This window comes from Quercus robur, chromosome 4 (assembly GCF_932294415.1).
Source record: "Quercus robur chromosome 4, dhQueRobu3.1, whole genome shotgun sequence".
Taxonomy (NCBI): Eukaryota; Viridiplantae; Streptophyta; class Magnoliopsida; order Fagales; family Fagaceae; genus Quercus; species Quercus robur.
The window spans coordinates 12,558,918-12,631,006 of NC_065537.1; the positions used below are offsets into that span (position 1 = coordinate 12,558,918).

The window sequence follows — 72,089 nt, forward strand, 5'->3', positions numbered from 1 at the left end:
TTGGCTTCATCCAATTTTGCAATTAAATCATCTTTTTCAAGCTTGACCTTTTTAAATTTTGCTTTTAATTTTGTAGAATATTCAAGAGATTTCATACAAAAATTATAAAGCTTGCAATAGGCATCTTGAATATCATCATCATCATTCAACATAAGATCATGCAAATCAAAACAATCAAGAGTTTCCATGACAACAGGGGTCAATGGATCACACAGCAAAGATTAACCCTAATCAGAGTGTGCCTGCTCTGATACCACTTGTTAGGAAATTTAGACCCCGGTTGATAGAATTAACAAGTTTTTAAACCCAGGTTGTTAATTAGATTTATTATGAATAAAACTTGTTAAAACAAACAAACATCAATATCATATCAAAATCATGCAGCGGAAAAATAAAGAAGACAAGATATGATAACCCAGGAAAACCAATAAAATAAACTAGTTTCATAGTAAAAAAACCTAGAGGGAAAACTTCCCGAAAAGCAATCCACTATAAAAAAAAAAAAAGTTTCAGATCTAGTACAAAACCTTTGTCCCTAGACTCTACAATCCCCGTAGATGAACTCACAGCAGAAACCTTCTACCGTTTCAGAACCTCTGAACTCTTCAATATATGAACGTCACCCTTTGATGCACGAATCCCAATACGTGACTAACTCCTTTGCACAAATCCCAGTACGTGACTCACTCACCAACTTGAGGAAGAAGAATGTTGGCTGCAAAGTTCTCCACTTCATCAATAATGAAGATTAAGAAGCACTTTGTTACAAAACCCTAAGGCACAAAGACACAGTAGCTTCTTTCAGAGAGAATAAGACATCGATCACCTTTTGCATATGTTCTCCTTGTATTTTCTTATGTGACGGCCTCTAAAACAAGCCTTATATAGGTCTAGGGTTGTGAGAAAAGAAACCCTATACAAATACAAAAGCCTGGCCCAAAAATCAAATCTGAAAATTCTAATTTTCGTAACCTCGATTGATCGGGAGGTGTCGAGGAGGTGTCGAGCTTTAAACTTCGACAAATATAGCTATTGAGGAGGTTTTGAGCAGGTGTCGAGGAGATAGAAGCTTTCTCGATCGATCCACCAGCTATCAAGAGGTGTCAAGCTATCTGTCCGCAGCTGTTGAAAGGTGTCGAGCTATCTGTTTGCAGGTGTCGAGCTATCTGTCCAGCTTTAATGAACAGCTTTTCTTCACTTGTTTCTTGGTCCAATCTTCATGGCTTTAATACTAGACTTAAACAACATGTTTCTTGAAGTATTAAACACATCTTAGATCTACCAAAAAACAAGTAAAGTGCGTTTTGTCAAAGGATTAGCCAATTACATAAAAGAATGACATATGTTCTTAACAAGTGAAACACATATGTCCTAACAGGTGGTATGTTTTAATTTCAATTGGGTTTTTTTTTGCTATTGGCGCATTCAGTTTAAATGCTTGTTATGCAACTAAAGGAGTTTAATTAATGTTGCCCCAAGGGTAGTAGAATTCATTGGGTGCCATGCCTCATGAAGATGAACAAACTGATAATGAGCCTAATGAGCAGAAAGATGAAGACATCCCCAATCAACAAGCTCCTCTTTCTAATACTGCTCCTATTGATATTAATAGACTTAGTCTTATTAATAGATTGATCCCTCCAAAATGGTTTTCAAAAGTTGAAACTATTGTTTGCCATGAATAAGAATTAAATGTTATTGCTATGATTGACTCTGATGCTGATATGAATTGCATTCAAGAAGGAATAATTCCTTCTAAATATTATGAAAAATCCACTTAGAAACTGTTTTCTGCTAGTGGTACTCAAATGAAAATCAAATATGAATTAAATTATTCTCATGTTTGCCATGACAATGTTTGTTTTAAAATTCCCTCTGTTCTTGTTAAAAATATGACTGATAAAGTGATTCTTGGCATCCCTTTCATAAATTCTTTATATCCTTTTCTTATTGAACATGATGGTATCACCACTAACCCTTTTGGGCAGATAGTGAAATTTAAATTTGCTTCAAAATTTGAAATTGATACTGATGATTCTTTAACCCAATTCATGCTAAAACCAAACATCTAAATTTTCTTAAGCAAGAAGTTAGATATAAGAATACTGCTAAACAACTTTCCAATAAATTATTACAATCCAAAATTGATAATTTTCATAAGGTATTAATTAATGATGTTTGTTCTGATATTCCCAAGGCTTTTTGGCATAGGAAAAAGCATATTGTTAATTTACCTTATGTTAAATATTTTAATGAGAAGAACATTCCTACTAAAGCTCGTCTCATTCAAATAAATGCTGAAAACTGTTAAATTTTATAAATAGGAAATTCATGATTTTTGTGCCAAAAAAACTAATTAGGAATAGCAAATCCCCCTAGTCTTGTGCTGCCTTCCATGTTTAAAAAAATGCTGAAATTGAAAAAGGGGCTCCTTGTATCTAGGTTTTGGCAAGTCCAAATATGTGAAATTGATAAGTACAAGATTGCTTTCACTACTCCCTTTGGAAATTATGAGTGGAATGTTATGCCTTTTGTCTTCAGAATGCCCCTAGTGAATTCCAGAACATTATGAATAATATTTTCAATTCTTTCAGTCATTTCACCATTGTTTATATTGATGATGTCCTTGTCTATTTCAAATCCATTGATGAACATTGGAAACATTTATATACATGTCTTGATATCATCAAACATAGTGGTATTGTTGTCTCTGCAAAGAAAATTAAACTATTTCAAACAAAGGTTCGTTTCCTTGGCTGACATTTCTGAAGGACAGATCGTCCCATTGGCAAAGCCATTCAATTTGCTGATAAATTTCCTGATGTCATTATTGATAAAACACAGTTACAAAGATTCCTTGGGTCTTTAAACTACATTTCTGAGTTTTAAAAGGACTTGAGGAAACAATGTAAACCTTTCTTTGATCGATTACAAAATAATACTCCTCCCTAGTCTGATACTCATACTTCTCTTGTTAAATAAATCAAATCTCATGTTAAAACATTGCCTTGTCTTGGTATCCCTACTGTTAATGCTTTCAAAATTGTTGAAATAGATGCCTCTGACATTGGTTAAGGTGGTACTCTGAAACAACTTGTTTCACTATACTCACTCGAAAAAATTTTTCGTTTCCATTCAGGAGTCTAGAATACTGCACAAATAAATTATAGTACTATAAAAAAAGAAATTTTATCTATAGTGCTATGTATCTCCAACTTTCAAAGTGATTTGCTAAATCAAAAGTTTTTGTTACGCATTGATCACAAAAGTGCTAAATATGTTGTAGAAAAAGATGTTGAAAATATTGCTTCAAAACATATTTTTGCCCGATGGCAAGCTATTTTAAGTGTTTTTGATTTTGATATTGAATATATTAAAAGTTCTCAAAATGCTATCCTTGATTTCTTTACTCCTGAATTCTTGCAGTACCGCAACGGCAAGTAGAAGGTCCAGAGACAAACACCCTGCTATAGATACTAAACAACTTGTTAAACAAGAACCTGCTTCCCCTGTTGACATTGCTAACCGCTTTACTACCCTAGGAATTATCCCCAAACCAAACTACTCCACTGTGTTAGCATCCTCTTATGATCCATATGTTATGGTCCTTGCCGACCAACCTGTTAAAGCCACTTTTGCCAAAAACCCCAATCCTTTTCAATATGTTAAAAAATAATACTTCCAAAACCTGTTTTCTAAAGAACCTAACAGAGCTATGATCAAAGACCCTCTTAAACTTGCAACAGATTATTTTCCCCTAAACTTCCACTAGATACCCGAACACAATGGTAAAAATTTAAATTGTTACTTTGCTATTCTGCTTCATGAAAAATCGACCTTTACCAAATCCATACCAGATAAGATTGATAAATAAAAAATTATTTACCATTGTATTTTCATCCTCAATATTGTTACTAAAGAGAAATGGGGACTTTGTCTTGCTTCTACAAAACCTCTTCCTAGTTCAGCTATTCCATATTCATACCATAATTATATTCATGCATGGTTGCTACTATGACCCACTCCTGGTTTGTTAAGTTTGATAAAGATTTCAATTCTCAACTTCCTTTGTGATTCATCAGTTGGTGGACACAATTTGATCTTATTACTGATATTTTTTCAGGACCTTTGACTAGCTCCTTCAAGTGTTTTATAAGTGTTTATAAGACAAACGCATATCGTGCTAAGTTTCTTGCAACCTTACATTTTGTTAAAAAATACAAGGTACCTTGGATCATGAAATGGCAATATGTCTGTTAATGCTCACTTTAGCAAGGAGGCCCAATAGCAAGAAGAAGCCCAACAATATAGGAGGAGGAGAGTTAGTAAATTGAGAGGAAAACTATTAAACTCAAATGGTAGGAATAATGGATCATAGGCCTAGAAAATAATAAATGGGCCTCAAAGGAAGCAAGCGAGCCTAAAGGAGCCCAAAGAAAGAAGTAGTAAACCCATGGCATTATATGAAATAGAAAGCAAGTAAGAATGGGCCAAAAAGGCCTGAAGTAATGAATTAAGTGAGTAAGGGGTTGATGATCAGTAACCATTTATTAAAATGATTAGTCATGATACTTTGAATATATAATCAATTTTCATTAAATTTATCTCAACTTATCTCTTATTGAGAATAGAAATTCCATCCTAAAAATTAGTGTTCCCACAACTATACATGTGATTACCCAACAAATCAAGGTTTTAACATACATTTCACATTTGAGTCCACCATCCACAAGATTAAGAATCTATGCTCTTAGTGGTTTAATTACTCAAATGACAATAGTTTGCAGAACTATAAATCAAATTATTTCAATGTATTCCTATACATTAACATATTAATTAAAAGTCTCCACTTCCATAGTCAATGTAGACCATCATGACTACTATGGTGTACTCTTGTCAAATGAAGTGCTCAATTTCATCATTTATGAAGAAAATAAAATTTATGTCACGAAAGGAATTGCGATTTAAAATTTAAAATATTCTATATTCATCAATTGAGAATGTTATGATGGTTAAGTGGAAATATATATATAAAAAAAAGGTTCAAAATTAGGAGATTCAAATAAAGATAGAGGTGGTCATCATTGATTGATAAAAAGATAAGAGAGTTGAATAAAATGGTTAGGTCATATTCAAAGAAAAGTGACTAATGCACTTGCAATAAAGAAAGAGTGAGCTAATTTAAGTTGAGGGAATAAAAAATTGTAGATGAAGACCAAAAAGAACATTAATAGAAATAGGGGAAAAAAAAGACATGTCAATTATTAAGGAATCAGTGATTGATGATTTCGAATAGAATAAAACAAAGGAAAATATTCCATGTATCCGATCCAAACTAATTTATTGAGGAATCATAGCTGATCTCAAGGCTTTATTGTTGCTGTTGTTATAATATTTAATCATATTAACACAACTAAATCTCATATATATATATATATATATATATTAACCCATGGACTATTTTTCAAATGAATTCATAATATCATATGATCATATAATCTTTGAAAACAAAGCACTTTTATTAATGAAAAGTGTCATAAAATATGTATCTTAGGGCATTATTAATTCTAAAAGTTCGTTCTCATAGTTTTTGACTTTTAAATATTAAACTTCTAACCCATACTTTTAAATATTACACTTGTAGCCCATATATGGCATCGAATTATTATTTTTATACTAAATGTATGTATTTTCAATCTAAAAAATATATATATAGTTTATGCAAAAGCCCTCAAATAAATTGTCTGTAGATTGAGGTAATAAACAAATGAGAAATAATCAGTCCTGAAATAATTTTAAGATATCGACTTAGATTAAATAAATTGTGTAAAATCCCTTTTTATTTTTAATTGTAAGAAAAGGGTATATATATTAACTAGCAGCAAATAAGCTTGTTGCAAATGAAAACACAATTAGAATAAGCTCAAGACTACTCAATCATTTTAGTTCTGCAACTGTTGTTTCAATTGATAACTCGATAGCAGCCAATCTATCGAGGCCACTTAAACCTTAATAGTAAGCTAAGCTGCTAAGGCCATTGTATTATTATCTTTTACTCGGTCTCTTATAGTTGGCGGCACTATTTTATTAGTTCACTTATTTATTTATTTTTTCACACGGGCAAGGCGCGGTTGTTCTCTTATTTTTTCATACGTACCTTCATGTTGGAAATCCATGAAGTCAGATATTCCTAAATAAGTATTTGTCCTTGCTATATTTGCTGAGTCCAATATAGTACCGCAAAGCGACCCCCTTTTTGCAGCAACTCGCAAAGGTGAGTAATTGAGCATGTCTGCTGGTTTGTGATTATCCCTTTCTGCGATATGAAACTCGTGGAATGCGCACACACCCAAAATATATATTTCATACCAATATGCAAATAACTGAATTTTTTAGCAATAAAATCAACAATGTTTCTTTTAGAAAACAAGCAACATTTTTCATGAGTTTTTGAATATATATATATATATATATTTATACCAATATGCAAATAACTGAATTTTTTAGTAATAAAATCAACAATGTTTCTTTTAGAAAACAAGCAACATTTTTCATGAGTTTTTGAAATAGAAAATGTTTGTTCAACAGTTCTCACTTTATAAGCAAAATAAAATCTATTTTCAGTCCAACTAGTTTTGTAAACAGTTCTAGTATCAATTTTGGGAATATTCCATTTCTGGAAACTAGAGTAATATTACTATGGAAGCACAGTAATATTATGTTGAAAGTAATATAAACATTGAAAGTAATATAAACAAAGTAGAACCAGCCAAGAAGGCGGTATTGCAAATATAATCAATGTAATTTAAAACTATAGTAAGGCGGTAGAACCAACCAAGCAATATAGATCAAAATAATTTAAAGTATAAAACCATCCAAGAAGGCGGTAGCAACAAGTATATAAAAACAGAATACTGAAAGTAGTTATTATTGAAAATAGATAACAATACTTACAGTAGATCTCAACAGGTTACAAGGTTGAAACAGTTTAACAGTTACAAGGCTTGGAACTAGTTTTAGTTACAAGATTTGTAAGGAAGTAGTAGGGAATCCTAAAGTAGAAACAAGGAACTCTTTCACAAAGAAAGACTCTAAAGAAAATGTTCTGAGTTCTCTAGAATGAGTTCTTTGGAATTAGTTTTGAGTTTAACATAAGGGATAACCCCCCTTAAATAGGCAAAAATTCGGAGTGAATAGTGTCATGAATAGTAAAAGTGAATAGTGAATAGTAAACAGTACAGTGAATAGTAAATTTCACTTTTTGTCTTCAAATTTTCAACAAAAGAGCCTTGTCCAAAGCTTGCCGAAAGTGAGGTTGGAATGACCAAAAGCATGGGGAATCATGGGGAATCTTCTTTTCAAAACATCATCATTAGTGGTGTAATGTAATAGTGGGAACTTCACCAGTGGGTAAACAATGTAGCATTTTTGGCCGTTGTACAAGCTAGACAAATAGGGGAATCAATCATCAATCATTTGCTAAATCAGGGGTATCTTCTTCATCATGACCAAACCACTCCTGATTGTAGAGGTAGTAAGGGTTGTTTGTAACAGATGCTCTGGAAGACCGTTCATCTCCAGAATCATTATCAGCTTCTTTCTCTTTTGAAATCATCGTTAGTAGGGCATACAAAGAATCCGGGTCCTTCTGAAATTCATCCAAAGGGGAACCCTTCTTTTTAGTCTTGGAAGAGGGCTTAACAGTTTTTGTAGAAGCAGGTGAATTAACCAGTTCAGCTGTTTGCATAGGGGTGTGGATCTTGATAGTAGGTAGAGCATTGGAGGGTGAGAACTCTCTTGTAACATTATTAATAACTGATTGAGTGTGAGGAAACTTATCCCACCACTTAACATACTAGCAGCGGGTGAGAACATCACCTTCTTTAGCATATTGCCATTTCAAAATCCAAGGAACCTTATATTTCTTAATGAAATGGAGCAGAGGAAGGAATTTAGCACCATAGGAATCCACCTTAAACACATTTTTGAAATAATGGAAGGAATCCTTTAATGGTTTTGGGAAGATCTCAATAGCAGTACCGAATTGGGTCCATCAGTGGATGAACCAGAGGGGTAAATCAGAATTGAAATCTTTATCAAAATTAACAAACCATGAATGAGACATGTTGTCATTCTAGTGGAGCATAAATTTGAACTAGGTAGTGAGATAATCATGATAAGAATAGGGAACAGATGATTTTGGTAGCCTTCTTGTGGCGGCAAGGTTGGGCCCCCACATTTCTTCAGAAATAATATGATTTAGGAAAACACTATGATAAATTATCTTGGTAGTGTTGATCTTATCAGTCATGGCTCTAATACCACAAAGGGGGAAAGTAACTAGTAGCAAGTGAAAAGGGATCAGTAATGGAAGCCCTATTTGGCTCAATAGAAAATAGGTTCTGGATATATTGTTTTTTAACATACTGTGAAGTATTGGAAACCTTGGGATTAACAGTTTTAACAGGCTGGTTAACAGTGGTTAAAGCATAAGGATCATAAGATAAGGCTAAAACAGAAGAATAATTAGGCTTGGGAATAGTACCTAGGGGGGTGAAACGGTTAACAATCTCCAAAGGAGAAACAAGTTCTTTTTTAACAATTTGACTAGTAGTGGTAGGTGTCTTGTCTTTCAACCTTCTACTTGCCATTATGACACTTCAATAATTCACCGGTAAGGAAATCAAGGATGGTATTTTGAGATCCTTTAATATACTCAATATCAAAATATATATATCAGAGTAATATTGCACAGTTTTTTCACCATGTTCAGGGATCCAGTGAAATCTTGGGGGAAAGTAACTAGTAGCAAGTGAAAAGGGATTAATAATGGAAGCCTTATTTGGCTCAATAGAAAACAGGTTCTGGACATATTGTTTTTTAACATGCAGTGAAGTATTGGAAACCTTGGGATAAACAGTTTTAACAGGCTGGTTAACAGTAGTTAAAGCATAAGGATCATAGGATGAGGCTAAAATAGAAGAATAATTAGGCATGGGAATAGTACCTAGGGGGGTGAAACGGTTAACAATCTCCAAAGGGGAAACAAGTTCTTTTTTAACAATTTGACTAGTAGTGGCAGGGGTGTCTTGTCTTTCGACCTTCTACTTGCCATTATGACACTGTAGAAATTCACGAGTAAGGAAATCAGGGATGGTATTTTGAGATCCTTTAATACATTCAATATCAAAATAAAAAACACTTAGAATAGCTTGCCATCTAGCAAAAATATGTTTTGAAGCAATATTCTCAACATCTTTTTCAATAACATATTTAGCATTTTTGCAATCAATACGTAACAAAAACTTTTGGTTTAATAAATCACTTTGAAATTTTGAAATACATAGTACTATAGATAAAATCTCTTTTTTAATAGTACTATAGTTTAGCTGTTTAGTATTCCAGATTCCAGAATAGAAATGAACAATTTGTTCAGATGAATCTAGGGAAACTCTTTGTTTCAGAATACCACCATAACCAATGTCAGAAGCATCCATCTCAACAATTATGAAGATATTAACAGTGGGAATATGAAGACATGACAGTGTCTTAACATGAGATTTGATTTACAAAACCAACTTTGTTAAACATAATGATTTTTATGCTAAAGATGGTGATGTTCTCACTCGCTGCTGGTATGCTAAGTGGTGGGATAAGTTTCCTCACACTCAATCAGTTATTAACAATGTTACCAGAGAGTTCTCACCCTGCAATGCTCTACCTACTGTCAAGATCCACACCCCTGTGCAAACAGCTGAACTGGCCAATGCACCTGCTTCTACATCTGCTAAAACTGCTAAGCCCTCTTCCAAGACTAAAAAGAAGGGTTCCCCTTTGGATGAATTTCGAAAGGACCTGGATGCTTTGTATGCCCTACTAAAGATGATTTCAAAAGAGAAAGAAGCTAATAATGATTCTGGAGATGAACGGTCTTCCGGAGCATCTGTTACAAATAACCCTTACCACCCCTACAATTAGGAGTGGTTTGGTCATGATGAAGAAGATACCCCTGATTTAGTAGATAATTGATTCCCCTATTTGTCTAGCCTGCACAACGGCCAAAAATGCTACATTGTTTACCTACTGGTGAAGTTCCCACTATTGTTTCACACTACTACCTAATGATGATGTTTTGAAAAGAAGATTCCCCATGATTCCCCATGCTTTTGGTCATTCCAAGTTCACTTTCGGCAAGCTTTGGATAAGACTCTTTGGCTGAAAATTTGAATTTTACTCTATCCAAAAGGATCAGTAGTAATTCCATCATGGTCAACAAGAAAAGGATACAAAGCATTCATAAATGGCAAACCAAGAATCACTTTATCAGTCATGTTTTTAACAAGAACAGAAGGAATCTTGAAACAGACATTACCATGACAAACATGAGCATTATTCAATTCATATTTAATCTTCATTTGACTACCATTAGCAGAAACCAATCTTTTAGTTGATTTTTCAAATTATTTTGAAGGAATTAATCCTTCTTGGATACAATTCATATTCACACCAGAATCAATCATAGCAATCACAGTGAAATGATAATCATGAGAAACAACAATTTTAACTTTTGTAAACCATTTTGGATGAAGCATTTTATTAACAAGATTAAGTTGAGAATCATTGAAAACATCAGTAGTACCTTTATCAGAAAGAAGAGCCTGTTGACTGGATTCATCTCCATCTTTGTGCTCATCTTGTTCATTATCAGATTGATTTTTATCAATTTTCAACAATAACAATTCTTGTTTAAGATTAATGTTATCACTTTTAATGCCTTTAAATTCATTTTTTAACTCAATTATTTCTTGCTTAACAACAGTGATTTCATGTTGAAGATCATTAACAGTTAATTCTTTGGATTTCTTTTTATTAAATCTTTCCAAAGTTTCTTCAAAACTTATAGTTGATTTCAGTTTTTTACCAGTTTCATCTTTTACCAAATTTTTCTTGAGCTTATCCAAATACTCTTTTTGTAATTCAGGGTTTTAAATTTTAACAGATTTAATAATATTACAACAGGAATCTCTATAACCAATTTTAATATTAGGAGAATGAGAAGAATCATCAGCAGATTGATAACAAGAATCAGATGAGGAAGAAAAATCATCTTCCAAGGAATCAGACGAATTGTTTGATTCAAGGATTCAGAATAATTCTTCTTGCTCTTTTTCATCAATATTTAACATGTTAAACTTGTTTTTTAACTAACCAGGCTTTTGCTTACAATCTTTACTGTAGTGTCTAGGTTTACCATAGTTAAAACATTTACCTATACCTGATCTCTGTTTATCATATTTTTTAGAAACATTTTTCTTTTTAGCATAAAAATCATTAGGTTTAACAAAGTTGATTTCGTATTTTTTATGGCTATAATTTTTGTGAATTTTATCATGCTTTTTTACCCTTTTGCCTGGAAGGAGCAATAGGAGGCCAACCATATTATTCGCAATAATTACCCATTTTATATTTAGCTTTTCTTTTATTTTTTAACTGGTGTTTTAACAATTTTTCATCATTGCACATGTTAATACCAAGTTTTTTAATAGTGCTTAAGATATCACCATAAGTTAAATTATCATAATCAATGGAATCATTTTTACCCATTAGCTCTTGTTTTACCTTATGAGCAAAGATAGGAGGTAGACCGTCAATAAACTTTTCTTTCCAATAAGGCTTGTAGCAATCTTTACGGAGCATTACTCTGGAAATGAAAACATCTTGGTACCATCTATAATCAGACATAGTAGGACATCTTAAATTATTCAGATAATAAGAAATTCGAGATGAAATATTAGATGGAGTACCAACAAAATGTTTGAGAATAGTATAGACCAAGGTATTGACACCATTAGGTATACCTTTGCCAATACTTTCATCAAAAATAGGGAAACCTTCATCGTTCTTTTTAACAGCATGTTTAATAGATTCTCTAGAATCTTCTGTGAGATATGAATCCCACCATCCATGAAGAGTACCAGAAAAACCAGTAACAAGTAGGTCAACAATTTCAGGGTGATCAGGATTATGGTTATTAATATTCTTGGTTTCAATAATTTATGGTTACTTAACCAAGGAAGTATGGACATCAATCCAAGGTGGAGGATTGTTTTGTAACCTGTCAAAAAGAGGTTTACATTGTTTCCTCATATCTTTGTAGAAATCAGCAACATAATTCAATGATCCAAGAAACCTTTGAAGCTGGGTTTTATCAGTGATGACATCAGGGAATTTATCAGCAAACTGAACAGCTCTATCCATAGGACGAATTTGTCCTTCAGAGATGTCATAGCCAAGGAAATGAACTTTTGTTTGAAACAATTTGATTTTCTTAGCAAAGACAAAAAGACCATTTCTTTTGATAGTATCTAGAAATGAATACAAATGTTTCCAGTGTTCATCAATGGAGCTGGAGTAAACAAGAACATCATCAATATAAACAATGGTAAAATGACTGAAGGAATTGAAAATATCATTCATAATGTTTTGGAACTCACTGGGCGCTTTCTTAAGACCAAAAGGCATAACATTCCACTCATAATGCCCAAAAGGAGTGGTAAAAGCAGTTTTATACCTATCATTCTCACTAATCTAGATTTGCCAAAACCCAGATTTCATGTTAAACTTGAAAAACACCACAGCCTCACTCAACCTATGGACCAGGTCATTCTTATTAGGAATAGGATACCTGATCCACTCTAAAACCTTGTTCAAGGATTTATAATTAATAACCATACTGTGAAGTATTGGAAACCTTGGGATAAACAGTTTTAACAGGCTGGTTAACAGTGGTTAAAGCATAAGGATCATAGGATGAGGCTAAAACAGAAGAATAATTAGGCTTGAGAATAGTACCTAGGGGGCTGAAATGGTTAACAATCTCCAAAGGAGAAACATGTTCTTTTTTAACAATTTGACTAGTAGTGGCAAGTGTCTTGTCTTTCAACCTTCTACTTGCCATTATGACACTGCAGAAATTCACAGGTAAGGAAATCATGGATGGTATTTTGAGATCCTTTAATATACTCAATATCAAAATAAAAAAAACTTACAATAGCTTGCCATCTGGCAGAAATATGTTTTGAAGCAATATTCTCAACATCTTTTTCAATAACATATTTAGCACGTTTACAATCACAGTGAAAATGATTCCATTAATTATGATAATTTAACTTATGGTGATATTTTAAGCACTATTAAAAAACTTGGTATTAACATGTGCAATGATGAAAAATTGTTAAAACACTAGTTAAAAAGAAAAAGAAAAGCTAAATATGAAATGGGTAATTTCTTTGAACAATATGGTTTGCTCCCTATCGCTCCTTCCAGGCAAAAGGGTAAAAAACATGATAAAATTCACAAAAATTATAGCCATAAAAAATATGAAAAATACAAAACCAACTTTGTTAAACCTAATGATTTTTATGCTAAAAGGAAAAATGTTTCTAAAAAATATGATAAACAGAGATCAGGTAAAGGTAAATGTTTTAACTGTGGAAACCTGGACACTATAGTAAAGATTGTAAGCAAAAACCTGTTAAGTTAAAAAATAAGTTTAACATGTTAAATATTGATGATAAAGAGCAAGAAGAATTATTTAGAATCCTTGAATCAAACAATTCATCTGATTCCTTGGAAGAGGATTTTTCTTCCTCGTCTGATTCTTGTTATCAATCTGCTGATGATTCTTTTGATTCTCCTAATATTAAAATTGGTTGTAGAGATTCCTATTGTGATGTTATTAAATCTGTTAATGTTCACACTAAAAGTGAAGAAAATGAAAGTTTGTTGATTAAATTGATAAGTCAAATTGAAAACCCTGAATTACAAAAAGAATATTTGGATAAGCTTAAGAAAAATCTGATAAAAGATGAAACTGGTAAAAAACTAAAATCAACTATAAGCTTTGAAGAAACTTTGGAAAGATTTAATAAAATGAAATCCAAAGAATTAACTGTTAATGATCTTCAACACGAAATCACTGTTGTTAAACAAGAAATAATTGAATTAAAAAATGAATTTAAAAGCATTAAAAATGATAACAATAATCTTAAAAAAGAATTGTTGTTTTTTAAAATTGATAAAAATCTTGATCAGAATCAATCTGATAATGAACAAGATGAGCACAAGGATGGAGATGAATCCAGTCAGTAGGCTCTTCTTTTTGATAAAGGTATTGTTGACAATTCTCAACTTAATCTTGTTAATAAAATGCTTCCTCCAAAATGGTTTACAAAAGTTAAAACTTTTGTTTCTCATGATTATCATTTCAGTGTGATTACTATGATTGATTCTAGTGTGGATATGAACTGTATCCAAGAAGGATAAATTCCTTCAAACTATTTTGAAAAATCAACTGAAAGATTGGTTTCTGCTAATGGCACTCAAATGAAGATTAGATATGAATTAAATAATGCTCATGATGATCCAAAGCATTAACTCTAGCCATGATGATCCAAGAAGGTTCCTTACTCTAGGGAAAAGTCCTATTTATGAGCCAATTCTATATTGTGGATTTTGCAACCAGTATGCGGTATATCATGAACACTCATGTTATGATGATTCTCCATGGGATCCTTACGATGGTTATCCATCTGATGCCTTTGATGCTGATTAAGTCCTCTCAATGTAGACAACTGAACTAGCCAATGCACCTGTTTCAAGCCTAATAAGTCCTATTGATAATATGACAGATAATTGATTAGAAGATTGATTCCACTATTTGTCTGGCCTGCACAACAGCCACAAATGCTACAATAATTGTTTACCCTTGGTGAAATTCCACTATTGCCTTACACCACTAGTGATGATGTTTTGAAAAGAAGATTCCCCATGATTCCCCATGCTTTTGGTCATTCCAAGTTCACTTTCAATAAGCTTTGGATAAGGCTATTTGGCTGAAAATTTGAAGACAAAAAGTGAAATTTTACTATTCACTGCACTATTCACTATTCACTATTCACTTTTACCGTTCTTGACATTGTTCACTCCGAATTTTTGCCTATTTAAGGGGGGTTGTCCCTTAAGTTTAAGGCAGAACTAATTCCCTAGAACTTGTTCTCAAGAACTTCTTTCTTTTAGAAACCTTCTTTAAAGCCTTTCTTTAAGAGAGAGTTCCTTGTTTCCACTCCTTACAATCTTGTAACTAGAACTAGTTCCAAGCCTTGTAACTGTTGAACTGTTTCAACCTTGTAACCTGTTGAGATTTGCTGTAAGCATTGTTATCTATTTTCAATAATAACTACTTTCAGCTTTTAGTTTGTTTTGATCTATATTGTTTGGCTGGCTCTACCGTCTTACTATTGATTTAAATTACTTTAATTATATCTGCAATACGGCCTTCTTGGCTGGTTCTACTTTGTTTATATTACTTTCAACATAATATTATTGTGCTTCCGCCTTCAGCACTGCATCCCTTCCCCCTTTGTGGTATCAGAGCCAATTCTTTTGGTCATTCCAAGTTCACTTTCGGCAAGCTTCGGATAAGGCTCTTTGGCTGAAAATTTGAAGACAAAAAGTGAAAATTTTACTATTCACTATATTGTTCACTCTGAATTTTTGCCTATTTAAAGGGGGTTGTCCCTTAAGTTTAGATCATAACTAATTTCAAAAAACTCATTCTAGAGACCTCAGAACATTTTCTTTAGAGTCTTTCTTTGTGAAAGAGTTCCTTGTTTCCACTTTAGGATTCCATACTACTTCCTTACAAATCTTGTAACTAGAACTAGTTCCAAGCCTTGTAATTGTTGACCTGTTTCAACCTTGTAACCTGTTGAGATCTGCTCTAAGTATTGTTATCTATTTTCAATAATAACTACTTTCAGTATTCTGTTTTTATATACTTGTTGCTACCACCTTCTTGGACAGTTTTATACTTCAAATTATTTTGATCTATATTGCTTGCATGGTTCTACCGCCTTACTGTTGTTTTAAATTACATTGATTATACTTGCAATACCGCATTCTTGGCTAGTTCTACTTTGTTTCTTTTACTTTCAACATAATATTACTGTGCTTCTGCCTTCAGCGCTGTGTCCCTTCCCCATTTGTGATATCAAAGCCAATTCTTTTCTGGTCGGTGATAGGGTTGTTATGTTCTCTGTTGAGTGTCTATGTCTACCCAAAACTTTGATACTCCTTTGTTGTGTCCCCTTCTTACCATCATTGGCACCACCCTAGTCATAAAGTGAATTCTCAGAACTGAACAGTAAGGTTCGTTTGAGCTAGAGAGGGTGTGTAGGGCATGAGAGGTATAGGGTTGCTTAGGGTATGTGTTACAAAATGCAACAGTTGTGAGAAAAACATGATAATTGAGTGTTAAACCTAGGATAACATGAATAAGATGTGGAGATCCAACTCCTCTGTCAGCTCTAGGACTGATTTTCCTCCTATTGAAAATCCTGTTTTCCAGAGTCAATTAAGAGTTTAGAATATTTTAAATGAAAACTTTGAAATGGATATGGTTTCCCTGTATAATGAATTTATGCTTGCTAAAAACAGAGATAAAAGAAAATATTACCAAAGTACTTTTGCTCAAAACATCATTTGAATGTGATAAAGAAATCAAACTTTCTTAAAGAAGATAAAATATTACCAAAGTACTTTTGCTCAAAACATCATTTGAATGTGATAAAGAAATCAAACTTTCTTAAAGAAGATAAAACCATTGTTAGGTCTAGCCATCCGCCTCTTGAGACAGTTTTGATAACTGTCAAAAGATGGAAGTGAAGGCCTCCCCTTTCAGAATTGCCGATGATCAAACTCCTATCATTAGTATTATTGAACAAAACAATTTTACTAATGAATCTTTGCATATTATTGGTCAACAACTTGACCGTATTGAAGAAAAAATTGTTCAAAAAACTCCTATTTCAAAAACTGAAAAACCTTTGATTGATTTACCCAGTCAAGATGGAAAATTAAAGTTTAAAACTTCCCAAGCTAAAACTCTTGACATTGTTGAAAAAATGCTTTCTGATTTAAAAGTTAAAACTGAGGGTACTTCTACAAGTGTTGCTCAAATTATTCCAAGAAATGAGAAGGAAATTGTTTCTGAAGAAAATACTGATTCCGACTCATTATCTTTTGTTTATGCTAAAAAGGTTTTTGATGATGATTTACCAGAAATTAAAAGATTTGTTGTAAATTCCAAACCCATGTCTTTTACAAAAAATTGGTATTCAAAACCTACTCCTTCTGATATGTAGTTTAAAGAAAGAGCTTTTCAAACACAATTTTCTGTTTCTGCTGATAAAATTTATGAATGGAATATTGATGGTTTGTCTGAACAGGAAATCATTAATAAAATGGCTCATATGTCTATGGTTGGAATTGCTTATATTAATAACCATAATTTTGATCACCCTAAAATTGTTGATCCAAGAAGTCCTGGTTATCCAGATGGATTGGGAAGAAAACTATGGGAGTAGTCTCAGAGTGTATGAAAAGAAGCATTCGTTTCTAGGTCTCTTAGTTAATTATGAAGAAGAAATAGATGATGATGACAGGGACCCTGACTGGCTGTCCTAGATGTTTGAATATGGCTTTATCAGGTTCATCAAATTAACAAGCCATGACCAGATTGGCCAATTCCCACCGATTATTCAAAAGGTTGTTTCATAGATTAACAGTCCTTCTGTTTCCATCAGATGCTGGAGCACCTTGCCAAAATGTGATAGAGATAATTGGATGAATGTTTAGCCTTCCAAACATCTCATACTCGTTAATAGGTTCACTCATCAAGGTCAATGGTATGAAGGAGATTCCCGCCTTTCTTTTAAGGATTGTTTTGAAAACTTATTTTAACAGTACCATCAAGATATTGTTGAATATGAGTAAGATCTAACTCATCAAAAGCAGGTTTAGCAAGAGGAGTTTCTTGTTCCAATAACCATTCAGTGGGAAGCTTAACGTCTTGCCATTGAATCATTTTTGGAACTTGAACTTTAGCATCAAAAGTTGAACATTGGATTAACATGGTTTTACCAGCAGGTTCTCTATTGATCCTAGCACTAGGATTCAATTGAGTACCCAAAAGTCTGTAATAAATTCGATAAATCAAAGCAAAAGGCTTACTGCCTTCATCCATATGATAACCAGATGAAGCAATAATCAAGGTTAAAGCTTTAACAATATTAGGATCATCTAAAGCAAGAGTAATATTAGGATAACAAGTGAAATAAACAGGACCATCATACAAAGAAGCAATAATCATACCAAGAATGCTATCTTTAAAGTTCTTAAATCTAGCATCTTTTAAACACATGAGAATAGAAGCATTTATACCTTTTCTAGTAAGTGGTTTAACAGCGACTTGAACTATACCAATATGCAAATAATTCAATTTTTTAGTAATAAAATCAGCAATGTTTCTTTTAGAAAACAAACAACATTTTTCATGAGTTTTTGAAATAGAAAATGTTTGTTCAATAGTTCTCACTTTGTAAGCAAAATAAAATCTACTTTCGATCCAACTAGTTTTATAAATAGTTCTAGTAGCAACTTTGAAAATATTCCATTTCTGGAAATCAGGGAACTCATTTTCTTCAACAATGTGATCTTTTTCATTTACAATATCAGGAGGACAACCAGTCCTAGAGCTAATAGAGGAGTTGGATCCCCACATCCTATCCATGTTATCCTAGGTGTAACACTCAATCATCATGTTTTTCTCACAACCATTGCATTTCGTAACACATACCCTAAGCAACCCTATACCTCTTATGCCTTACACACCCTCTCTGGCTCAAACGGGTCTTACTATTTGGTTCTGGAAATTCACATTTTGACTAGGGTAGCGCCAACGATGGTAAGAAGGGAACACAACAAAGGAGTATCAAAGTTTCGGGTAGACATAAACAGTCAACAGAGATCTCAAAATACCATCCCTGATTTCCTTACCCATGAATTTCTGTACTGTCATAATCGCAAGTAGAAGGTCAAAAGACAAGATACCTGCCACTACTAGTCAAATTGTTAAAAATGAAATTGCTATTTCTAATCAATTTTTTCTCTAACAGATCATGTATTTCCTTTTTGCAAAATTCAACAGTTTCAGCATTCATTTGGATAGGATGAGCTTTGGTGGGAATATTTTTCTCATCAAAACCCTTAACATAAGGCAGTCAACAATATGTTTCTTTCTATGCCAAAAAGCATATGGAATATCAAAGCAAACATCATCAAACAAAATTTTTTGAAAATGATCAATTTTTTATTGTAAAAATTTATCAGAAAGCTGTTCAGCAATTTTCTTATATCTAACTTCTTGCTTAAGGAAGTTAAGATGTTTGACTTTAGCATGAATCAAATTTAAAGCATCATCAGTATCCATTTCAAACTTTGAAGCAAATTTAAATTTTACTTTCTGTCCAAAAGGATCAATAGTAATTCCATCATGTTCAACAAGAAAAGGATACAAAGCATTTATGAATGGCAAACCAAGAATCACTTTATTAGTCATATTTTTGACAAGAACATAAGGAATCTTGAAACAAACATTATTACGGCAAACATGAGCATTATTCAATTCATATTTAGTCTTCATTTGACTGCCATTAGCAGAAACCAAGAATATTACTGCGCAATGTTACTCTGATATATATATATATATATATATTGTTTTTCATTTCCCACAGTGTTTTCATACTCAGCATCGTTACTGAAAAAAAATGGGGATTTAATTCTGCTTTTACAAAGCCTTTACCTGGCAAGATTATTCCTTATTCTTACCATGACTACATCCATCCTTGGTTCAAGTTCATGCTACACCAAGATAAAACTATGACCCATTCCTGGTTTGTTAATTTTAATACAAATTTCAATTCTTAACTCCCTCTTTGGTTCACCCGATGGTGGACACAATTTGGCCCTATTACTGATATTTTTCCAAGATCTTTGATTGACTTCTTCAAGTATTTTGTAAGTGTTTATAAGAGAAATACACATGGTGCTAAGTTTCCTACGATACTTCATTTTGTTAAAAAAAACAAGGTCCCCTGGATCTTGAAATGGTTGTATGTAAAGGAAGGCAATGTTCGTACTTGGCAATGGTTTGTTAAATGGTGGGACAAGTTCTCCCACACTGAAGATGTTATTGATAATGTTACCTGGGAATTCCTTGTTGCTTCTCAAAGCACTGTTTATACTATTACTTATGTTAAAGCTCAAGCTCTGGCTTACCCCCTTGTGCAAGCAACCATGCCTCAACCCACTACACCTACACCTGCTACCACATCCACTACTAAACCTGCTAAGTCTTCTACGAAGACCAAAAAGAAGAAGTTTGCTTTTGATGATCTTAGCAAATCCACCTTAATTGCTCTATTAGGACAACAATGGAAGGATGAAGAAAGAGCTACAAATTAATGTTAACTCAGAAGAAGAAGAAGATGATCAAGAATCAGGGGCATCCTCAAAAGCCTATGTTGCCTATACCAATCCCTATTATCCCTATAATTAGGAATTATTTGGTCATGATGAAACTTCCTCACCAAATTTGGGAGAGAATTAACCTTGTCGGCACAAGTATCCAAAATTTCTAAAGCTACTGATTTGATAAGTATGCACTAATTCCCTACTAAAGCTACAAAGTTGTTTTGATTCCCTGATAGAAGTATGACTCTTGCTCTGACTGTTCCCCACGGGAGATAATTTCCTCTACAAACAACACATGCTGACTTGTCATAAATGGTAAAAAAAAGTCAATTATACTGTTCACATGAATAGTAAAAAGACATATTTTTTTGTTTAAATAGTGTTTTATTTTGCCTATAAAAGGGGATGTCCCTTTCAGATTAGAGGTATCACTCAATTTTTCTAGTTTCAAATTCTTTATAGTTTTTAGGCTACTTCCTACGCTTGTAACATTTTTTCCATCCTAGTTCTAAGCTTTGTATCTACTATTATCTCCTGTAAGTGTTTAAATTTGTTATTGAAATATTGTTAAAATATCTACTGTTTTTTTTATAATATTTCTTATTTTGAGCATTTACTTCATTATTATTGTGTACTTTCGCCCCCCTTATATATATATATATATATAATGAAAATTTTAGATGTAAGCATGGCTACCAAAGTTTATTTATTTATATATATAATAAATAATTTACTGCTAAGGTCAAAATCGTTCTATAATATAAGGCTGCAGATTGTTTCGCAATATTACTAACGAAGAAAAAAGAACATAAATAAGATCAAGGTGTGATTGACTAAACTGATCACTGGTTCAAACTTCAAAGCTTTCATACTAGTTATATATTTTCTCTAAAACATCTACTCTTGTTGCTTCTTTATCTTTGATGATGCTGAAAAAATCACCAGTGAATCACACGGTTCTTGCACACTCGAAACAATACCTGCACAACAAAAAGAGAAGACCTTGCAGAGAGCACCGGTGTGTTGCCGGCCAAATACCTTTCGAAGGTCAAGTTAGAACTTCTCACAACTCTAAAGTGCTAGAGCGGGGACAATTATGCGTACCTCCGTTTGTGAGGGTATTGAGGCTTTTTATAGTAGTAAAGGGTTGACCTCTCTTCCTTGGTGTAGAGTTCTTTTCCTTATAGGAATCCTCATGAGCATATTTTTCGGAATCCTTTCCTTGTAGGAGTCTTTTTGATTAACACCAAGCATGGGGTGCAAGATATTTCTTTATATATGCAAACGTGGAGACCAAGCAAGGCCACGTCAGGGTCATCAGCTTCACCTACTCCCTCGTCGGGGTCGTCAGCTTTGCCTACTATCTCGTTAGGGTCATCAGTTTCGCCTACTCCCTCGTTAGGGTCGTCAGCTTTTCCTACTCCCTCGTTGGGGTTGTCAGCTTCGCCTATTCCCTTCAGCTTAGTAGTGTCATCTTTCCATTTATGACAAGTTAACCCCGTCTTCCTAAAGCTGTAGACGTCCTAAAGCTGTTTGACTGCCATTTATGACAAGCGAGGCCGACGGGTCTATTTTGAACGTCGCTTCATGATACTATATTCATGAGTATTCACATTCACAATTTTACCCTTATCAGCTGCCCCCCACTCCATGATCTCGTCAGCTTAAACTGACAGGTTTATGGAGTTTAAGTTCTTTTCATTTGGACAATTCCAACTCGTCTTTTTAATAGACTTGTTCATCTCGTTATCTTTTATGTTAAAACCGTCGTCTTGTAATATTAGTCATATCCTTTGGTGGACGAACTCGTTAGCTTTATGGGCTCATCCACTTTGGGGACTTGGCGCAATCGTCCATTTCGTGGGTATTACTAACTGACTCATCCAATCTGTAGACTTAATGATAAACTGGTCCATTTTGTGAACTTAATAATTTTTCATTCACTTAGGATGAGGTTGTCCATTTTGGACTTATCAATGACTTTGTGGATTTAATAGGGTCGTCCACCTTGTGGACTTAATAAGGTCGTCCAGCTTGCAGGCTTAATAACACATGGTTGTCCACTTGGTGTCCATTTTATGGACTTCATAATTTTTTCATCCTCCTGGGATGAAATCGTCCATCTTGTGGACTTAATAAGCTTGTCTATTTTATGGACTTGATAACATTTCATCCTCTTAAGATGAGGTCGTCCACTTGATGGACTACATATTAGGGTCGTCTACTTTATAGACTTGGATTCCTCCACTTTGTGGACTTGTTGAGGTGACTAAGTGTTGGTACCTCGTCACCTTGTGAGTCGTCCACTTGGGGTCGTGGACTAATTGAGGTGACTAAATTTTGGTGCCTCGTCACCTTTTTGGTCATCTACTTGTAGGCGACATAGTATGGTGATCAGTCACCCATAGTCAACTTCGATCATGTGTCTACCCGTAGGTGACTTAATGTAGTAACCGTTCACCCGTAGGTGACTTTGGCCACGCGTCAACCCGTAGGTGGCTTAACGTAGTAACCGTCCACCCATAGGTGACTTTGGCCATGCGTCTACCCGTAGGTGACTTAGCGTAGTGACCGTCCACCCGTAGGCGACTTTGGCCATGCGTCTACCCGTAGGTGACTTAGCGTAGTGACCGTTCACTTGTAGGCGACTTTGGCCATGTTCAAATAAGCTCCTCTTATTATAATAAACCATGTATTCATAGAAAAAGTAGTTCTTAAAAAGAAAACGAAGACCTGCCCTTTGGGCTTTAAAAGAGTTATTGTAGCAAAAACTAAAGTAAATAGAAAAACTGAGGAGTATAGCTAAAATTCACTAAGGTAAACTAGAAATAAAGGGATGCTACTCTTCATGCCATCCTTTTTACTGGTAGTACTTCTGTAGGTGCTTGGTGTTCCATGGGTGGTGTAGCTTCTGTCTGTCCAGCGTCTCTAGTTCTTGCCATCTTCCGCCCTTTGTCCTGTCGCGTATCCTCCTACCTTTCTCTCTTCTCTCGAGTCAGAAGCATGTCTTCAACATTCATGTACTTGGTTGCCCTGTAAAGCATGTCCGACATAGTCTTCGAGTTGTTCTTGTATAGTGAAAATAGGAACTTACCCTTCCGCAGCCCATTTGTGAAAGCGGCTACAAGTATCTTGTCGTCAGCTTCATCGATTGAAAGCGCCTCTTTATTAAAGCATGCTATGTAAGACCTTAGCGTCTCATCTTCCCGCTGCTTAATGCTTATCAAGCATGCTGTAGACTTCTTATACCTGTGTCCCCTGATGAAATGCGAAGCAAACTGGGCGCTTAGCTCCTTGAAAGTACTGATAGAGTTAGGCGTCAACTTGCTAAACCATATCCTTGCAGGACCCTTCAGCGTGGTGGGGATAGCTCTGCACATGATCTTGTCGGGTACCCCCTGAAGGTGCATCAAGGTCTTGAAGGACTCCAAATGATCTAGAGGGTCTTTGTTTCCGTCGTAGTTTTCCACCTGTGGCATATAGAACTTTGGTGGAAGGGGGAAGGAGTTGACGAACGTGATGAATGGTGAGTCGGTTCGGTGGACCAGATCATCAAGGTCACTGGACACCCATCCTTTGAGGGCGTTCATCATGATGTCCATCTGTTTCTTCATCGCCTGCATCTCCATGACAATATGGGGTGGAGCCATATCTGTGACGGATGGACGGCTCATATCTTGTCGCTTTGGTCTGCTTGGGGTAATACTACCTTCCGGCCCCTCTTGGTCCCTTCGCTTAGCACTGGTACCTTCTTGGTCCTCTTGCTGAGTGTCGTGACCCGCGTTCTTTTGGCGTAACTGCTCTTCCAAATCGTGGTTTTGTTGAGTGAGGCACTCCACAGCCGCGGTGAGAGTTTGAATTTGTCTCTCAAGGGCAGTTGGGCATGGTTTGTCTCCTTGAATGTTATTGGTGGTTGCCATCAAGCGAATAAGTACAATGCAACTCTTGGTCCGGGAAGCATTCATATGGCTTTTAGATTGCTAAGAATAGCACAAAACGAGTTTTCCCACAGACGGCGCCAACTGATGATGCCGAAAAAATCACTAGTGAGTCGCATGGTTCTCCCACACTCAAAACAACACCTGCACAACAAAAAGAGAAAACCTCGCAGAGAGCACCGGTGTGGTGCTAGCCAAATAACCTCCGAAGGTCAAGTTAGAACTTCTCACAACTCTAAAGTGCTAGAGTGGGGACAATTATGCGTACCTCCGTTTGTGAGGGTATTGGGGCTTTTTATAGTAGTAAAGGGTTGACCTCTCCTCCTTAGTGTAGAGTTCTTTTCCTTATAGGAATCCTCATGAGCATATTTTTTGAAATCCTTTCATTGTAGAAGACTTTTTGATTAACACCAAGCATGGGGCGCAAGATATTTCTTTATATATGCAAACGTGGAGACCAAGCAAGGCCATGTCAAGGTCGTCAGCTTCGCCTACTACCTCGTCAGGGTCGTCAGCTTCGCCTACTCCCTCGTCGGGATCGTCAGCATCGCCTACTCCCTCGTCGGGGTCGTCAGCTTTGCCTACTCCCTCGTCGGGGTTGTCAGCTTCACCTACTCCCTCGTCGGGGTCGTCAACTTCACCTACTCTCTCGTCGGGGTCGTCAGCTTCACCTACTCCCTCGTTGAGGTCATCAACTCTGACTACTCCCTCACCGGGGTTGTCAGCTTCGCCTATTCCCTTCAGCTTAGTAGTGTCAGCTTTCCATTTATGACAAGTTAACCCCGTCTTCCTAAAGCTGTAGACGTCCTAAAGCTGCTTGACTGCCATTTATGACAAGTGAGGCCGACGGGTCTATTTTGAACGTCGCTTCATGATACTATATTCATGAGTATTCACATTCACATTTTTACCCTTATCAATCTCTCTTAGGTTTTTAAAATTAATAACGTTGGCTCTGAGTCAACATTTGCATGGGTTTAGTGTAATTAGGCATTAGATCCAATCCTTACTCATAGTTTATATATATTTTTATCAATTATCACTTTCATATAGTTTAAAGGGAGGAAGCAAAAATTTCTTGTTAAGTGGCAAAGCGTGATTTAAAAATAATAATAAAAAAAATTTAAGAAAGAAAAAAAAAATATACCATGTGCCTTTTGCCACCTCCATAGTTGTGAAATACTTTGTAGCTATAGAGTTATTGTTAAATAAATAGAAAAATAACACATAGTATCAATTAAAAGCTTTTTGAGTTAGAAGGGATAAATGACAAGAGTTTTGTCTTTTGTTTTGAACTTTTCATTGAATTCTTGGCAGATCATATTTCTTTTTGAATGATTAGAATATAGAATTTCATAAATAAGTAAAATAACAATAAATACATTTTTATGATTATCTTAATTATTAATTTTGTATTTAGATAAAAATATAAAAGAGAGAAAAACGATAAACTTTTATGTACATTGATTACGCGATTAAAAGCTAGCTTTCCTTGTAAGATTCCATCTTTTCTTTATAATTTTTTTAGGTTTACCATGAATTCCTTAGCGTGGTGAACTAATTCTCCAAACAGGGGAAGTGTTGCCTTTATTAAAGTCAATATGGAAAAAACGAAGGCCAATGGATTCAAATATTCCCTTCTTAATTTTCTACCCTAGGGTTTATTAAAGTTTTAAGACCATTCCCAGTCTTGAATAGGCCTATTCGAGACTGGGAATGGTCTCAAAACTTTAACTTGGTCGGTTACAATTGACCCACACTCCGTAGTTCACTTTTTCTTATAGTTCATATTTTCACGCGAGAAAGGTGAAGAATTGCTGCATAAGGTGGATAAAAAATTTTATTTAATCTGTCCACTAAGTTCTGTCCATATCAAAATTGTTAGGACATATGTGATTCACTTGTTAGGAACATATGTCACTATTTTATGTAATTGGCTAATCTTTTGACAAAACGCACTTGTACTTGGGTAGATCTAGGATACGTTTAATTTTTCAAGAAACCTTGTTTCAAGTTCAAGTGTTAAAGCCATGCAAGTTTGTCCAAGAATCAAGTGAGAAAGTACTGAATTCTCAATAACTGCTCGACACCTCTCGACACCTGGCTTATCTGTCGAGCTCTTCAGTTGCTTCTTATCACAATCTCGACATCTCTCGATAGCTAGGTCAATCGATCGAGCAAATTTCTGTCCCCTCGACACCTGCTCAACACCTCCTCGATCAATCGAGAATTACGAAATTCAGATTTCCAGATTTGATTTTTGGCCGATGCTGACATGTATGTGTAGGGTTTGTTTTCTCGTTTCAATCACGAGCTCAAGTTGCTAAAATGCCCTGTTTGATGAAAACTACCTGTTCGCATTCCTCACTCACCCTACTATAAATACCCTTATACTCACGAAATGTGGAGAGCTTCCAAAGAAAATTTTGAGAGAGAAACCCTAAAAAAAAAAAAGATTGACTCATCCACAATATTCATCCTTTGATTCTCCAAATTCCTCTACTCTCACCCTCTCCATTGTTACATCCTTGAGAGGTACATTAGCCAAATCCTTATCTCACCATACCCATATCTGTGAGGAGGCATTTTTGTACTTGGGAAGCAATTCGGAAATAACCAATTCATTTTGGTTGATGCAATGGGCTTATTGCGGGATCCAGTAAGCTAAAGAAGACAAGGTTCGGCGTAACCCAGTTGAAGCACTAGGTAGATTAGGCTTGGAGGGTCTTCTGCTATTCATGTATCCCAACTTTATTCTCTAGTAGATTATTGACCACTTGGAGGGTAGTGGATAGGTCTTTTGCCAAGGACTTCAGTTTCCTCTTCGATAACACATCGTTGTGTTGTCTTTGTGTTTGCATCTCTCTTCCCTTAATCTTTACCTTTTAATTATGGTTGTGGTTGTGATTAATTTCGGTTTAAATTGTTTTACCAATTCTGTTTTAGCTTATTTTCATATTCCACAAATACATTGTTTGATTATAAGCTTGTGTTGGTATTTTGTAAATTGGGGGTCTAAACATTCATAGGTGTTTTACACACTATTTGAACTTTCATTTGGTATCAGAGCGGGTGCACTTGCTGTGGTTTAATTACCTAAGTGCAATCCTAGACCCCTTAGCTATGGATGAAGCTATGGAAAATGCTATGCTGAATTGTGGTTTAAATGTTTGTGATAATGACTCTATGAGTATGCTTGAAGGGTGTCCTAACAATGAACTCCTAGAGTTATTAAAAACAAAGAAACATGCTAGAATGTTTGTTCACATGTTGAAATATTTTGAAAATGAGAATCACATCTTACACAATAGTCTATTTGAAGGTATTTAATTCATGTTTATGGTATCTTGATAGCGGCTGTTCTCGTCATATGACAGGAGATAAATCATTGTTTAAGTCACTCAAAGAGAATGTTGGTAACTATGTGACATTTGGCGATGGGAGTTATGCTCAAGTTCTCAGCAAATGGACTGTTGAGATACTGGGATTACCCCTATTAAAGGATGTCTTATACATCAAAGGGCTGAAGGCAAATCTCTTAAGCATCACTCAAATATGTGATGAAGACTTCCTTGTTCAATTCTCAAAGAAGGGGTGCATAATCATTGATGAAGAAGGGATTCAAGTCTTGGAAGGAAATAGGACTACCGACAATTGCTATGGAGTAGTTCCTACGACACCAATTTCCTGTAGAAGTGCTCGTGTTGACATGTTGGAACTTTGGCATCACAGATTTGGGCATGCAAATTTCAAACAAGTAGCTAAAGTATCTAAACTTGAAGCTGTTGAGGGACTTCCAAAGTTTGGAAAGGTAGAGAAGACAATTTGTGGTGCATGCCAAATGGGAAAGCAAACAATGGCAAGTCATCACAAGGTGAATGTGATTGCTACCTCATGTTGTTTAGAACTTCTTCATATTGATTTAATGGGGCCTACAAGCACTGAAAGTCTAGGAGGAAAGATGTACATTATGGTCATTGTTGATGATTTCTCAAGATACACTTGGGTTGAATTTCTTAGAGAAAAATCGAAAGCATGTGAGAAATTGGAAATTCTATGCAAGAGACTACAAAACGAGAAAGGGGTTTCGATTGTCAAGATAAGGAGTGATCATGGCAAGGAGTTTGAGAATTCAAGATTTGACTCATTTTGTGAGAAGAATGGGATCAAAAAGGAATTTTCAGCCCCCAAAACTCCTCAACAAAATGGGGTGGTTGAGAGGAAAAATCGGGTGATTCAAGAAATGGCAAGAGTTATGCTACTCAAAAATTGGGGAGAAGCCGTGAACACCTCATGTCACATTGGTAATAGGATATTCTTCCGAGTGGGAATAAAGAAGACTGCTTATGAAATTTGGAATGGAAAGAAGCCGAAAGTGAAGTACTTACGAGTGTTTGGAAGCAGGCGTTACATTCTAAATGATCGGGAGAACCTTGGAAAATTTGATGCAAAAAGTGATAAAGGCATCTTCCTCAAGTATTCTACTACTAGTCGGGCAAATAGAGTATTCAACAAGAGAACAAAGACGGTAATGGAATCCATCAATGTAGAAATTGATTATGCTATAACAAAGGTAGAGATGGTTGATGATGGAGAAGGGCTAAGCAAGAATTGAGAGAACATAGTTGCTACATTAAGATCATTACTGATGGTGATCTGAAACCTTTGAGTGGGATCTTTAAGTCACAAGAAAGGCGGCTTGTGTTGGTATAAATCTGAGAAGAGAAGGAGTTCGTGGATTCGAAGCTTGCATGTGGTCATATCAATAAGTTACTACATGAGATTGCAATAGATTTAGGGTTAAATCTGATAGTAAAAACTTTGATTCTCTTATAGTGGATTTACTTTACCTTGAGGATAACTAGGTCAAATCCTCCCCAGGTTTTTACCTTAAAACGGTTCGTTTCATTAGTTTTCCTAGGTCATCATATTGTGGTGTTGTTTACTTTTTCGCTTTTGTGCATGATATGATATATGCTTGTTTAACCTAGATCTGAATAATAAACCTAAGTTATCACTTGGTTAATATATTAGGTTAAACAATTTGTTTAAGGGGTCTAAATGAACAAGCACATGTTTTTTTCTTTATTAAGCACTAATAAATAAAATTTCAATTAATCTCATATTAATCATGATATAATATTATATATGTTATCTCCATAGTATATTTGAACAAATAAATCAAGCTTTATAGTAACCGAACAAATAAATCAATGTTTGTATAACATGAGGATTATACCATAGGTTCATATAACAATTTCCACATTAAAATTGCAATAATATAACATCAAAAACTCACATACAAATAAATACAAAAATAATTTGTTTATGCTTGTATGCTTCCGCTTATCATGGTTGGAAATCTTCACTACTGTATACAATAGTATCTTTGTATGATGTAATCTCATTATTAACCTCAAGGCAAAGCTAAATCATTGTCCCAAAGAGAGACATAAAGTTGTTTTGTAGGCCCCTAACAGTGTTCTTTCTTTTCCATGGTACCCTAGATCTCCCAAAAGTGCAGTTTATATGGCTTGGAAAAGAAAATAACTTATTAACTTCGTTGACAATAATGAAGGCCTCCACATGAAAATGTTCACTTAATAGAATAAAAATCATATTCTTTAGTTTCACTAATCCACAATTGAATTTAGTAAGTCAAATTAAAGATAACACCAAAAACTTTAAATTACATATGGTCCATCATTCCCATCGTCGAAATCAAAAGATATGAATCTGTGGTTTGAAAATCATCATCTAAAGCATTGCCATGCCAAATAAGAAAAATAATATATCAAGAATTAAGCACACACTTAAGACAAAATGTAAAAACGTGGAATTGAATTTTTGTTCCCAATATGAAGCTCTTGATCTTTTTTTTTTTTTTTTTTTTTTTTTTTTTTTTTTTTTGAACTTGATAAGTGCAACTTTTGATCTAACTTCAAAATTAAAATCTACAAATTAGGAATTTAATAGTTTAAAAAAAAATTTCTATCCCTAAACTTATTGTTTAATGGGCAAAGAGAAAGCAAAGAGTTAAAAAAAAAATGCTTTCATATCTAAGCAATCAAACTCAACTTCAGTTTCTTTACAATTAAACCTGACTATAAATTAATAATCACGTAATTGAATAGCTTTAAGACAAAGTATACCTGTAACATGTATGTGATAGTCTCAAAACCTATAAAACAGAAATCACATCAGAATATACGAATTAATCATACACAATAAGTCACTATTAATGAATGCGCATAACATTTAAAAAAAAAAAAAAAAAAGAGTGTAGAACCTCTGTATGGATGATTTGGAAATTCACTTGAAGAAGTCACTACAATCCATATCAATCAAAGAAAATTGAAACTCGAAAAAGATCAGATTGGAATTTTTCACACATGAACAATCGTCCAACATCAGAAAATGATCCAATTCTTCAAGTCAATCACGAAAATTTAATACCCACTAGATAGAAAGTCAAGAAAAACATAACCATAAATCAAAATTGACACCAATCAAATAATAAAACAAATAAAACCACTATATAAGGATTCTTGAATCCCAAACACACTAAATAAAAACCCAAAATTATTCATAATTTGATTCCTACAATTTCTCAATACCCAAACAAAAAATTCATTATTATTATAAATTAAAAAATTAAAATATATAAAAAAATAAAAAAAAATAGAAAAACCCAAAGCAATGACACAAAAAGAGAGAGATGGGATGGAACATTTATAAGTTTGAACATCTTGTTTGGGCTACATGTTTTATGTTAATTTAAAATTTCCAAGATTCCTTGAATTTCATATGAAAAGTTGCTAGTCTCACATCAAGGAATTTAGGATTTTGAACATAATGTTGTAACATTGTACAAAAAAGAGAAATCATGAAAATGAAGATAACCTCACCCTACACAATTAGCTAACATTGCAGCAACCCAAAATAGATTGGTTGGAATGAAATTGAATTTCCACTAACGCAATCTTGGTAACAAAGCATAAAATATTAAAATAGAAGTGACTAAAAGTCCATAGCTTTAAAATTTGGAGTTTGAAGCTTGCATAGCAAAGATCACCTGCTGAACATCTATTTCGAAAAAATAACATAAAAAATGACTACCTTAAGAGCAAATCAAGACACAACTAACAGTCCTAATTTTTTTGAAGTAAATGCAATTATTTGCACAGAACTTCCCTTTATAAAAATTCCTAAACAAACAATATCAATATTTTACAGAAAATGAACAACCTAATATACTTTAAACCATATAGCAGGTAAAGGTGATGTATTCCATCTACTAATACCCGGCACTGGTAATAAATTAGTTTTGTAATCTAATTGTGATAGCCACGACTACAGTAGAATCTTATAAGTTAAGGGGAACCAGAGAATTTTTTTTTTCCCAATAATAGGTTATTAAAAAGTGAGAACTTTTGTTGATGAAATTAAATCTCTCTCTATTCCCCCCCCCCCCCCCCCCCCGCAAAAAAAACTACAAATACTACTGAAAGTTCAAAAACGTGTACAAAAACACTTTTGAACGTTTAGACCCCCAAAAACCAACTTAACCAACACAAGCAATATGTCAAACAACTAGTGTGCGGAAACTTAACATATGCTATAATACGGAATTGGTTAAACAACTATCTAAGCCATAACAAAATAAACCACAGCAGATAATGTAAAGGCAGAGATAGAGAGGAAGGAAGATGCAAACACAGAGATAACACCCGATGTGTTATCGAAGAGGAAACCGAAGACCTCGGCGAAAAACCTCTCCGCCGCCCTCCAAGCGGTAATTAATCCACTAGAAAATACAGTTGGGATACAAGGACAGCAATAGACCCTCCAAGCCTAATCTACCCAATGCACCTAAGCCCTCCAAGCTTCTTGCTCCAACGAGGTTGCGCCGAACCTTTTTCTTTTCTAGCTTTCCGGATTCCGCTACTACACCGTAGCATCAACCAATGAAGATTGGCTCCTTCCTAACTGCTTCCCAGAACTCCAAACGACTGTCTCACAGAGATGATGATGGTGAGAACCAGGTTTGGTATAATGCCTCTCAAGGATTTGACAATGGAGAGGAAGAGAGTGAGGGAATTTGATGAGACTCTAAGGTAGAGATTGTGGGTGAAACAATCTGGTTTTTCTTTAGGGTTTCTCTCTCAAAATTCTCTCTGGAAGCTCTCTTTCAATCGTGGGTTAAAAGGGTATTTATACTGGAGTGAAGAGGAAAGTGAAACGTCAGGTTTTTCCAAAACAGGGGTGGCTCGCGGCTTGACCTCGCGGCTTGACCAAGTCGCGAGATCCAGTCGCGAGTTAACCGTATGGCCAGTTGTCCTGTTTTGTCCTGTAGTGCTCCAGCTAGCATGACTGTTCATCTTCCAGCATGCTTGGCACGTGTGCAGCTACTGGCGACTTGCAGCCGCGAGTCCACCCGCGAGTCCCAGCCGCGACACTCTGTTTTCTTGCACACTCTTGAGCAATCTTCACTCTATCTCACTCACTACCCTTACAACAATCCCACCTAAATACAGGGTTACTAAATGCTGAATTACAAGCAAATTTGGCACGGAATAAAGCCAATTAGATGGTTGAATAAATTCAACCTTACAACTACCTTTCAAACAAATAATGCAAATAAAATACAATCAATCTAAGGCATCATATACAGTTAACACAGTTAACAAAAGCATTCAACTTCTATATTTGATAATCAAAATTATAATTATGTTATCACATAGCCAAAAAAAGTTGAATTGATTAAAGATTATAACGCAGCACTTTGTCAAACACTTTGAGGGCAATGGGGTTCCCTCTGTTCTCTTCACATCCAATGAAGAACTATTAGAGCCTGCTGATTTCCGTTATTTATTTCAAACATTCCACCATAAAAAATATATCCTATAAAGAAAAAAATGGAACAGTAAGAATCTAAAAATTAGAAGAAGAGACATAGAGATAGACCTGGTGAGGCCAACCAAACAAAGCTTGAGATTAATGCAAATTAGGGTTTACAGCTTTTCGACCATTGATAAAATTCAATTCTAAATCAAAACCTTAATTAAAACCAAATCTAACCCAATTAGGTAAATCAAACCAACCCACCAAAATACCCAAAACTAAATTCTACGGCAAAAGAACCCCGCTAGATTGAAAACCCGAAAGGGTGGTCTAGGCAAAAGATAGGGGAAAAGACCATGGGCATGGCGAAAATTCCTATAAGGACATCATGGGAAAAAAATTATATGGCTTAGAAAAAAGGAAAGAAAAAGAAAAAAAGAGAAGAATAATGACAATAAGCAAAGATAATAAATGGATGATTCTCTTATAGCTCAAATTAAAAGATAATAAACTATTTCCATAGGGGATTTGGAACATTCTAATCCTTTATTAAATTAAAAAAGAAGACATGAGAATGATAAAGTGATTCTCATGGATATATATATATATATATATTTTTTAAAAGATGATATATATTTTTTTTAAAGATGATATTGGATGGAAATTGGGAAATGCTTTCTTAATGATATTTTTCTCTAGCAACCAATCAAACGAAAAGATATTACCATTCTGTGTGCTTATCAAAAATGAGAAACAAGTTGAAAGTGTTATATTCCAACTAAGATCCTTGAAGGCTCTCAGGCTTTAAAGCTTTATTCTTTTATCACAACTGGAAGCTCAATGATAGTAAAGAACAAGAAGAATTGGATGATTGTAGCTAGTTTCGAGGTTAGCTAGGCCTCCTAAGAACAAAAAGAATTGAAGGAAAGAGTGGAAACAAAGAGAAAGTATTGAGTCATAAATTGTTTAATTGAATTCTGGTACAAGTTGTTGCTATTTTTATACCACTCTCTTAACTCTACCCTCTGTTACTAACTAACTACTCACAGTTGTCACCAGCTGTCACTAACCAACTTAACTAACTCCTATCACCTATCAATGTTGTTAGGTTCTAAGACTTTAGGAACTAATGTATTAGAACTTCAATATGTATTATGTTGGCAAACCATGATCAAAACATAGAGTCTAGGTTTAGGCTTGCTCAAAGTGTGATTTAATGTAAAATTGGAATCGAGTGATTGCAGGATTTATTGGACAAAATCTGCAAGGCTGGATCAATAAAAAATTAGACTCAATCGATCAAAACTCATGTAGATTTAATTTTCTGCAGAAATTTCAATTCAACCCAAGCTCATATGACATGTAGGGTTTAGTGTTTTACTTCAAGTATAAAAGGAAAAACTCTAGCTACATTTTAGAAGTTTTAGAAGAGTTGTGTGTTGAATCTTCTGTAAGATCTCAGAGGTGTTTACCTTCATATACACATATAGACTTGTCAAGATCAAGATTTGCGTCAAGAACATGATGATCTCTTCAATTGCTGCATAAAGAACTTTAAAGAAGATCTAAGAAGTAGTTCATGGGCTTGGAGCTGTCACGTGGTCATGGTAGTAAGTTTTCTATTCGAGGTATCAATAGGATGTTAGTGGTCTAAGTTCTACTGTAAAAATTTCAATTCTTTCATAGTGAATCTGTTTTTACCTTGAGGATAACTAGGTTCAATCCTCCCTTGGTTTTTTACCGGTTAGGTTTTCCTAGGTCATTATATCGTGGTGTTCTTTATATTTTCGCTTTATTTGCATGATATGATATTATTTGTTAACTTAGAACTGAATAATTTATCTATGTAATCACTTGGCTAAATAACTAGGTTAAAAAACTTGTGTTAAGAGGTCTAAAAACGAACAAATGTAACTAACTCCAACAGAATCCTATTGCAACAACTATCACACTATGGCAGCAACTATTAAAGTACACAAGGTAATTATAGAAAGTACACGTACAATGATCACAATAATCCTAATAGTGAATGATATGACTATTTCACTGTTTGGGTTTTCCATTGTTTCTTTATAGGATGCTTCATGGTAAAAGAGCTATATGCTACTCACATTGACTTGTTCTCAAAACTAAAAAGCTAATTAATCTAAGTCCCCAATATAATATCATTCTTGTGCACATAAGATCTGTTAGGGTTTATGCCTTAAAATCCAATTTATTGGCATGTCGTAAATAATTAAATTGTTTAAGTATACGAGACTATTTATTAATGAACTAATGGGACATTATTTTAGTCCATGAGATGCATAGTATGTGATTTATGTGAAAAGTAACAGAAGATATAAATCACAAGTTCTTTGTAAACTCAGAATTTTAGTTCGTAGTTGGTGAAGAAATTGGGCATTTCATCTGCGAAAACTATAACATATCAACTAAGATGATTTGTCTTGATCATGGAAGTGAAAACTTCTAGTTGATATGTTGATATGTTTTAAGAGTTAAGACATATTGAACTAGATTGCTGTGAGATTTATTATTTACTTAGCGACTGTCAAATGAATAATAAATCTCATGACTTCTATTTACATCAACTCTAAATCCTGAGAGAATAATGGATCTGATCGTGAGGTATATGTTGCTTTGATATATCAGGAGTGAGATCTATAAGTTACGATCAAAACCTCAGTATGTTGAGTAGCCGCATATAGTGTTAATGGAACATATATTCTCAAGATGGAATTCATAATCTCTTAACGGATATATAAAATATTCCCTTAAGATAAGTTTAATGGGTTTGGTTATTCAGAATGTTGGGCCCAACCACTTTAGTAAAGAGTTACTAAAGTATATATTTATGAAATTTGATTTTATAAATATATGATGAATAACACAAAGAATTAAACTGGGCACTCAAGGATTAAGATGTAGTAATATTCAAAGTAGCAATCAACATTTATGACTTTGTATTACTATGAATATTTTAATGAAGGGGTTGTATGTATAATAAAGTCTTGTGATATAATTTATTAATAAGGCCTAGAGTGCAATTATATTCTTATAGTAGTATTGAATATAATTAATAGTAACTTTGGACTTGTCAAGAGTTGATAAAAAAGCTCATTAAAGTCTTATTTGTTCCCTTTGGTACCATCTCAAGCCACAAACTAAAGCCCAATTGGGTAGGCCTAAAAAACTAACCCAATTAGATAATAAGTTTTTATTTAATAAGATTTATTAAATAAGTAACAACTAAGGTAGTTAGTATGTACGTATGATGAAAAGAAAAGAATTTAGTTTTTCTCCACAAGGAGAAGAAGAAGGATTTTTCTTTAAGAATCAATGTACAAAAGGACTGATTGAGAGACCACACTTCTTGGCCACCATGTGGAATTGAGATGAAGATTAAAGATATTCTCAAGTCTTGGTTTTGAATTTCACTACATCAACGTACGCTTTCTATTCTTTGTTCTAGAATTCAAGATTACATGTTATCTTTCATGAATGAAGTAGATCCATGATTGTTGCTTCCGCTGTGTGTTTTGTATGGGATACAAAACCAAATTTACCAACAAGATCTTCCATCTTGTTAAAATAAACAAGCAGTGAAAGAACAAAAATTGTTCTGAAGAGAATCTTTGCATATTTTTTGTATTCTTAGCTCTCCTCAAATGTCTGGCCTTTAGTGAGTAATTGATAGGTTGGATTGAACATGGCAGTCCTTTAGGGTTTTTTGTTGGCTTGATATTCCAGCAGATAATTAACAAATGAGACTGTACAAATAACTTCTTTCAAGTAGATGAAGGTGCCGCATATTCCCGTAGCCAAGCTAAAAAGGTTCTATGCAATGATTAATGGACAAACGTGTCTACACATGTTGGCTTCAAATTTAGAATAGGTGGCCTAAAAAATCCATAGGAAGATTTTGCAATCTGTAACTTAGAAACTTGTGTTTTCCAATCATTCCCTTTGCCTTCAGATCTCCTTCATTGATGGCCAGTGAAGGACATTATAAGCTTATCAATATATATATATATATATATTAAAAATAATTTTTGTTATTTATTTTGATGCTATTATATAGTTTTTGAAAATTTTGAAAATTTTGACTTAGCATTATTATTTCTATGATTTTAGGTGTATTTAATGCTTTTCTATTAGGGTTCCATTATGATAGATATAAATAGTGATATATTTTAGAATATATTTTCTTATTGGTCAAATTTTATAGTCTTTAAATTGGGTTTCAAGCTTGTAACCAAAAATGAAATATTCAGTTTAGTAGAATTTCATATTTTTGTCCCTCTATTTTTTTTAGTGGATATTTCAATAACTCTTTTGTGAATTCAATGAATTCTAGTTGATTAATGGCTATTTTTTATTGAGATAAATGCGATTTGGTTCTTGCTATCCTCCACCCCCATCAGCTAGCCCTTTGTTTTTATTTGCTCAAGGAAGAAAAAAAGCGATAATGTGCACTTTATTTTCCCCATAAAAAATTGTGGCTAACTTGTTCCAATCAAATTTTGGAAAAAAATTTATTTTGGATATATTTTTTGAAACATAAAAATATAATAATTTACAAAACAATATAAACAAAATTGGTCTAATCTAAATTAACCATAACATGGAAAACAACTGCAACAAGAAAAAAGCTAAGAAATAAGCTATATATAAAATGCCTATTAGTGACCAAGAATTTTTGACGAATCCAAAAAGCCCTCTCAAAAAATCTTATTTGTGATGGCAAAATAAAGCCCTCGCAAATACTTAGTAAAATGTGAAATATTTGTAACCAACAAAAAAAGTTGTCGCAATTATGTGTTATAGCCGTCACAAATACTAATATTTTGGAGTGAAATTTTCCCTCCATATTATTTGCGAGGGACAATTAAAAATCTCTCGCAAAAAGTGTATTATTTGTGATGGTTAAAAAAAACCATCGTTAATACTAAATTATTTGCAAGGGCTAGGATCGACCTTCACAAATAATCATTAAAATGTCAATTTTTTTGGAGGGAAATGTTCTCACCAAATTATTTCCAAGGGACAATAAAAATACCTCGCAAAAAGTTTATTTTTTGTGTGGGTTAAAAATATGCCCTTACTAATACTAAATTATTTGTGAGGGTCACGATTGATCTTCACAAAAAATCATTAAAATATTTTTTTTTTTTGAGATAAAAGTTATTCTAAAATGCAAAGAAAAATAAAAAGAAATGCATAAACATATAGCCCATTGTATTCTTTAGATGAACCTTTTGTTTACAGTCTAAAAAAAAGCCTTTTATATACATCCTATATCAGAAAGGTTTATCCTTATTTTCTAAACAATTGTACCCATAAAAAAAATGATAGCACTTTCAACTTCAAAATGGTAGCCTAAAATTCAAGAATTTCAGCCTTTTGTTCTCTCTCTCTCTCTCTCTCTCTCTCTCTCTCTCTCTCTCTCTCAAAGGTGAATAAAAATTTCTTCCCATTAAAATAATGCATAAAAATGAGTTCATAAATCAAATGGTAAATTACATCCGATTGGTATGAAAATTCGCATGCATGTTAAAAACATATAGAACATGTAATCCAATGGTTGGATTTTCAAAATATGAATTCAATAATAATTTATTGGGCGATGTAACATTTTTTAGAGTTACATCACGTGTAACTTGAACCCAACTCTATACTTCTTAATTCGATATGAATTTTGACAAATCTACCGTTAGATTACATTAACTTCATATATTTTTCATGCTTATAAAATTTCAAGGTGATCAAATATTAATTGTCATGTCACCAATTAATTGTTCACATTCAAGTTTTTGTAGTTTAAAATAACGTATAAAAGATGAGCTTAAACATCAAATGGTAAATTACATCCGATTGGCATGAAAATTGGCATGCATGTTAAGAACATATAGAGCATATAGTGCAACAGTTGGATTTTTAAAATATGAATTCAATAATAAGTCATTTGGTGGTGTAACATTTTTTAGAATTACGTCAAGTGTGATTTAAACTCAACCCTATATTTCTTAATACGATGTGAATTTTGACAAATCTATCGTGAGATTACATTATCTTCATATATTCATGCTTACAAATTTTTAAGGTGATAAAAGATTAATAGCCATGTCATCAATCAATTGTCTAGATTCAAGTTTTAGTAGTTTAAAATAATGCATAAAAGATGAGTTTGTAGATCAAATGGTAAATTACATCCGATTGGCATGAAAATTGGTATGCATGTTAAGAACATATAGAAAATGTAATCCAACGGTTGGATTTTCAAAATATGAATTCAATAATAAGTTATTGGGTGGTGTAACATTTTTTAGAATTACGTCAGGTGTAACTTGAATTCAATCCTATATTTCTTAATTCGATGTAAATTTTGACAAATCTACCATGAGATTACATTATCTTCATATATTCATACTTGCAAATTTTCAAGGTGATGAAAGATTAATAGCTATGTCATCAATCAATTGTCTAGATTCAAGTTTTAGTAGTTTAAAATAATGCATAAAAGATGAGTTTATAGATCAAATGGTAAATTACATCTAATTGGCATGCATGTTAAAAACATATAGAACATGTAATCCAACGGTTGGATTTTCAAAATATGAATTCAATAATAAGTTATTGGGTGGTGTAACATTTTTTAGAGTTACGTCAGGTAGAACTCAAATCCAACCCTATATTTCTTAATTCGATGTAAATTTTGATAAATCTGCCTTTAGATTACATTATCTTCATATATTTTTCATACTTACAAAATTTCAAGGTGATCAAAGATTAATAGGCATGTCATCAATCAATTGTCTAAATTCAAGTTTTTGTAGTTTAAAATAACGCATAAAAGATGAGTTAAAGACCAAATAGTAAATTACATCCGATTGGCATGAAAATTAGCATGCATGTTAAGAACATATAGAGTATATATAACATATAGAGCATGTAATCCGATTTTCAAAATATGAATTCAATAATAAGTTAATGGGTGGTGTAACAATTTTTAGAATTACATTAGGTGTAACATGAACCCAGCCCTATATTTCTTAATTCGATATGAATTTTGACAAATCTACCGTTAGCTTACATTATGTGCCATCTGACATAATCTGCAAGTTTTTGGAAATCTAAACATGAAATGTGCTTGTTCCTTCATTTAATATGTATGATTACAAGAACAAGAACTAGATTGATGACCAAAGAAACAGGTTTACTAGCTTGGGGTTCTAGTAATTAAGGTGCTTTGGGTGTAAAAAACTTATGCTCTCAGTGATTAATAAAAAAGCTTTGAGATTTTTTGCAATTATTCTTACTATTTATCTTTTAGTTAAAACCTTTATTGCTTAATCTTATTTTAAAAAAACTTACCGCGTAATTTAAATATTCCATGCTTATCCCTAAAAGCATAATCCTCCTTATTTCTAGATTATCTTCTACACGTTCAGTAACTTTAGTTACCACTCTCTGCTAAATCCTAAAATTTCTCACATTTACCGTTTGTTTATGAGGTATTTCTCTTTCTCTCATTATGGTTTTCTGCATTTTCATTTAATATTCTTGTGTGAGGTTATGGATCATTTTGGCAAGGCTAGAGTGAATATTTTTTTTTTCAATATCTAATTTATGGTTTATATTTTATTTTTAATGGGTTTTGTATATGGTTATAGGATCTTTGAATAATCTTTCAGATATAGGGTAAAAATATTTCCTGGAAAACGTAAGCTTGATGACAGTATTTTCTTGTTGAACTCTTTTTTTATTCTAATCCATGGAACACATTGTAGTTTTGTTTAAATTACTTTATATAAAATATTAAAAATTTTCATGTTCTTGTTTTCATTTGAATCTTATCCATGATTTTTATTGGGGTACAAATCAGATCAACATGTCTTTCATTTTTTCTTGTCTCTCTTGCACTCTCTCTAACCATTATTTGTGGTTCACATTTTTCACAATTGCTATATTATTTTAATTTATATTTAATTTTGATAGTGGTTTAAGTAATCAAATTAAGTTATTATTATTGTTAAATTAAAAAAAAAAGTTATTATCATTGTTTATGATATATTATATGATTATATTTGATATAGTAATATGTGTACTTATTTATTGAAGCATTGATACAAATACAAATTCACTTTAATTGTTTCATTTTAACTCATGTTTCAAAGATGAAGAGGACAACTCAAACAATAACATGGAGGTCGAAAACAACTTGGAGGGTGACTTAGAAGAAAACTAATATAGATCTTGTCATAATTCTAGTTGTTTAAGTTTAAAACAATATTTTATGTCATGGTTTAATTTTAGGATTTCTTTATATATTCTATATTTTAAAGTTTGAACTTATAAGAAGTTTTATGTTTCGATGGATCAATTTTTAGTAATCATTATACTATTGTAACAGGATAATTAAACAAAAATTATATAAAATAACTTAAAAATAAATAAATAATAAAATATTCGAAATATTATATTAAACAAAAATGACTGATGACATAAAAATTTGGTCATAAATAACTTTATAGTGACGACAAAGTCCCTCGCGATTTATAGAATAGCGACGCCACTTAAGCCCTTGCAAAAACGTTTTAAGTGACAGTTCAAGATCGCCACTATAATTTCTAACTAATTGTGAGGGGTTAAAAGCCCTCACAAATAAATTTTAACGATGACACTATTTGTCTCTAAAAAGTATGTCATCAGTTTGAAATTCGCAAATAATTAATTATGAGAGTATGAAGATCCTCACAAATAGTTGTTAACGATGACTGCTTCTCCTCGCTAAAAATAAGTCGTCGACTTTTCTCGTTGTTTGGTAATATATTTGTGAGGGTGGATTTGTTCAATAACGACGGTGGATTGCCCTCGTAAATTATCTATTTGTGAAGGTATGGTCGCAAAATCTCTTTTAGCAACAAGAGCAAATATGACGCCCTTCAAGAGCAAATATGGTCGCAAATATACCCTCACTAATAACCTTTTGCGACGATATTTGAATTTTTGCGAGGGCATTTTACCCTCGCTAGTAGGCTCTTTTCTTGTAGTGATATTAGTAATAAATTAACGTTGAATAACTTAAATCGGAAAATACATATATGATATCGATGTCAATCTTAGTATTAATGTGACATTGATTGAACAACAAACCCCCTCCCCCCCCCCCCCCCCCCCCCCCCCAAAAAAAGAAAAAAAAAACCCTTGGCAATAACATGTGTTGTTTTAGCAAATATTGTTCTCATGTACGAGGAATTGAACAATACGTCAAAGAAATCGAATTTTCTACAAGAAATGGTTAAAAAAAGAAAAAGATATATGATATCTATGACTAAGAAAATTGCACACTAATATGTAGCGTAGTTGAAAGGTGAAGATTTATTTTTTTAGATAAATACCAATTTCATTAAGCAAGAACAACGCTAACATCCTTCCTCCACACATCCCGAGTAGATTCAAGCAGGCAGTTCATATTACAACAATTACAGGGAAAGGTGTAATTGACAATTCTCTACTATGAGCCACCATTACGGCCATATATGCAAAGAAGGTTAATGAGGGAGAAAAGAAAAACCTGAACCTAGCAGAAGTGGTAAAGCTAGATAACAAAGGATAATTATCCTCTCTATTACTATATCATCTGCCATAGCAGAAGTGGACAAGCAATCCACTAAAAAGAACGATTTGAGTCTTTGTTAGGACCTGGGGATAATTGCCCTAAAGCCATTTCATCCAAAAAAAAATGGTTGGTTTTTTGGCAAAGGCAATGGTGTACTATCATTTCTTAACATAAATAACACATCTGACATAGTGGGCCGATCATCAGTGTTATTCTGTATACATAGGAGACCAATATGGATCCATCTCAACACCTTATATTTGACACATGAATCACTTATTGAAGGATCAATCAGTTCTAGCCCTTGACCTTCTTCCCATAAATTCCATGCCTGAAAAAATCATTTACAATATTAGAAGCACACATAACAATGAATATAAATAAAATCCAAAGCTTAAATTTAATAGACATACATATCTTGCTAAATTGAGTGTGTAGTCAACATGGTAGAAGCTATTGTTTTTTCTACCACTCACGATTTCAAGCATCAAGACTCCAAAGCTATAGACATCGGATTTTATAGAGAACACCCCTTCCATAGCATACTCAGGAGACATATAGCCACTACATCAAAAACACAATAAATATTTCATTTCACCAGTGATTGAATTGAGCGCATGTAATAGTAAGATTAAAATAGGAACTTAATCATCACAAGTGTAGGGGTTTATTATTAACTTACTATGTTCCAACAATTACATTAGTGTTTGCTTCCAATTCATCTGGTTTGAAAATTCGTGCCACGCCAAAATCAGAAATCTTAGGATTCTTGTTTTGGTCAAGGAGTATGTTACCGGCTTTCAAATCTCTATGAATTATTCTTTGTCTTGAATATTTATGGAGATAGAGTAGTCCTTGAGCGATTCCTTCAATTATGTTGAAACGTTTTTTCCAATCTAATAACTTGCTCCTCTTTGAATCTATCCAATATAAACAATTAAATAGATGTGATCAATAATCTAGTTTTTAGAAATTAGTATAATAAAGTTAAAATTTTTTTTTGAAAAATAAGTGCAGGAAGTACTAGTAAAAGTCAATGTTTTTCTAACCAAATAGAAAGTAATCTAAACTTTTGTTGGGCATGTATTCATAAAACAACATCCTCTCTTCTCCATGAATGCAACAACCAATAAGTTTAACAATATTCACATGATGGAGTTTAGGCATGACTATTAGCTCATTCTTGAACTCCAGTAATCCTTGTTCTGAATTTTGCCCTAATCGCTTTATAGCTATTGTTTGCCCCCCTGCCAATTTTCCCTGATGTGGTGATTAAAAAAGATTAATACAGCTTAAATGTTAGTTACTCAAAACTACTTGATGTAGAAATTTATTTAGAGGTGACCTTATACACAGGCCCAAAGCCTCCTTCTCCAAGCTTGTTTTCTAATGAAAAATTGTTTGTTGCAGCCATGACACATGTATAGCTAATAACACTGAAACGAGCTCCATCATTCCATTCATTTAGAATTTCATTCATGTTGATAGATGGGTCCAAGCTCAATAAAGCAAGCAATCCATTTTCACCGTTTGTTTCATCACTTCCTGTTTAAATTTCCATAGAACATCATAATTTGCATATATCATATTAATAATCAAGAATTGATAAATTTTAATATTATATATATATATGTATACACACCTTGATTTACAACTGCTCTCTGTTTGAGTAGATAACACAATATGCAGAAAACAATCACGAGTAGAGCAATGGCTGTGAAAATTGCAACGCATATCCACTTCTTTGTTCCTATACCTGGTCATATATAGCAGTGTTAATAATCATTAAATAAGAAAATATTTTCTGATTTTGATCCAAGTTGTACTGAATATCGAAAATCTACAAATACAAGGGAAATAAATTTTCATTTAAAAAATAAATAAATTTTTGGAAGATGAGTACCCTTACGAAGGGATAAACGAGTTTTAAGCATAATAAGCAAAAGAGATCAATCTAAGGGATCATGCAAAGTTCAGATCCTTCAAACCTAAAACTTAACTAAAAAGGTGTAGAAATGTAACTAATTAATATAACAAAATATGAAGCTCCAATCTAACCAATTTTAGAAATCTTTAACAGTTTGTATTTGTAACCTCAGTGAAAGAGAAAATTAGACAAGCCTTAGTTTAGTTAATTTTACTAATGGTTTGTGTTTTGAAATTCTTGCCCTAGATTCATTTTTTGTTTCATCTGTAATTTGTGTAAGCCCAGAGTACAAGGCACATAAAACTTGAATAAGATCAACATTTCCTAAGATCCTTAGCAATTGCTAATTTGTGTACCATCTATAAGTAACAAACATTTTTCCAATAAAACGTCAATTAAGATAATTGAGATGCAATACACTTGAATATCTTACTGGGGCAAAACTTTTAAAGAAAAACCTTTCGGTGTGTGTATATGTAGAGAGAGAGAGATAGAGAGAGAGAGCTGCTATTTCTTGAGGAAGTTTAAGTTTGGAGAGAGCTCGATCTGAATCACCTGATTTAAGATTATCCATATTTACGCCATGAGAAGTAGACAACAAGCATGGGAAAAATAGAAAGAAAACTAATTTGAGAATGTTTATCACGTTGTTAGCCATGACGATCGACTACTGTCGTTTCACTTGTGAGCTAATTATCTAGCTACTTATATGCTCATGTCAAGGAAACATACAGCTGCTGCCTTATCTATTTATCTCTTTATCTATTAAAAATCTATATTATTGTTGTTAGGGGTTTACAGGAACGGACCCAACCCCCGGCCCAAATAATTTTTTTTTTTTTTACTTGTTATACTTTTCAGTTTTGTGGTTGGGCCCCTATTTTCCCAAACCTTAGCCCCTCTTCTATCCAATGAGTCTAACCAGCCTAGCTCAACTAACAACTATCCAACCTAAAAACTTAACAAAAACAATAAAAACATTTACAATGGTAATTGTATTTTAGCCAAAAAAAAAAAAACTATTTTACCTCCAAAGAACCAGAAAACTGTGTTATTGGATAAGTTAAAACTAAATTTTTTTTTGTAACTACAGTAAACTAGTTTAAATACCCATTGACTATAACAAGTTGTTAAAAATAAAATACAATATTTTATTAAGATTCTCCCTCTTCCTTCAATTAAAAATATCAAATTATCTCTCTTCCTTTATTATTTTAACTAGTCGCCAACCCGTGCGATGCACGGATAAGCTATTAAATATGAGAAATTAAAAATACGCTTTGCTCTCCAATCTAATAATAATAATAATAATAAGTTTGGTCAAAAGTATAAAATTTATCTCACAGTGCCATTTAAAAATACACTTTTCTCATCATAAATAATGTAATAAATACGATTAGAGAAAGATTACTAAATCGTTGATTTCATTAAAAAAAACATTTTATAAATTATCTTCAGGCTTGGAAATGCTCTCAAAATGTTGAAGAACATAATATTCACTTCAATGACATGTTAACCCTTTTGAAGTGATGTAAAATTCTCAATATGCTGAATTTGCTTAATAGAGGATCACCAAATAGGAATGACACATAATTCTTGAAATTGAGCCATATATAAACCTGTGTCTAAAAATGAACAACAATTTCATATCAAAAGTTACAATATATGCACACTACAATAAGTACAAGGAAATTGATCGTGCAAGAATACATATTTTGCATCAAGTTAGGCTCACGTTCCACTTAAAACTGAAACTTAACACAAATTCTGGTATCAAGATTCTCCGAATGTCATAAAGACCAATACCAAACTAAATAGATGGATTGTAGAGAACCAAATTCCAGGTACACAAGCTATCCTACAATTATATTATGACTATTTGATAATCTTATTAGATCTCTAATGCTCATAATCCTCTGTTTTATTACATATAAGTAAAACAAATAAATTTAACAAAAACTAACTTTTTGGTCATATGCTTGCATAAGCTTCAACTCATTCTCTAATCTCTCTATTAATTCATTTGTAGAAAATTTTTATGAACAAACTTTATAAACTGATAGAGAACATTATACAAACATATAAAAACAAAACCCACAATGGTTTTTATGAATTTAATTAAGAAAAAGTTATTGTTGAAAGTTGAAGTACAGTCGTAAGTGATGTTTTTAAAAACTGTACATAAGCAAATAATCTAATAAACTAACAATCACTAACTACTAATTATTAAGATGGGATGAAGTTTGAAAAGGACAAATTTATTTGGAATCAAGTAATTGTAAACATCGCATATATGAATGCGAAAAGAAAAAGAAGAAGTACAAGTAGAAATCTATCTTGGGTTGCAACAATAATGGAAATGAGCAACCACATTTATTGTATAAATGCAAACCATAAATATTGCAATATATACCTATAAATAGATATCAATAGTTATATAAATTGCATCATCAATGACATGTTTTTTCATGAGACATTTCTTTTTTTTCTAGGACTCCAAAACTCATACTAAAATCTAGTCTAAAGGAATTAAGAATGTGGAAGACACGCATATAAAGGCCAAAAAGTATTCAAGACAATCAATGTATCAGCTCTACTAATTCTTTGACTCCACAGAATTAGAAAGAACAGGTTGAGAGAAAATTCCAATTGAATCCAATACCGTTCAAAGCTAAACTTTACCCCTTGGGAGTTATTAGCTTTGCCAAGATGGACTGTTTATGGTAAAGAAATTGTATGCTTCACTTGGCAAAATTAATTCCCAATTTCCTAACACCTGAAAAGGAAAAAAAAAAAAAATTACAATCAACAACCACAATGTCAAAAGGAAAATAAATATATATTACAATCAACAACCATAATGTATTCGTGTCCATCATTGTTCACTTGAGCTAATGAACTAACCAGAATAATACACATAGACTTTAAATTGGCAGGTCTTAGCCTGCTAAGATAATGCTCAAACCTAATTTTTTTTAGACGATATGCATGCATTGTATCAATTAAACATAAAAATGATATAATATCATCTTTTATCTCCATTGATCTGTACCTTTATGATGTACTTTTATAACCAAATGGGATAATAGGAAAAAAAGAAGAAGCTTGTTGCTAGATATTAGACTTTCATAACAAAACAACAATATAATAGTATGGTTCGATATCAATGGATTGAAATTATATTTAAGCTCATTGGTGGGCTAGCAAACATAAAGTAAAATAAAGAAAACCAAAGTGAATCTGAATATGAAATGGCAATCCTGTGCTCCATGAAATCCAACCTTCTGCATAGTAGCATAGGCTAGGTAGCAAAGGCCTTGCAATAGCACTAATCTTGGTTTTACAGATTGGCCCACAATTCTACCAACCTATAAAAACAATAATGATACAAAAATTCACAATACAAATCCAATACCAAGGAATATTCATTCAAGAACTTCTTTTGATAAAAATGAGAAACTTACCTTAATAGAGAAATGAAGAGCTCCATTAACATTTTCTGGTACATGCTTATGCAAATCTGCAACGATAGTATAGTACTCAAACTTTAAAATTAGAATTCAGTTATTTATTAATTTAAGATATAGATATGTGGCTAAGTTTAAAATTATTCACTTTCAAAATTTAATTGATCTAATGCACATGGCTGAGTCTAAAATTATTCACTTCCAAAATTTAATTGATCCAATGCTCTCACATAAATTAAATCCCAGCCTGCTTGAATTGGTATTAAGTTTGTCTGGTTGTGAAAATACTTTGGAAGCTTTATATCAAACAGATGGTGTGCGTCTATGAAAAGTGAAACTATTTTGCTTCTAGGAAAGTTAATTAAACCTGGATTAGAAGAGAAAGATGAAGAATAAGAACAAAGAATTTATCGGCTACGAAATCAGAATGCATTTATCTTGATTTATATGAAATGTGAATAGAAGTTTTTGCATTTATTTATCTGCTAACACATTCACTCCGCTAATTCAAAAACTTTCATCCAACCAAATCAAGACATCTATAGAATTCTTACCTCGGGTTTGGACTTCCTTTACAGAGGAGACTGGCTTCAGTTGCAGTTGAAGGCCAAAACCCAACACACCCGAGGGTTAGGAAGTGAAAATCCCTAAAATGATAGAAAAACCTAATTAAAGACAAAATCCCTAAATTGACAGAAAAATCTAATTAAAGACAATAGGAAAAGATATTATTCATAGATTAATTGAGAAATACAGAGAGAATGGTCTGATACGGAGATGGGGTTTGGCCGACCTGTATCTGCGATTGTAGTGAATCACTTCAGAGGCGTTTTGGACGACGGAGAAGGGGAATGGGATCGGGTTTTGTTGGAGCTAATATGGGTCTGGGTTTTGGATGATGGAGAAGGGCTTTGGCCGTAGGGTCTGTTTTGGACGACGGAGAATGTTTTGGACGACGGCGAAGGTTTGACTGTGAGGCGTGTATTGGATGACAGAGAAGTGGAACGGGGAAGGAGAAGGGGAACGGGAGATAGAAAATCAGATTTTAGTCTTTTTTGTATTATTAGGTTTGATGTACTATCGGGTATTTAAAAATCAGAATTTTTTTTTTTTAAATAATGCTGACGTGGAAAATTGTGGGAGCTTCAAAAGCTTCGGTTTTATATATATATATAGATGAGTTGTTTATATTATTTTAAATAAAGTGGTAAAACACTAGAACATTTGAGATTTAGTGTATTGTAAAGTGAGATGGTAAAATAAATAATATAGCTTTTGAGGTGCTAAAAGTTAAATTTTTTAGCACCACTATTGTGAATGCTCTAACTTCAAAAAAAAGAAAAATCCTAGCCAGCTTAGTATTAAAAAAAAAAAAAGTGTTTTTTTGTCTTTGTTGGTAGATGATTGTTGCATCATAATGTATTAATAAATAATGGTTTTGTATATTTATAATTTTTTAATAGTATATGGCCTATTTGGAGTTTTATTTTTTTTTACTTATACTTCGGCTCCCTCTAACTTGAAATCCTGGGTCTGTCCCTGAGGGTTTAGGCCTCGATTGTCATAAAATTAATTAAATTTTAGTAATTATGCTCTTGATTGAATTGATTAACACATCACACAAGCACAGATTACATATTAGACAAATATGATGACCCATAAAAAGTGATGAAACAATTTGTTTCACAATAAAATAAAATGAGGATGATTTAACCAAAACAATCTTCAAGGCAACATATCCACTAAAATATAATCAAAATTTGTATAATAGGTTTAACTCTAAATCTAATGTAGTATTTACTGGCATAACTATATGTAGCTCCAAAATCTTTGGACTCTTTTATTCTAGATAGTTGCACACGAACTCCCCTGTTCGTGACTTAGAGATCTACTCTCAAATATTTGATTGGTAACTATGGTTAATTAGATTATTTCAAAAACATCGCTTTATCATTGGATCTATTGTTTGCATGTAATCTCTAGTTGATTCGGCTAGGTTCTAAAAATTTAGAATAATTGGCAAACTGTAAACATAAACCTGTCTAGTTATAGATCTTAGATTCTATAGGTTTGATTAAACAATGCTCAAGGTGCTACAAGTTAGAATACATGATTAAGAAAGTTGCAAATTCAAGAAATTGAAAACTTGCCAAGTTCGACCGATTGAGACATGGGTTCAGTAAAATTTAATTAAGTCCAACAGTCCATTGGCCCATTAAGTGGTTATGGTTTTAGATCTATTTCACATAGTATTTAAATAAAACCCTAAGGTATGTTTTGTTATCACTTTGGAGGTGCTCTTTTGAGATCTAAAAGGTTCTATGACTTCTCCTTTCAAAGTTACTATGGGAATTCCATCTACATATTATTAGAACCGATCAATCTAAAGTTGCCGAAACAAGATCATACATAGCTGATGATTTAAACCTTTAAGGGTAGTATTGGAGTCACAAACCAGAGAGTTTGTGATGCTAAATCTTTGAGTGAGATCTCAAAGTCACAAATGTGGGTGCTTGTGCAAAGCAAATTCAAGATAGAAGAGTCCATAGAGTCGGAGCTGCATGTGGTCGTGTTAGTAAGTTTTACATGAGATAGCTTTAGATTTAGGATTTAAATCTATTGAAAACTTCCATTCGATCATAGTGGATTTGTTTACGTTGAGGATAGCTAGATTAAATCTTCTTCAAGTTTTTACCTTGAAACAGTTAGTTTCATTGGTTTTCTTGGGTAATCATATTGCTGTCTTATTTACTTTTCCGCACTAAGTAATATGATTGCATATGTTTAACCTAGATCTCATAATTTACCTAAGTAACAACTTGTCTAATTTATTAGGTTAAACAAATCTGGTTTATAGGGATCTAAACAAACAAACAAGTGATAATAAAGTGAGTTCACTCTAATTGGATTAACATCCTGAGTGAGATCCTTGATCCCTACTATCATGGATAATTTTAAGTGTCTTATTGCTTTTAGCTGTGATGTTTTGAATAAAACGGACACTAATGTTTCTATTGATTTTATTAATGCTTGTGAAACTCTCACTAAGCAATTATTTAAATCTATGAAAATTGCTAAGAAATTCAAGGAAGAGTTAAAATTTGCTAATCTTGAAAAAGAGGAATTGATTGTGAGATTAGATGAATCTAATAAAAAGACTGAATTTTTGAGAAATCAATTTTCCTCTCAAGATGAAAAGTTTGGAATAAAAGTTAGCTAAGTCTAAAGCTAAACTTGAAAATTAGTCTAATACCAAACTTGCTATTGATGACAAATTTGTTTCTGTTTCTCTTCCTCCTAAGCCTAAAGACAAAATGTATATTCCTCCTTTCAAGAGAAATTATAAAGAAAAGGCTTATGTTTCTTGGTTAGATAAAGATAAAAGTTTTGATGTAGACAATGAAGTTTCTAAACTTGTGTCTAAACCTACTATTAGAGTGCAAAAGAAATATGTTTTTTGTGCCTACCTCTCACCTTTGTGGTGCTGTTGGTCACATTAGACCAAATTGTTCTTTGTTGAGGTAAAAACCAAAATCTGAGACTAAATTTGCTGTTAGGAGTACTGATGTTCCTAAATTTGTTCCTGTATGTCACTTTTGTGGTGTTTCCGATCACATTGGTCCTAATTGTCATAAATTGAAGCATGCTGTGTTTCAGTCTAGGATATGTGATGATATTTCTCCTCCCATAAGTCTTAATAAATTGTTTGATTTGCTTTTGAAAAATTTAAGCTTGTTGGCTTGTGAAAGGAAATTGCAGGATTTCAGACAGGATTTTAGTCTGTTTCAGAAAAAGTGTGTAATCCCTCAAATACACTCTATTTGTCATAGTTACTCACCTACAAAGCAAAAGATGTGTGTTGTATGGGTGAGAAAAGATTTTCTTAGGTGAGTGTTGTCTATTTATCCTTGATTTAATTCTTCAATTATTTGTGGACATGTTTACTTTCTGTTTTTGGCTGTCTAGTTTTTAGTTTGTTTTGATTATTCCAAAAAAAAAAAAAAAATCCAAAAACATTGAAAATTTTCAAAAAGACAAAAATATTTTGTTTTGTGTCTAGTTTTATTTTTCTTGAGGATTACATGAATTATGATCTTTCTCTCTTGATTTAGAATGTGCTTGATATTGTGGAGAAACATAGAAAGTATGTGTTGCATAACTAAAGGCATGAGCTATTTATGATTTTGTATAAGTATGTACTAGTTTGTACATGTACTCCTGGGTTAATTAAGAAATTGTTATTTCTTGTTTGTGTACCATCTATAGCTTAATTAAGTATTGTCATGCATTACTTTTGCATTGTATTTGTAGGGACACGATTTATTTAACGACCCAAGAGTGGCATTGGGCTCGTATGCAAAGGGCCCCAACAATATGATTTGTAGAGAGTGGGCTTGAAAGGCATGACCTTGGGCACAGGTCAACGGTTTAATCATGGCGTCTAGGGGAGTTCTTATATGGGCGGGCTTGGGTTGACTAGCTAAGCCCTCCATTGATACGGGTTGTAGGACTTAAGTCCTCGGACGCGGTCCAAGGAGCCTTATACCCTCCCCTTTCTTCCTTTTACCGGGGGAGAGCCCGTCCCCCCATTCTTCTGGGGGTTTTTTTTCCTTTTATACTCGTCTTTTTTTCCCCCTTTCGAGTCTACGTGTAAGTTTCATTTTTCTGGGGGGCAGACCTGTCCCGTCAACCCATGCCTAGAGTGGTTTGGGGTCGTTGGGAAAGTTAAGGGGTATGGTTTAGAGTATGGATTTGTCAGATATAGGGTTTAGTATTATGATTTTGGCAGCTTTTTCCCTTACCCTGCCCCTGCACTCAGTTTGCCCTTTCTTCAGGCATTTCGTGAGGTGCCGAGCAAGAGGTCGTCCTCGGCAATGGCTCTCCTCGGCTTGGGCCCTGGGCCCTAATGTAGAGTGGGCCTGGGCTACGAGTTCTCTGTCCCCACAATAGCCCCTCAAAATCCTGCTGCCCGACTTTTAGTTGGGGAGGAGGGTTTTGGTAATGTTGGGCTTACATCGTAGCTTGCTCAGATTCCGTACTCTGCTAACATTTGTGTTTTTCCATTTACATGGAGGACGTGCCAAATTGAGAGGCGTTCCTTTACCCAATCACGTGAAGTCGTTTGACGCTTCAATACTCGAGACGCGTCTTCACGAGGATCTTTAGATCCTACGGTTGTGAATGGCGTTGGAAATTGAGCCAACTCTGCCTTGTCTGTAGCGTTCCTTGGAAAGTTACACGAATTGAATGCCACCACCTTATCTTTTATATAAGTAGTATAGGAGGTGTTTTACTTACATACAAACCTTCCGATTCTCTTCTAAGTCACAATCCTCCAGCTATAATCACAGTTTGGTATTCAGTGCTATCTGTCCTTTGTGCAATATGTTTGAGACACGGACAGGGGTAAAGGAACTCCATCCACCACAAAGGCGCCGGGTCCCTCCGAGACTCAAGATAGCGTGGTCTGGGCAGGGGAGGCACAGGTTCAAGAGAATCTTCCGTTTTGACAAAGGGGGAAATGGTATTTCTCCTTCTTTTAGTCAAAATCCGAAGCAGGTACTAGTCGCACCAGATTCTTGGTGCATCAGAAGTAAAGTTTTCCGCCATCAGCGTCGTCTGCTATACCGCAGGCGTGGTTACGTGGAGGCCCATCAACTTCCGGCTGTCTGCACCTTTTCTTCAACGGTGCTGGCCTCAAGTTGGGTTCCCTGCACCTTTTCTTCAACGATGCAGGCCCCGAGTTGGGCTCTTTGGCTGCCTGAGTTATAGGCATGTAAAAGTGTCGAGGAATGGTTTTCCTTGAACAACGTCTTGGAACAGCAGCCAACCTCTCATCTGTACTTCTTCCTCGGCTTTCTCTTTATTCTCTTGCATCTTTCTTTTCGCTTATGTAGTTAGCTTTAGTATAAGCTTATTCCAGCTTTTCATTGTATGCTGTACTATTTCTTTGTCTTAATAAAAGATGAATTTACTTCTTTGCAAATATTTTTCCTTTCGGCAGCAACTACTTTGTAAACGGGTGCACTATGTATGTACCTTCCTTTAGTGATGCTTAAAACATGAAACCTTGAAACAGAACCTTACCAATTAAGATAACGGCTTAATGCCCCGTAATGCATGCGCAGCGACCGTCCGAGAACGATAAATACTAAATATTTCATCCGAGAGGGTAGCCGAGCAGCGAGGGACTTTAACTGTGTTTTGACAACGTATGGCCCTATATTGCAGTTGTACCAATTCCCTTGGTACTGAGAATCCGAGGGTAGGCTGGGGAATCTATGTATTCCAGGGATTAGCCCAACTATCAAATGGGGAATTCTTTCTCGGGTTAGATTCTAGAGGCCATCTAACGACCAGGTTGTGTCCAAACCCCGTATTGTCTCTTCTAAGTAGTGGGTTACCCCAGAGTTGGTTCTATCCAAAGCTTGTAGTTTTCTTCCAAATAGTTGGTTTCCCCAGAGGCTTGAGTCCGAGGACCATACAAGGCCTTGGTTCTGTCCAAAACTTGTAGTACTCTTCTAAGTAGTTGGTTTCCACAGAGGCTTGAGTCCGAGAACCATACAAGGCCTTGGTTCTGTCGAAAACTTGTAGTACTCTTCTAAGTAGTTGGTTTCCCCAGAGGCTTGAGTCCGAGGACCATACAAGGCCTTGGTTCTGTCCAAAACTTGTAGTACTCTTCTAAGTAGTTGGTTTCCCCAGAGGCTTGAGTCCGAGGACCATACAAGGCCTTGGTTCTGTCCAAAACTTGTAGTACTCTTCTAAGTAGTTGGTTTCCCCAGAGGCTTGAGTCCGAGGACCAGACAAGGCCTTGGTTCTGTCCAAAACTTGTAGTACTCTTCTAAGTAGTTGGTTTCCCCAGAGGCTTGAGTCCGAGGACCATACAAGGCCTTGGTTCTGTCCAAAACTTGTAGTACTCTTCTAAGTAGTTGGTTTCCCCAGAGGCTTGAGTCCGAGGACCATACAAGGCCTTGGTTCTGTCCAAAACTTGTAGTACTCTTCTAAGTAGTTGGTTTCCCAGAGTCTTGAGTCCGAGGGCCATACAAGGCCTTGGTTCTGTCAAAAACTTGTAGTCTTTTACTTATTTATTGATTTAATTTCCAAAGGTTAGCCCCTTGACCCAGGTGGGGAGGGGTTAGCTTGATGCTGGAAGCCCCTAGAATTACCCGTGCCCTTGGCACTGCCAGGCATAGCTCCTAGTGGGAACTTATGTTGGAACAACAACGACATGTCGCTGGAAATGAAGGCACCCTCACAGACCCTTGCTTGACAAAAGCTCAACTTCGCCGCCGCCTGAGCCAACGCGAAAGCCTTTCCCACAGACGGCGCCAATTGTAGGGACACGATTTATTTAACGACCCAAGAGTGACGTTGGGCTCGTATGCAAAGGGCCCCAACAATATGATTTGTAGAGAGTGGGCTTGAAAGGCATGACCTTGGGCACAGGTCGACGGTTTAATCGTGGCGTCTAGGGGAGTTCTTATATGGGCGGGCTTGGCTTGACTAGCTAAGCCCTCCATTGATACGGGTTGTAGGACTTAAGTCCTCGGACGCGGTCCAAGGAGCCTTATACCCTCCCCTTTCTTCCTTTTATCGGGGGAGAGCCCGTCCCCCCATTCTTCTGGGGTTTTTTTTTCCTTTTATACTCGTCTTTTTTTCCCCCTTTCGAGTCTACGTGTAAGTTTCATTTTTCTGGGGGGTAGACCTGTCCCGTCAACCAATGCCTAGAGTGGTTTGGGGTCGTTGGGAAAGTTAAGGGGTATGGTTTAGAGTATGGACTTGTCAGATACAGGGTTTAGTATTATGATTTTGGCAGCTTTTTCCCTTACCCTGCCCCTGCACTCAGTTTGCCCTTTCTTCAGGCATTTCGTGAGGTGCCGAGCAAGAGGTCGTCCTCGGCAATGGCTCTCCTCGGCTTGGGCCCTGGGCCCTAATGTAGAGTGGGCCTGGGCTACGAGTTCTCTGTCCCCACAGTATTCATTTAGCATTATGTGTGCCTTTTGTTTTTGGTCATAATATAAAAACACAAAAAGATTTTTATTTTTTTTGTATTACACACCACTAAGTGTGTAATTAAGGTTGGCTACTGAAATTTACATTTCATGACTGTGTACCTTGTTTAGCTTTGATGAACTATTTTCTGTACTTTGCTAGTTTGTGCTATGTATTGCTTAATGGTGTGAGTTGTTTATAGTCTTTATACATCTTGATTTTGATGTCACATTCTTTTGATTGAAAGGACTAGAAAATCCTAGGAGAAAGGCATAAATAAATATCACACCACTGTTACTCGCCAATTATGAGTACCTGTGTGTAAATTATAAAAGCCGTACTCGTTAAGGTGTAGCACTTGCACGACAATATTAAATGAGGTGTTGAAAAAGAATTAAAAAAATTGTGTAACAAGGGTTTTTTCTTTTCTATCTCCCATGTGCCCATGAATGATATCTTTGATTGTGCTCAAAAGAAAAATATAAAATATAAAAACAAAGAGAAACAGAAAGAAAAAAAAAATGCTTTTACATGATTGCAAGCGTGTTTTCTAGGAGATGTGAGAGTTATATGATGTAACTCTTTAGGAGATGTGAGAGGTATAGATCTTAAAGTCTATAGGATTTATTAGACATTGCTCAAGGTGTTACAAGTCAGAACACAAGAACATACAAGCTGTAGAAAGAAGAATTCGAAACATGCCAGGTTCGACCAATCGAGGTGCGAATTCTGCAGATTTTAATTTTGGTCCATTGCTCATTAAGCCCACTAAGTGATTAGGCTTTTAAGTCTACTTCACATAGTATTTAAAGGAAACCCTAAGGCACATTTTGTGAAGACTTTGGAGGTGCTCTTGTGAGATCTAAAAGGAACCATGCGTTCTCCTTTCAAAGTCACTACTGGAAACCATTCTCATATCATTAGAATCAATAGATCTGAAATTACTGCAACAAGATCATACATAGCTGACGATTTAAATCTTCAAGGGTGGTCTTGAAGTCACAAACTAGAGAGTTTGTGTTGCTAAACCTTTAAGTGGGATCTCAAAGTTATAAGCGTGGGAGCTTGTGTTTTGCAAATCCAAGATAGAAGAGTTCATGGAGTTGGAGCTGCACTTGGTCGTGTTAGTAAGTTCTATTGGAGGTAGCATCAAATTTAGAGTTAAATCCTTTGTAAACTTTAATTCTTTTTAGTGGATTTGTTTGCCTTGATGATAAGTTAGGTTAATCCTCCATAGGTTTTTTACCTTGAAACGATTGGTGTCATTGGTCTTCCTGAGTAATCATATCGTTGTGTATCTTTCTTTTCTGCTATGCATGATATGATATTTTGCTGTTTAACCTAGATCTCATAATTAACCTAAGTAACTACTTGGCTAATTCACTAGGTTTAAACAATCTATTTTAAGTGGTCTAAACAAACAAACAGACTCCACTTAGTTCTCATTTTAATTAAATATACAAAAATATAGGTATCAACCTAGACTAATTAAATAATTATGTAAAAAACCTTTAGTTAAATAACTTTGTATATAACTAAAGTAATCAAAATTGTTAAATGAAAATTGTAGCACGTTTTAATATGAATTGAAACCTAGATAGATACATAGAGATTGTAATCAAATTTATTTATTGTTGATTGATAGTATTTTTTATGTACTTTATTAATAACTAATAAGTACAATCATCAAATAAATAATTGGTTAAATAAATTAGAACTAAGAGGAATCATTTATAATAAGTAAATATATAATATAAATTTAATGAAGATTTATTCATGAGTTAATAATAATAATGTTAGGTTCTAAAGATTTAAGATTAAATGTTTAGAATTTCAACTTGTATTGTTGACAAACCGAGAACAAAAACATGTCTAGGATTAGTGTTAGACATTGTTCAAAGTTTTACAGGTCAAAACTCAAGAATGTACAAGCTGCATGAAATAGAATTGATTTTCTATGAAGCTCGACTAATCGAAGGATTAGGCTCGATCAATCGAGAAACGCAGAAAAATAATTTCTGCAGATTTTTTAAACAGGCCCAAGCCAACGAAAATGTTTAGGGTTTAAGTTGAACACCTCTATATATAAAAAGAAAACCCTTGCCACATTTTGAAGACTCTTAGAAGACTTGTGAGTTACACCTATGAGATCTAAGAGGTTTTGTACCTTCTAACTCTATAAGCAACTACCGAAACAAGATCTACAATCAAGTTCAGGTGGAATCTAGTTGCTGCATAGATCAACAAGCTGTAATAAAGAACCTTTGGGTGGGATCTCAAAGTCACAAGTGTGGGTTCTTGTGTGCTGCAAATCCAAGAGAAAAGCCCGTGGATTCGGAGCTTGCACGTGGTCGTGTCAGTTAATTACTACTGGAGGTAACAATAGATTTAGGGTTAATTCAAATTGTAAAAACTTCAATTCTCTATAATGAATTTGTTTTACCTTGAGGATAGCTATGTCAAATCCTCCTCGGGTTTTTACCTTGAAATTGTTGGTTTCATTGGTGTTCTTAGGTCATTACATCGTGGTATAATTTATTTTCCGCTGTTGCGCATGATATGATCTATTCTTGTTTAACTTAGATCTCATAATTAACCTAAGTAATCACTTGGCTAATATATTAGATTAAACAATCTGTTTCAAGGGGTCTAAATAAACAAACAATCTATTCTAGGACCAAGCATATAGTGATTAGATATCACTTTATTAGGGATCTTGTTGAAAGGGGAGTTGTTCTCTTGAGTATATCCCTATTGATCATCAGAATGCTGACATCTTTACCAAAACTTTTGATAGGAGCAAGTTTGAATCTCTTCATCAAGTGATTGGTGTTATCATTTGTCCATAGTCTTCCTTTAGAAATCTGTGGTCCTTGTGCTAATTCTTTCAATCTCTTGTGACCAAAATGTTTTTCATTAGGATCTGCATTTGCATTACATTATTGCATTTCATTCTAGGTTTTGTTTATGATGGTTTTAAGCTTTTTTTTTTTTTTAATAAAAATTTGTATTTGTATTACACATCTTCAATTGTGTAATTGAGGTTGGCCTATGGAATTTGCATTTCATGACTACGTACCTTGTTTAGCTTAGATAAGCTATTTTTCTGCACTTCGCTAGTTTGTGCTATGTAGTGCTTATGTTGTGTGAGTTGTTTAGGTTTTTAAACACATGCTCTTGATTTTGAAGTCACATTCTTTTGATTGTAAAGTCTAAAAAATCTTATGAGAAAGACATAAATAACCATCTCACCACTGTTACTTGAAAGTTCAAAAACGTGTACAAAACACCTTTGAACGTTTAGACCCCCAAAATACAACTTAACCAAATCAAGCAATATGTCAAACAACTAGTGTGCGGAAACTTAACACATTCTATAATATGAAATTGGTTATAAACTATCTAAGCCATAACAAAATAAAATCCACAGCATATAATATAAAGGCAAAGATAGAGAGGAAGGAAGATGCAAACACAAAGACAACACGCGATGTGTTATCGAAGAGGAAACCGAAGTCCTCGGCGAAAAACCTCTCCGCTGCCTTCCAAGCGGTAATCAATCCACTAGAAAATACAGTTGGGATACAAGGACAGCAATAGACCCTCCAAGCCTAATCTACCCAGTGCACCTAAGCCCTCCAAGCTTCTTGCTCCAACGAGGTTGCGCCGAACCTTTTTCTTTTCTAGCTTCCCGGATTCCGCTACTAGACCGTAGCATCAACCAATGAAGATTGGCTCCTTCCTAACTGCTTCCCAGAAATCCAAACAACTGTCTCACAGAGATGATAATGGTGAGAACCAGGTTTGGTATAATGCCTCTCAAGGATTTGACAATGGAGAGGAAGAGAGTAGGGGAATTTGAAGAGAATCTAAGGTAGAGATTGTGGGTGAAACAATCTTGTTTTTCTTTAGGGTTTCTCTCTCAAAATTCTCTCTGGAAGCTCTCTTTCAATCGTGGGTAAAAGGGGTATTTATACTAGGGTGGGAGAGGAATGTGAAACGTCAGGTTTTACAAAACAGGGGTGGCTCGCGGCTTGACCAAGTCGCGAGATCCAGTCGCGAGTTAACCGTATGCCAGTTGTCCTGTTTTGTCCTGTAGTGCTCCAACTAGCATGACTGTTCATCTTCCAACATGCTTGGCACGGGTGCTGCTTCTGGCGGCTTGCAGCCGCGAGTCCACCCGCGAGTCCCAGCCGCGAGTCTCTGTTTTCTTGCACACTCTTGAACAAACTTCACTCTATCTCACTCACTACCCTTACAACAAACCCACCTAAATACAGGGTTACTAAATGCTGAATTACAAGCAAATTTGGCACGGAATAAAGCCAATTAGATGGTTGAATAAATTCAACCTTACAATCTCCCCCTTTGGCTATTCCGTGACAAAACCCTAAAACAGACTCTAGACTTAACATGTGAGTTGGGAACAGTTGAACAAAACTCACTCACACCTAACTCTAGAAGCTGTGAAGCACTTGAATCATATGAACATAATACTCCTGAAACACAACAATACACCATGATCATTGTAAGCAGAAAATTATAAATGCATATGAAACAGGCAATATGTGATCAAGTAAAGATGGAGTTAATAAACAAACCATGGCTTGATCAACCAAGTGAACACCACAAGGTAGTGATCACAGTGCTCATTCACACTTGGAATGAACACAAGGACATACAAGTTAACAAGCACAAGGCAAGACACTTGTATGCTCAACACTCAACCAATGCATAACACACAAGGCATATGCATCTAGGAACAATCCTACAAGGGCACAAGAGTGACAGTACATAAACCAAAATGCAGAACATTTAGATTAAAGTACTGATTTCAGCATAGCATCAAGGCTGCATTAAGCAAGGTACATACCATAAAGCCTACAAACTATGCATAAAACATTAACCCTAAAAGCTTACAAAAGCACATGGGTACAAACCACAAAAACATTCCGAATAACATCATCAAAATATATTAAAGTTTAAACCAAGAGTATAAGTTATGAGTTAGGAATAGCTATACACAAAATACCCAAAAACATAAGCATATAAAAACAAAGTTTCTGAATTTGATAACTCTGACAACTCCCCCTCAACACATTACTCCCCCTTAAGATTTGCTTTTCTACTTTTCACTTTTCATCATCAATGACATAATTTCTCCCCCTTTTTGACCGGAATGGCCAAAGGGTCACTGGTCATGCTGAGTTGTGAAGCTGTCAAGTTTAGCAGCCAAGACATCAATCTGGTCTTGCATGGCTCTCATCTTGTCAGAGTGCTCAGTTTGGACTGCCCTGATCCCATCAAGTCTTTCCAGAATGATTTGGAAAGCATCTGGAGGTGTATCGGCAGAAGTTGAAGCTCTGTGTCTTTTGCCACTCCTCCTAGGTGTTGAGGTTGATGCATGCCCTGCTGCCTCTGCTTCAGTCACCATTGGGACAGCCTCTCCTTCATCACCTTCATCTTCTTCTCCTGGAAGCCTAACACTTATCCTTTTGCAGGTAAGCTTGTTAATTGCAGAGGGTGTGGACTTGGGACTGATGTCTTGAGGGATTGGAACACCCTTCCTTCTAAAAATCCTCATTAGCAAACTGGGAAAGATCAATTTAGGCCTAGAGGTTGTTCTAGTCTCATCCACAATGGTGTCATAAATGTGGGAACTTATGTCTATGAAATTCTTTTCTTTGAGATCCATCAGAAAAACTGCTCTAGCACAATTGATTGTAGTCAATTTCTTAATGGGATAGAGGTTAAACATCATGATTATTGTAAGGCACCTCATGTCCACTGGAAAGGCAGTGGTATTCAAACATTTCCCTTCTCTCTGCCCACCTATCCTTTATTGAACTGTTTCAATAGAAACACTCCTATCCTTGTAATTGATAAATTCTTCATCATCTAATCCTTCAAGCCCTAATGCATCATCTATGACATGTGCATCCAAACGAATTCTTTACCTCTAACCCAGCAACTTAATTCATTCTCCTTTATCACAGCATTTGAGTAAAATTCCCTAATCAGGGGTTCATACACAACAGGGAAACCACTCAGAAGCTTTTCCTATCCTCTTCCTTCAAAACAGCTGGGAATAAAGGTTTGTCTTAAGTCCTCCAAATCTACAAATCTTTCTTGAATGATTCCTGCATTCAAGAAGTTATCCTTGTATCTCTCAAAGTGATGAACTGACCTAAACAGTTTAGAATCCATCTTTAATCTTTTGTCAGCCTTCTTTGCAGTAGATTTCTTCTTCTGAGGTGAGGGAGCCATCTGTTGAACAATCAGAAAAGGCCACAACAACATAGAACAATATATGTGCATAACCAGTCAGTACCATGTAATTAACAAAGAGATATCAACCATACAAATGAACTTTGAAAACTTAAACAATAAGCAACTTAGTTCAATCACATGGATAAACCAAGCCTAGGATAGGAAACACATGAACAACATGGAGAAACTATCCTAAAGGCAGATAAATGTCATTGAGACAGATAATGGAAAAATGATATGACACACAATCAGTATTTTGAGGCTAACAGAAGCTCCCAACAGATTAACACACTAGAACAAGCACATTCAGCATAGTAAAGACACAATATCCAACGAAATATTTTGGAACAACACAACAGCTCAAGATCAGATAAAAATAAAAGAAACACTTAGCTAAGCACAAAATGAAGAGCAATAAGGAAACAACTGAGATCACATCAAATACTAGCAGCAGCATTCGCAAGCTAAGCATGAACAAGGAGTAAAAACCGAAACACAAACCCATTTCTAAATCACAAACATATGCGAAAAATCAAAGGGAAAAGCACATAATCAAGTATAAAAGGGTGCAAAACTGAAAACCCATACCTGTAACTTGACGATTTTGAGCTACAAGAATGCAACAATGGAGATTGGAAATGGGAGCACAGAGTGTTTGGGAGGGAGATAGTTTAGAGAGAAGATGAACAGTCACAAAAGTTCGAGGGAAAACTGAAAAAGGTTTAAAAACTGCTCCTGTTTCTGCAAAACACGCGTTTTTCGCGACTTGATTAAGTCGCCACACAGTCGCCAGCTCAAGCCGCCAAAGCACTTAAGAACAAAAATTTGAAAAATTTTTCTAAGTGTTTTTCGCGACTGAAAGGTCTACCCGCGAGTGAGTTGCGAGCTAAGCCGCGAAAATCTCTGAGTGAATCTCGCGACTGGACCTTCCACTCGCGAACAAGTCGCCAAAAATGACCAGCGAAGATGCGACTGAGGCTCACGACTTGACATACCCGCGACTGAGCCGCCAAAACAGGGCAAAACTGTATTTTTGAAATTTTCAGATTTTTCAAACCAAATACTTTCCAAAAACACCTAAAACACTCAAAAATCTTTTTGTGCTTGAATTGACAAAGATTGAGCATGTGAAAACACATTTCATCAAGTACAATCACACAAATGAATATGGCATTTATTGAACATAAACTTGTGTGTTGTGTGTGGATATCAATAATGAGATAGTCCTTTGTCTAATGTGAAGCTTCAATGATCAATTCAACTAAGGCATACACAATTAGCACTAGATCATGTGACCTATCTCAATTATAGAAATATGTATATATGACCTCCCACACAACTTGATAACATAACTTGGAGCTTATCATTTGACTCCACTTTCAATCATAACATTTGATCTTTTTGATCTTTTGAGGCAAACATCTCTCATTGTGAGAGTGATATATGACATTTCACTTTAAAGAACAGGCCTTTGGCCTTTTTGAATGAACATTCACTTTAATATAAGGTCGCTTACCCTTTTTCCTAGTCAAATATTAGAATGTGCGACAGACTTTTGCAGCTCAATATCTCATTTCATTTGGAGATTTACATTTGGTGAGCTCTTTTTAGCAAAACAAAAATAAAAAGTGGGAAGATATATAGACACAAGTCTATGCATGTCTCAAGATCAACATAACCATTCACTAATCATTCATGACAAGCTTGAAGATCTATTTACAACAATCACATAGATTTCAAGATTTTTCCCACAGTGATATGAGTGCATGAAAACAAGCAATGCTCGAAAATGCACAAAGCCATTAGCACAAAGGTACAAGGCAAAACAAGTTTTGAGACAAAACTCAACAAAGTCAATCAAGCTTTTTGATTTTCTAATTTTTATGTGATTTTTGGATTTTTGACACAAGAAACAAAAAGATTGATAAAACAAAATTAAGAAATATTCACAAGAAGACAAGCAAACAACCAACAACAAAAAAAAAGCAAGCAAACCAAACAAACATCGTCGCAAAGCATAGGAAGTATTAATGCATGGACATGTTGTAATGCTTATGCATGAGTACCCTTTTTCACCCACACGTCACTTGCGTTTGGGGTGATTTCCTTATAGGATTGGGTACGGGAGTTAGGGCTTTCAAACCTTCGTGAGAAGCTTTCCAAGCAGTTGGTGAATGCACCAATCATCTTCATCACGTTCATCATTCTGGGATCTCCATTTTGATCTCTAGATTGATCACCTGCCCAAATTCTTTTGTCATTTCTGGGTCCTCCTGACCTTTGAGGAGTTGCACTGTTCTTTGCTCTCAGCTTTTGGCAATTTGGTCGAGTATGCCCTTGAAGTCCGCAATAATGGCACACATAAGTTCCTCTAGGACCTCTTTGTGGTCGTGGACGTGACTTGGCACGAGATTCAGACCTGCCCACAGACTGATTACGGGGATTCAGCATCCGTTGGTTCACCACATTCTTTTTCTCCTCCACCTCAAGCTTCTCACCAGTAAGGTCAGCTACAACTGGATCTTTGGCCTTTACAAACTTCACTTCTTTAGTGACATTTCCAGATGAACTACTTCCTCCGGTATATCCCAATCCGGATTTGTTTGAAAAGCTCTTTTGGGATGATATAACATCATCTAGCTTCTTGGTGGTGACCCTTTCTATTTTAGCATTCGCTTGCACAACCTCATTCTCAAGAAATCTCACTTTTGTGTAAGTTTCGGACAACTCACCATTCAGTGTTTCTATCTCACATTTGGCCTCCCTATATCGAATTAGGAGACTTTTGTAGTCCTCCTCAACCTTCTTCATTTTTCTCACAGCAGCCTTGGCCACCCTTGTGTACTCACCCGACTTCTCCAAGAGTGAGTTATAATTCTCTTGAAGATTTGTTGTGCTTTCTTCTTCTTCAGCTTCTGATTCTTCAACAATTCCTAGTGATTCATCATCACTATGTTCTCCAAGGTCTCGTACAAGCAGATTCAACTCATCCGAAGACTCAACATGAGCAATAGTCATAAAAGCTGAATAGTTCCCTTCTCCATCACAGCTCTCTTCAGATTCTGAGTCAGACGAATCTGAGTCACTCAAGGTCGTGGCATACACCTTGCCTTTCGATTTCAAATAATTCGGACATTCCTTCTTAAAGTGTCCATGCCCGTTACATTCAAAACAAGTGACACCTTGTGTGGGTTGGGATTATTTTCCATCTTTCTTTTTGAAATCCCTCTTCTCCCTTCCAGAACTTTGGAATTTTCTTTTATCATCAAATTTGCCATTATTTTTGAATTTCAAGAACTTTCTGAAATTTTTGACAAGGTAAGCTACATCTTTGTCAACCACATCTTCTCCCGATGAGTCTAGATCTTCCACCTTCTCATTAATGGTCTTTAGAGCAAGGGATTTACTCTTTCGTTGATTGGGCAGCGACATCTCATAAGTCTGCAGAGACCCAACCAGCTCCTGTACTTTGATGTCATCAAGATCCTTGCTCTCTTCAATTGCTGTTACTTTAGCACGAAAACTTTCCGGCAATGATCGAAGGATCTTCCTTACAATCTTTGAGTCCTCCGTTTTCTCCCCCAAGTTGAACTTACTGACAACCACCTCATTTAGCTTCCCATAGAAAGAGTCAAAAGACTCATCCTCACTCATTTTGAGCTCCTTAAACCGAGTGGTCAGCATTTGTAACTTGGTGTCTTTCACTTTCTTCGTGCCTTCATAAGTTGTTTCCAGAATCTCCCATGCTTCTTTGGCAATGGTAATGTGAGAAATCTTGTGAAATTCATCTGGAGACACACCACAGAAAATAACATTGAGTGCTTTACTGTTAGCATTAGATGCAGCAAGTGCTGCCTTATCCCATGTGGATTTGGCTGCCTCAGGTTTGGTCCAACCAATCTCAACAGCATCCCAAACGGATTCATCAATAGAACACAGAAAAGCTCTCATGCGAACTTTCCAAAAAGCATAATTACTACCATCAAAATATGGAGGTGCATTTAGGGATTGAGACCTATCCATCTCAAAAGGGAGTCAAGGATCACACAATGGTAATGAAACCAATAGCAGTGTACCCGCTCTGATACCAATTGAAAGTTCAAAAACGTGTACAAAACACCTTTGAACGTTTAGACCCCCAAAATACAACTTAACCAAATCAAGCAATATGTCAAACAACTAGTGTGCGGAAACTTAACACATGCTATAATATGAAATTGGTTATAAACTATCTAAGCCATAACAAAATAAAATCCACAGCAGATAATATAAAGGCAAAGATAGAGAGGGAGGAAGATGCAAACACAAAGACAACACGCGATGTGTTATCGAAGAGGAAATCGAAGTCCTCGGCGAAAAACCTCTCCGCCGCCCTCCAAGCGGTAATCAATCCACTAGAAAATACAGTTGGGATACAAGGACAGCAATAGACCCTCCAAGCCTAATCTACCCAGTGCACCTAAGCCCTCCAAGCTTCTTGCTCCAACGAGGTTACGCCGAACCTTTTTCTTTTCTAGCTTCCCGGATTCCGCTACTAGACCGTAGCATCAACCAATGAAGATTGGCTCCTTCCTAACTGCTTCCCAGAAATCCAAACAACTGTCTCACAGAGATGATAATGGTGAGAACCAGGTTTGGTATAATGCCTCTCAAGGATTTGACAATGGAGAGGAAGAGAGTAGGGGAATTTGAAGAGACTCTAAGGTAGAGATTGTGGGTGAAACAATCTTGTTTTTCTTTAGGGTTTCTCTCTCAAAATTCTCTCTGGAAGCTCTCTTTCAATCGTGGGTAACAGGGGTATTTATACTGGAGTGGGAGAGGAATGTGAAACGTCAGGTTTTATAAAACAGGGGTGGCTCGCGGCTTGACCTCGCGGCTTGACCAAGTCGCAAGATCCAGTCGCGAGTTAACCGTATGGCCAGTTGTCCTGTTTTGTCCTGTAGTGCTCCAGCTAGCATGACTGTTCATCTTCCAGCATGCTTGGCACGTGTGCTGCTTTTGGCGGCTTGCAGCCGCGAGTCCACCCGCTAGTCCCAGCCGCGAGTCTCTGTTTTCTTGCACACTCTTGAGCAAACTTCACTCTATCTCACTCACTACCCTTACAACAAACCCACCTAAATACAGGGTTACTAAATGCTGAATTACAAGCAAATTTGGCACGGAATAAAGCCAATTAGATGGTTGAATAAATTCAACCTTACATTACTTACCAATCATGAACACTTGTGTGCAAATTATAAAAGCCGTGCTCAGTAAGGTGTAGCACTTGCACAGCGAGATTAAACGAGGTGTTAATTGTGAAAATCAAAAGTGAATTCAAAAGGAAAAAAAAAAAAGAGGGGGGGGCATAAAAAAAAAGAATTAAAAAAAAAATTGATTTTACATGATTGCAAGCGTGTTTTCTAGGAGATGTGAGAGTTATATGATGTAACTCTTTAGGTCATAGTCACTTTCAAACTTGTGTGATTGATTATGTAGAAAGTGTGTTTAATTTCTTTCTGCATATCACCTTTTAAGGTAATGCAGACACTTACTAGTTGCACACACCACAAACAAATGCTTGTTCAACTCTGTACATGTGATTGTGTGTTAGTTTTTGTGGCCATCCAAAATTGTGCTTCTTGAAATATTTAATACTTTTTGGGCTTGTGAGATAAAAATCGTGTGAGGAAAATTTTGAAGCTTGATAGATTTTTTTTAGGGAAAGAATTTTAAAAATATTTGGAATCATTAACATGCATCTCATATTATAAAAACTGTTTCTATAGAAAATTCCGAAGTTTTCAAAATTTTCTAATTTTTTAGGATTTGATCAATTGAACTTGTTTTTTTGACCGATTGGAAAAAATCAATTTTTAAGGCTAAAACTCTTGGGTTGACTCGATTCCTTCTTCGATTTCTTCCGATCAGTCGAACCTGTTCTTAGAATATTTTCGATTCCTGGCTTGTTTCCTTCTAACCGATCGAAAATCATTTTTTAAAAATAAATAAGAGGAATCTGAACCTTGTTCTTCATTCTTTGTCATCTTCATTGATCCTTCTCTCAATTCATCTTAGTCAATTTTTTTTTTTTTGTCTTTTTCTGAGTCAAAGCTTCAAAGGTTTTTCTCCAAAACATCTGGTAAGACTCTTTTGACCCTTCTTTTTGCTTATTTTACATGCATTCATGCATTTTCTTCAATTTCTCAAAAATTTCGAACTAAAGAGATTTTAGGGTTTTTGATGATTTTGATGGTTTTATCAAATTTTTTGGATGGGTTTTTGTTCATGCATCATTTAAACATGATTCTCATACTTTAATTTCAAAATTTTCATGATTTCTTCAAAATTTCAAAATTAGAGTTTATGTGTTCTTGAGGAATTTTGGGATTTTGTTCAATTGGATGAAATTGAGTAAAATTGGCTTATGATATTGTTTAATTGAGTAATCAAAACATGTTTTATACCTGTTGTGTTGTTCAATTGGTCAATATAAGGATTTTTGAAAAATTAGGGTTTCAAAATTGGGGATTTTGCTAAAATTTCTAATTTTCTTGGTCAATTTTCAAAATTAAGATAAAATTGAACTATGTTTAAGCATTAGAGCATGCATCATATATGTATATACTTCATGCATCATATAGTTTTTAAAATTTCATGTTTTCCTATGCTCTAACTCTATCTAATGCAATTTGCCCTTGGTTTTGTTTTGTTTTGCTTTTTCCATTTTCTTTAATTTTTAGACATGGCTCATAAGGTTGGTAGAGAGTTTAAAATCATAGCCAATAGGAACACAACATGCTCATCCTCTTCTGCTCTGGTTTATAGGGTTAGGTTTCCTATAGCCAAAACTGAGGAAATTTTTGAGACCTTGACTAAGTATAGGTCTATCTGGGGGGGGGGGGGGGGTGAGAGACAATTACTTCTAGATGAGTTAGATCCTTCCATCCATAGGAATCTAGTGTCTAGGAACTGGGGTCCTTTGTGTGAAGTTTCTCATCCCTTCCTGCTACCCTGGTTAGAGAATTATACTCGAATCTCTCTGTATATTCTGACGACACAGGTGGTCATTATTTGACTTCTTGAATAAGAGGCAAAGAGTATAAGATAACTAAGCGTGTAGTTTCTAAAACTCTAGGTGTACCACTAGTTCGTAGACCCACTTTCCCATACACCAAGTATCCTCCTACAAATGATGTAATTTCTTTACTTTGTGGCAAATCAGTCTCTTGGGGATCTAAACCAATATTAAGTCAAGTGAGTTGACTGAGGTTAACTATATTTTCTTTCGGATAGCTTGTCATAGCATCTTTCCTATTTCTCACATTCACACAATCCCTTTAGATAGATGTGCTTTTCTGTATGCCTTTATTAAAAATGGGTCTATGTGTCTCTTTTTATCCAGACCATTGTTAAGGTGTATAGAAGTAATTCTAAGTTACATAATTTGTTCTTTCTTGTTTTTATCTCTAGGATTTTACGCTTTTTAGGATTAGACAGTTTTCCTTCTCTTGAGTTAGTAAATATTACTACGCCCATAGGAGCCACCATTCTTAGACAACGACAGGTTCAGATGAAGAGTGCTAAGCCAAGCACTAGGACTTCAAACAAATCAAGAGGTGAAGCATCTACTATTGCTCTTGCCTTTGGTGATCAGCCTACTATTGAAGAGATACATGTGGATCCTACTGCTGCGGTGGATCCTTATGCTGATGATACTGCTGATCCTATTGTTACTTCTCCTCTCTCACTCCATGGCATTATGGAAACCTTCATAAGCACTCAAGCAGCTCATGGACAGCTCATTGATGAGCTACTTACTGAGGTTGCTATCTTGAGAGTATATTTTGCTGAGTATAGGAGTGCTTTTCCACCTCCTCCACCCTTTGACCCTTAATGGTTGCCTTTGGCAATGCGTAACAAAAAGGGAGAGTAGGATTTAGTATAGTCTCTTGTACTTAGGGGAAGAGTAGAGAGATTTTGTATTCAAGGGGAGTAGTTAAGTAGTTTAGTTGTTTTGTTGATGAGAGTTTTTGGTGTATATTTTTTCTCATTGATGTTATTTTTATTATTCTTGTTTCACAAATATTATTGGATCATTGACTATGATAGTTTATTTGATGTTTATTCATTTGATATATAGTCTATCTCTTATGTTTTGTGAATTCAAGTTTAGTTTTTATATTTTGGATTTAAACTATAAATTTTACACATGCGTTTATGGTTTGTTTTGAGTGTTTCAGAAACTTACAGGTTAATTCTTTTTCATCTACTATCTATTCTAGCAACTAATAGTTAGTGGGTTGTGACGGAATTGTATTTGGCCAACAATGTGTAAGTTGGGCTAATTCTTGAGTTGAGCAATTATTTTTAAGTGTGTTTTGTCACAAATTGCCAAAGGGGGAGATTGTTAGGTTTTAAATATTTAGGATTAAATGTTTAGAATTTCAACTTGTAATGTTGGCAAACCGAGAACAAAAACGTGTCTAGGATTAGTGTTAGACACTACTCAAAATTGTCAGGTCAAAACTCATGAATGTACAAGTTGTAAGAAATAGAATTGATTTTCTGTGAAGCTCAACCGATCGAAGGATTAGGCTTGATCGATCGAGAATCACAGAAAAATAATTTCTGCAGATTTTTTAAACAGGCCTAAGCCCGGAAAAACGTTTAGGGTTTCAGTACAACACCTCTACATATAAAAAGAAAACCCTAGCCACATTTTGAAAACTCTTGGAAGACTTGTGAGTTACTCCTGTGAGATTTGAGAGGTTTTGTACCTTCTAACTCTACAAGCATCTACTGAAACAAGATCTACAATCTAGTCTTGATGGAATCTAGTGGATGCATATATCAACAAGCTGTGATTTGAAATCTTTGACTGGGATCTCAAAGTCACAAGCGTGAGTGCCTGTGTGCTGCAAATCCAAGAGAGAAGGAGTTTGTAGATTCGGAGTTTGCACATGGTCATGTCTGTAAGTTACTACTAGAGGTAGCAAAAAATTTAGGGTTAAATCTGATTGCATATGGTCATATCAGTAAGTTACTACCATTAGCTTTTGCAGTCAGAGTTCAATGTTGAAACAATGAACATTTAGTTTAGGAAGGCGTCCATGAAGAGAAGTTATTATAGAGGCCAGAAGAGAAGGGATGCATTGTCGGTTCCAATTTCCCTTATTCTCTACCCTACGTGAGACTAATATAAAGTCTTTTACTTAGTCGATTTTAGTAGGCCGCGCATATCCAATTTCGCATTTTCATACGAGAAAATCAAAGAATTGACACTGTTGTAGCTTAAATAATAAAAATGCTAGCCATCCACTTATATGGTCTTTATCCATAAGTAGTGGAATTTAGTAGAATGAAAGCCCTCAATACAAGAATATCACACATCTTAGTATTGTTATCTATAGTAAGATTAATGGAGAAAATGGGCTTTTGCCCTTTTTTTTTTTTAAATATCCAGCAAAATGCCCCATATTTGAAACTATTTAGGGAAATGCCCTTTTTTTGAAACTTGATTTTCTAAAAATTGAGTTTCAATTTAAAACTCAATTTTTGGACAATTGAGTTATAGCGAATTGAAAAATAAAAAAAAATAAAAAAAAAATTTTGGAACTCAAGTACTCGAGTACTTTACATGGAACTCAAGTTCCGAAAATAGAAAAGAAAAAATT

At 34.7% G+C, this 72,089-nt stretch overlaps 3 protein-coding genes and 1 long non-coding RNA gene across 4 annotated transcripts; 1 reads left to right on the forward strand and 3 right to left on the reverse strand.

Moving 5' to 3' along the window:
* Positions 1 to 23,345: 23,345 nt before the first annotated feature.
* LOC126721395 (uncharacterized) lies at positions 23,346 to 24,293 on the reverse strand. Its single transcript, XM_050424434.1, has one exon. The coding sequence runs from the start codon at positions 24,291 to 24,293 to the stop codon at positions 23,346 to 23,348; it is 948 nt and encodes a 315-aa protein (XP_050280391.1).
* Positions 24,294 to 27,434: 3,141 nt separating this feature from the next.
* LOC126721396 (uncharacterized) lies at positions 27,435 to 28,926 on the forward strand. The gene is made up of 3 exons (XM_050424435.1): positions 27,435 to 27,568; positions 27,666 to 28,022; positions 28,332 to 28,926. The coding sequence occupies exons 1-3, from the start codon at positions 27,435 to 27,437 to the stop codon at positions 28,924 to 28,926; spliced, it is 1,086 nt and encodes a 361-aa protein (XP_050280392.1).
* Positions 28,927 to 42,886: 13,960 nt separating this feature from the next.
* On the reverse strand, positions 42,887 to 45,278 carry LOC126721398 (G-type lectin S-receptor-like serine/threonine-protein kinase At1g67520). Its single transcript, XM_050424436.1, has 7 exons — positions 45,260 to 45,278; positions 44,420 to 44,533; positions 44,123 to 44,322; positions 43,827 to 44,037; positions 43,460 to 43,697; positions 43,191 to 43,341; positions 42,887 to 43,108 (listed from the first exon to the last, which is right to left on the reverse strand). The coding sequence occupies exons 1-7, from the start codon at positions 45,276 to 45,278 to the stop codon at positions 42,887 to 42,889; spliced, it is 1,155 nt and encodes a 384-aa protein (XP_050280393.1).
* Positions 45,279 to 47,271: 1,993 nt separating this feature from the next.
* On the reverse strand, positions 47,272 to 49,221 carry LOC126720597 (uncharacterized). Its single transcript, XR_007653525.1, has 4 exons — positions 48,965 to 49,221; positions 48,726 to 48,818; positions 48,169 to 48,224; positions 47,272 to 48,072 (listed from the first exon to the last, which is right to left on the reverse strand). It is a non-coding gene; the product is annotated as an uncharacterized LOC126720597 (long non-coding RNA).
* Positions 49,222 to 72,089: the final 22,868 nt, after the last annotated feature.

Excerpts from the sequence above, each read along its gene's own strand:
- LOC126721398 (XM_050424436.1), bottom strand. Across the intron at positions 44,038-44,122 it reads GCTTTGGGCCTGTGTATAAG|GGAAAATTGGCAGGGGGGCA; the intron begins GTCACCTCTAAA and ends TCACCACATCAG. Across the intron at positions 43,698-43,826 it reads TTTAGATTACTTTCTATTTG|ATTCAAAGAGGAGCAAGTTA; the intron begins GTTAGAAAAACA and ends TATATTGGATAG.
- LOC126721396 (XM_050424435.1), top strand. The coding sequence starts at position 27,435 with ATGGATGAAGCTATGGAAAATGCTATGCTGAATTGTGGTTTAAATGTT. Across the intron at positions 27,569-27,665 it reads ACAAAGAAACATGCTAGAAT|CGGCTGTTCTCGTCATATGA; the intron begins GTTTGTTCACAT and ends GTATCTTGATAG. Across the intron at positions 28,023-28,331 it reads AGAAGTGCTCGTGTTGACAT|AGAAAAATCGAAAGCATGTG; the intron begins GTTGGAACTTTG and ends TGAATTTCTTAG.
- LOC126721395 (XM_050424434.1), bottom strand. The coding sequence starts at position 24,293 with ATGGCAACCACCAATAACATTCAAGGAGACAAACCATGCCCAACTGCC.